The sequence below is a fragment of the Lontra canadensis genome, unplaced genomic scaffold (genome assembly GCF_010015895.1).
Source record: "Lontra canadensis isolate GAN:19392208 unplaced genomic scaffold, GSC_riverotter_1.0 scaffold73, whole genome shotgun sequence".
Taxonomy (NCBI): Eukaryota; Metazoa; Chordata; class Mammalia; order Carnivora; family Mustelidae; genus Lontra; species Lontra canadensis.
In genome coordinates, this window is record NW_022631067.1 from 8,414,768 (window position 1) to 8,486,856 (window position 72,089).

The window sequence follows — 72,089 nt, forward strand, 5'->3', positions numbered from 1 at the left end:
AGCTAAACTTGTAGTAAATATAACTAGGTTTCCCCCCGTGTCATACTTCTTTGACTATCCCAGAATTTTCCACAAAGCCCTATAGGAAACAACACTCCTTGATTTTCTTTACTTCAACATTTCTCAAATTAATTTGACCACAGAACACTTTCATTTTCCTACAAATGGCTGTTGAGGGAACATGGTGCTATACCAGTCTTCTTAGTGTGGATAAACTGAACATATTGCTGGAAAATTCAGACTGCACAATTCATCAAGGACACTCAAAACAAGTTCATATGAAGGAATGTTGACTTAGGTGCAATGCTACTTTTCACCTCTTGCCTCTTTAATACAGACATACCTCAAAGATATTACAGGTTTGGTTCCAGGCCACTGCAATAAAGCAAGTATCACAACAAAGTGAGTCAAATGAATTTTTTGGTTTTTCTATGCATGTAAAATTATGTTTACTGGGGTGACTGGATGGCTCAGTGGGTTAAAGCCTCTGCCTTCAGCTCAGGTCATGATCCCAGAGTTCTGAGCCCGCATCGGGCTCTCTGCTCGGCAGGGAGCCTGCTTCCTCCTCTCTCTCGGCCTGCCTCTCTGCCTACTTGTGATCTCCGTCTGTCAAATAAATAAATAAATAAAATCTTAAAAAAAAAAAGTTATGTTTACACTATACTGCCATCTACTAAGTGTGCAATAGCATTATTTCTTTAAAAATGTACATACCTTAAAAAATGTACATACCTTAATTTTTAAAAATGCTTGATTGCTAAAAAAAATACTAATCATCATCTGAGCTTTCAATACATTGCAATCACTGATCACAATCACCATAAAAAATATAATAATAATGAAAAAGTGTGTAATATTGTGAGAATTACCAAAATGGGCCACAGAGACACAGAGTGAGCACATGCTGTTAGAAACATGGTGTTAGGGGCACCTGGGTGGCTCAGTGGGTTAAAGCCTCTGCCTTCGGCTTAGGTCATGATCCCAGAGTTCTGAGCCCGAATCGGGCTCTCTGCTCGGCAGGGAGCCTGCTTCCCCCTCTCTCTCTCTGCCTGTCTCTCTGCCTACTTGTGATCTCTGTTTGTCAAATAAATAAATAAAATATTTTTTTTTAAAAATGGTGCTAACAGATTTGCTTGATGCAGGGTGCCACAAAACTTCAACTGTTAAAAAAAATACAATATCAGAAGCAAATAAAGCAAAGTACAATAAAACGAGATGTGCCTGTATTCTAAGAATCTCAACTTGCCCCCAAACAATTCACAATAAATAGTTATGGCATAACTGGCTACTCTCCCCAGAAACATCTGCACATTAAAAGAAGGGAATGGTGAGAATTCTCTCCTTGAACACAAAGGTAAGCTCTGAAGTATTAAGGGTTTCGCTGGAGTAGCTAAGCTCTACTAAGCCCCTCATATCTCAAGATATCACACTCAAGATGACCTGCATGGCGTATCTCGGGACAGGCACCCACTTGACCCAACTGCATCTTAGTTCCCTCAAGAAAATGTGTGTAACAAGATGTCACTTTGCACAGATGTACAGAAATACTTAACAAATGAGTGAACTGTTTGTAATGCAACTTGAGCTCCCCATACAAAAGGTGTAGAAGAGAAGGAGGCCTACAAATGGAAAACACGCCTATCTGGTAAAGTCATTGATTGAACTTAAAGTATAGGTTTCCATTTTTTAAAAAAAGAGCATGAACAGTGAAATGTACAACTTAGTAAATCCAAAACACATCATATGAAAATGACTTTTTTAGTAAACCAGGAAGAAACTAAAAATGGTTTTGACTTTAAGTTCCCTAAAGGATGACATTGTTACCATAATTTCCATATTTAAATATGAAATAAATGTATAATTTTCATTTGTCAAAGTGAATATCAGGAAGTCAAAGACAATTGAAATTGAGATAATCTCTTTTTTTAATTTTCTTATTACTGACTTTTCACAAAAAGATCAGCAGAATAAGTAAGAATGTATTACAGAATTTCAGCTCTAATATTTTCACAGATTCCTTTATTTGTAGGGTCTTTTTCTCTGCATTATTCTGTGTGAAATATTGTGCTAAAATGGGACTCTGAAAAAATTCAAATCGAAGTTTTAGAAACTGCAGGGATTCACAACTCTCCAAATATTTACTTATTTTGCAAAATTTAAAAAAAAAACTGTTGCTATAAAATAATTCATATCATCTAATTCCTGTATCCACAGATAATTCTTTAAACATCAACTTTGGGTCCAGTCTGTGCTAATGGTACTATAGGAGCACACTAGCACAAAAAGTTTATATAACATGGTCCCTGGCCTCACAGAAGTAAGAATTCAATTATGAATTAAAGTAACAGGAGTAATAATAGCCAAACCCCTCACTACAGTATAGATCATTGATATTCTTGAGAGACGCATCCAGATTTCTTCATGGGTCCCAAAACATCAGGCTCTCCCTAGAGTCCCCCTGGGTTACTGAGCTGGGTTACACATCAGCTAACTGACTTGCAGAGTGAAGCAAGAAGAGGAGAAATAATTAAAAGAACATTCATAGATTCCCAAGTCTACGTACACCTTTGCACAGACCTCAAAAGATAAATGAAATCTGTCTAACCTGAAGGGAAGGAAGTAAATTTTGATTTGTACTTAGATCTATTCACTGCCTGATTTTTAAATATTTCTGATGCTTTTGAGAACATTAAAAGGAAGACCAAAGCTTCTCCTCAGACTTCTATTCAAGATGAATCATCAATTCCTGTCCATTTTCTCCCACCAGAGCACCTTCTTGGAGCCCACTGAATTCATCTGGTGTTCGTGGCTTTCTAACTTTCTTCACTTTATTCTGGAAATCTCTTAAAAAAAATAAGAAAGTATAATCAAACTACTCACATATGGCTCCATGTGAAAGGAAAACTTCTGAGAAACCATTTAAGTGTCTGATTAAAATTTTTTTAAAATCCATGGTGGCCTTGGTGCTACCAGCTTATAGTAGCAGAAGTTTTAAGAATGTAGAAAAGGTGAATTTTCAGACTGCTGTCTGATAAAGGTGTTCAAGCATGGTTTGGGAAAAAAAAAAAAAGGTGAGAACTAATCATGCAAGATGATCTCATCCTAAATATACATTAATTTATGAGGTGTTAACAGCATGGGAATTAACCTATGAAATAACTGCTCATTTTATTAAGCAAAAAGGATCAAAATGTGCTACTCTCGTTATAAAAGAAATATGAAATACATCATACCAAAGGACAACTAAATAATGACCAAAGTGGGTTTTACATGCCTACTAAGTGGTCCAACCCCTTTCAAGTTCAAGATACTAAACCAGGAACTAACCAAGGAACTAAATTTTCAAATTTTCAAACTCGCTCCTTTAGCCCTAACAGACATATGCAGGCAAATGGTGGCTGTTTCTGTGTTTCAATTTTCTTAGCTATTCATTGAGGAAAATACTATTTCTCTACTTCCCAAGGAGTCTCTTTTAAAGTTGTTCATGTCTGCCAATTGCTAAGTATAATGGTTTTCTCTAATGTGTGTCTGTAGACCTCAAAACAATTATTTTCAATTGTCAAGGCACACACACACGAAAAAAACAATGCATCATAGTTTCATTTATTGGCAATCTAAAAGGTCATTGGAGTGCATAGTCCAATATCCTGAACACCACTTCCTTGGGTCTAAGATTCATCATGGAGTTTTCTGTTGAGCTTATATAAATGAGAAAAAAAAAAGGGAAAGAAAGAAAGAGAGAAAGGGAGAAAGAAAGAGAGAAAGAAATCTGAGTATTTAATTGGAGATGAGAGTTTTAAAACCCTGCTTCCTTCATAAAGCCTTTCCCAATCAGCTACAGAAAAGCGATGTCTCCCTTCTCTGAAATCCTGTAGCAATTATGGCCTGCATTACTCATTTGTCAATTTATTTTATACTGCTTTTGATAACTCTTCTATTTTTTTGCATTTAAGTGTTATTTTAATATTTCATTGTTACATTTCTCCATAGTTAGGACTTATTTAACCAGATTTTTAAGCTTTATAAGATGAAAGACTATAAAAATTAAATAGCTACATAACCCCTCCTTCATAGCTAGACATTTGGGGTAATATTTGGAATATTGCAGTTCCTCCTGACAGAACATTGATTAGATTTTTTTATCTTAAATAAATTGTTGGAGAAAAGCCTGTAGCTGCTTTGTATTAAGCAGCACCAAAGCAACTAAGTCTTCCAGAAAATATTCACTCAGGCCTGAATAAGTCAACTTATAAAAATAATCACAATCTTCAAAAAGTGAGGATACAAAAGGTGTGCATTCAGGAGCATTCCAGGAAGATTCTGAGAAGAGTAGGAAGCACCAGGGATCTGTCTCCCCACCTAGTACACTTACACCATCCATGCACTGTAACTACTTTAGAGCTCTGGAGTCTGCTGAAGGATTGCAACTTCCAGAGGAAGACTTGAGTGATAACTTGTGGTTAATTGTGGTCAATTCCAGTTCTTAGCACAGTAGCAGCTACCCATTCCCTAACCCTACCCCAATGGCTGGCAGCTATCTTCCTGGAGCAGCTAGCATACAGCTTATGGGAGCCAGGTGGGAAGCAAAAAGGACTCGTTATCTTATCAAGGGATAAATATTCAAATATCAGAAATCTGTGCTGTGATTGCTAATGCTGCCTCTAATCACAGAGGTGTAGACAAAGAGGAGGCCAACTACCATTGTTGCATCTCCCCCCACTATTGCAAGACCCTCCTTCTCCAGCTGAAGTGACTTCCAGAGAACTTGAAGGGTCAGAGCCCTTTATTTCACTTTCTTTTATTTTTCTCTTTTTTTCCTCTTTTAGGAACCAGACACTAAAGAGTAGGGCATGATGAGGAAAATTAAAATGTGACTGCACATGACCAGAGAAAGGCACAGGCTCAGAAAAGAACTGAGATTACCTTAACTTTACACCGCAGGCTGGTCCTGGACACAAAGACAGCCCGTAACAATCAAAATAACAAATAAACAAACAAACAAAAAACAATAAACAAAAATGATGACAAAACCCAGCAAACCCTGGGGGAGAGGGAGAATCTGATTCCCAGAGTTGCCATTACATTGGATTCAAATATGTGCCATTTAAAAGAAAATAAATTAATCGACAGAAACTCTCTTTGAAAAAGAGTTGATAGCAGATCTACTGGGCAAAGAATTTTAAAACAACTGTCTCAAAAATGCTCAAAGAGCTAATAAAGGAAGATGTGTAGAAAGTCAAGAAAATAATGCATGAACAAAATGGAGATATCAGTAAAGAGAAAGAAAACCTAAAAAGAAACCAAAAAGACATTCTAGATCTGAAAAGTCCAAGAACCACAATGAAAAAATTCACTAGTGGAATTCAAAGGCAGATTTGCACAATAGAAAAAGAATCAGCAAACTTGAAGATAAGAAAAGCGAAACTGCCAAGTCTGAGGAACAGATAAAAGATTGAAGAAAAGTAAAAATCACCTCAAGGACTTGTGGGACACCAGAAAACAGGCCTACACATACATTTTAGGAAACCCAGTCAGAGAAGAAAAGGAAACCCAGTCAAAAAGAAAATATTTGAAGAAGTAATTTCTGAAAATCTACCAAATGTGATGAAAAACATAAATACTTCCACCCAAAAAGTTCAACAAATTCCAGGTAAGATGAACTCAGCGAGAGCCACACTAACACACATTATAAGAGAACATTCAAACGCCAATGATTAAAGAAAGAAGAATCTTGAAGGTGGCGAGAGTGAAACACTCACATGAGATACTTAGAGAAGTCAAAATGGTAGACCCAGAAAGAAGACTGGTGGTTGCCAGGGGCTGGGGTGTGGGCATGCAGGGGGACGTTATTGTTTAATAGCTACAGAGTGAGTCTTACAAGATGAAAAGATGTTTGAAGATGGATGGTGAGAATGACTGCACATTATAAATGCATTTAATACAGCTGAACTGTGCTGTAGTTCAGTTTACAACAGTTACAATGGCTGTTTAAAAACAATACCGTGGATTGAAAATCAGAATTCTGTAGAGAGCAAAACATATACTTTGACCTCAGAGAAACTTGCATTCAGTTCTCTGGCACTCAGTTCATTGCTTCTATGACGTTGTGTAAGTTACAAAAGTTCTCTAAGGCTCCATTTCCTCATCTACATAAAGGAAATGATAATATCTCCTTTGGAAAATTGTTTTGAATATTGAAGGAATACATTTAAAACACCTGGATAAGAAAGAGGCTCAAAAGCTGTCCACAGATATCAGGCCCTTCCCTGGACACTAGCAGGTAACGTCTGTCATTAGCCAGAGGGTCTTAGAGACCCGGAAAAAAGTCTTGTAACAGAGAATATTATTTTGTTTGGTCTTTATTTTTAAGGAAATGCGGGCTTTTAGCTTCTAGCCCTACACAAGTTCTGCTACATGAACTTTTGTGAAATAACTTTCCTTCTAAACTCATCTGACTTGTCTACTTCTGTTTTACTCTTACGCAGTATAATGTTTCCATTTATGTTTTGTTTTATTATATTGTATGTGTTTGTGCAACTGTAAAATTTTTAAGAAATTTCCTAAATGCATGAACAAGGTGAATCAGCTCAATGTTGGATGTTGGTGAATTTCCTTAAGGATTATCTAGTTCAATTACTGTTTTCTAAGTCAATAAGCAAGAGAAGAAAAGAAGTTAAAACAAAACAATCAAGTTTTCCATTTTTCAGTGGATTGTTGTATCATTAAATAGAAAACCTGTGGTTCTGGCAGTGGCTTATAAAAGCAAGTATTTTCATGCATTGAATTAAATAGGATCTCACAAGAGCATTGCTATGGTATATGGAGAAATCACGGCAAAGAATTAAAAAAAAAGGGTATCGTGGTTTTCACTAGTTTTCTCTATGCCACTCATCCTCCATGAATGTCATGATTTTCTCATTTTACTGAGTTCAACAGGAAACCAAAAATTTCTGGAAAAGTTGAGATTTTTAGGTTAGCCCTATCACTTTATAAATGCTCTTAACAGCTTGAACCATGCAATTTGGTACGCCTGGGAATACCCCCCAAGTCACAGAGGTTGAAATTTTGACCTACGCCTCTTACTTAGCACAAGATATCCCACTGCACCTGGTCTACAAATTAATGTTTGTAAAAGTCCCCAACCCCCCCCAAAAAAAGCACATTAACTTTTAAAATTGTGACTGAATCATTTCTTTGAGACTTTTTCAGAAAAATGCTGATCCTAACAGATTTGCTTTCAAAAATCTGGATATGATTTCCGTAACATTTTGAAGGCAAAATGCCAAATGCTCAGAACCATTAAAGACAGGGCAAATGACCAAGCAGACGTACAGAAAGCGTTATCAGCTATAAAAGTCATTGACTGGAAAAGTCTCACTGTTAACTCTTGCGTTTCTTCAGCAATGACTTTTCTGAATCAGCTTTTTCAGTAAATCTGATTATCCTTTGATTGAAAAAGGAATCACAGTGAATGGAGAGAAAATTGGTACTTCCCTTGGCGTAAAGTCACAGTTAAGGTGTTACCACTTCTAGGTATTCTCATGAGGGTTGCTATTTCCCCATTTAGGTAGTGGGTATGTTTTGTGAACATTTATAGAGCCATATAATTATGTGTTGTATGCTTTTGATATGTAAATCATAAAGATAAAAGTACTTTTAAGTGGTTCTTAATAAGTGATGTTGATCTGAGGCTAAGCAGTAACTTTATTTCTCCAACACATTTACTTTTACCAAGACAAGGTTTATTCATCCATTTAATTGAAGAGATATTAAACTAAGTTAGAGATATGAATGTTTTATGTGCATGTCATCCTGAGACATATACTGAATCCTACATATTTTGAAATCCATATCAAATTCGTTACAGGCAATAATGATCTAGTACAAGACAAAGAAAAACGGGGATCAGAGAACCCTAACGCTTTGCCACCATAATGGGTATACCAAAATTCTCTCACTATAAAGAAAGCAAAATGCATTTCCCAGAAAGAAATGGGGATTGACAATTCAGTGATTATCACTGGGATTCCATGATTCAGTCCAATGTTCACTCATTTGCACAACGCTTGAGAAGTATTTGTAAATAAAATTATGACATCGGCACAGTATTGATTGATAATTGTTTTATACTTGGATGTGCAGTGATTATTTACTCTGGATTTTCCTTTTTTTCCTACTCTGAATGTTGCACCAAAGAATTCTCCCCTTGATTTCTTCTTCTGTTTTGGCTCCAGAAAGGATATGGCAAAGCTAATCAACTCTTGCAACGATATTCGTATTCACTTTTAAAATGATAAAAAGGGGGCGCCTGGGTAGCTCAGTCAGTTAAGCGTCCGCCTTCAGCTCAGGTCATGATCCCCGGGTCCTGGATAGAACCCCGCATCGGGCTCCCTGCTCAGTGGGAAATCTACTTCTCACTCTTCTTCTGCCCCTCCCCATGCCCATTCTCTCTCTCAAATAAACAAATAAAATCTTTAAAATAAAATAATAAAAATGATTTTTATTTTCAGGTTGATTTCCCAGATTTCCATATCCTGGGGCATGGGTTACAATATCCCACATGCTTCTCTTGATCATTATGGGTTAAGAAATCTATATATCAATCTGAATGATGGTATATATATTTTTCTAAATATATTTTTCTAACCAAGAGTTCAGCCCATGTGGGATTTAGGTCTACTTATAGGAAGTATACATAAAAATGCATCTAGTTAAAATATGTTTTGTGCTGTATGTGTTAGAGAGAGAGAGACAGAGAGAAGCAGAGACACGGGGAGACAGAGAGCAAGCACGAGAATGCTGGTTCTTAGAAACTGATCATTCCACATATCTATCACAACCTACCAAGTTTTATTCAAAAGCTACAGATTTTGTAGCCCATTTTCACTGATATCCAACAAAAACAAATTACATATTATAAAGTCTTTTATGGCTATAAAGCACTTTTATAGGTATCACCTAATTTGATAATTACAACTACCATTTTATAACGTAGGAGGACAGCCATTAGCCTATCAGTTCTGTGGGAAAGAAACTTTTCAGTAAATGCTTTAGAGAAGGAAAAAAGAAAAAAAAAACACAGTACAGGAAGCATTGCTTGTAGTACAAAGTCAAGAACAATGGAAATGTCAAAACTTTGTTTCACAGAAAATGTATAATGTTACTGAGAAACCTGTTTAAATAATTCAGCTTTATATTTTATTTGATTTTTTTAAAATCTAGCAAATAAAACAGATTAAAAGATTCAAATCAAGCCATTAGTTGTAGTTTTCAGAATATCTCCCATAATTAGAAATGCTTTTTTCTTCCTTAAGAAATACAAGTAAGAACCTATGTTAATGGAGAGATGATAAGGGTGTTCTGAATTATCCAGGCTGACTTCACTCAACATATTCACTGATTACTGATTTTTCCATTTTAGATTATTATGCAAAGCAAGGGCAAAAAATTCAAGTCAGTTTTAAGCAGACAGCTTTTTGTATCTAAAAGTTCTATTTTAAAATAAGAATCCAATTTTTTCCAGTCATATATGATAGCTATTACAAGAGTGTCATATGTTGCATGAAAACTTAATTATAAAGAATTACTTAATGAGATTAGAAGATTTCAAGTTTTAATGGACTAAAATAAAGGTCATAACTTTGTCAACACAAAGTACCTTTCACATAGTTGATTAATAACAAAAGTAGGTATTTAGGACTTAATTTTTTTACTAGCTTCCCAGTGTTAGATTGTGATAGACTTATCACAAATATGATAGATATTCTTAATCAGTGATACTAGAATTCTCATTAGGTACTCATTAAACTCCCGCACCTTAGGATAACCTTGAGAAGTGTATTAGATACAAATGAGTAAATGCCTTCATTACATAACTCTTATTAATGATAATAGAATGTACATGTGTGCGCTAAGCGAAGATAGTATAAACTGTAAAAATAATAGTGATTGGAGTTTCAGACCTCAAGACCAAGATAAATTATAAATTTGTTGATTTGTTAAGATAAAATTGTCTGCATAATGCCACACAAAAGATACAAATTAGTTGAATGAAAAAAAGCTTTAGACATTTAAAAATACTTGTTTGTCTGTAAAGAGTTAAGATTAAACATGATGATTTTTAAAAACAAGAATGATTATTTAAAAACAAGCACTTTAGGTTTCTGTAAAATGTTACAGTGAAGTTCCTTAACATATTACTTAGCAATACAGTTGATGAATTGATAAACCACTGATCTCCCTTCTGCCCTTTCTTTTTAATTTATTGTTTTTGTTATTGTTTGCCTTATTTAAAATATCCCCATGCTCAAAACTAACAGTCTTGCTGTGGGGAAAGACATTATATAGGTCAAATTAAACCATGAGTTGGAGGTAATATGAGCCTGCCTATTCACTTCCTCTTGACTTGGAGCACAAGCAACAAAATTATTTTAATAAATGACTATCCAAACTATTTTTCAAGTTAATCTGCAATTGAGATTTCCAAAAGCTTCCCACAGACCAACTCATGAATATTGTTGTCTTTCAGGAATTTCTTTTTTCTTGCTACATTCCTTGCTAATGTACTTAAATTCCATTTATTCTTGAATCCTCTCTGGAGATGAGGAAAATAAGGTTGCCATCTTGGAAGAGTAGAATCTTAGATCTGAAAAACCTGAAGAGGTTGTCTACCAAATAGTAATCATTCTTCTTGCACACCACTGGTTCTGAGACATCCGATTATATAAAAGGCACCCGTTTCGACTGTTAAAACATTCTTTCTTATAATTAGCTGGAATCTCTTTGGTGGGTAATTTCTTCCCAAAAAGCCTGGCTCTGAAAGCTTAATGGAGTAAGTTTAATTCCTCTTCCACACAGCAGATCTCAGATACATGAAGGCTTGTTTCTGTGCTGATAGCTCTTTTTCCTACCGAACCACAGCACCTTCAGCCATTGCTTATGTAAGATAGGGTCCATTACCCACTGACCTCTCCACAGCATGTCAGAGAGATGCTCTCCATCCTCAAGCAGGCACCCAGAATTAGTCGCGATTCGCCCAGTGTGGTTTTAGTAGTGCCGAGTACAGGGAGTTTATTATCCTGTGTGAACTGGATGCCATGCTTCTCTCTATTAATGCAGCCAAGGATTGCATTAGATCTTTTGTCAGCCTCGTCACCTCGGATAACCCTCCATATCCCTGGATGTATGACCAAGAGGGAATTGAGAGGAACTTTTAACAGACCATCTAATCTGCCCGCCTGATCCCTTGATCAAATAACAGTGCTTTTATAGCAGGCTATCTGGAAACCTATATAAATGGGTCATTAAAAATGCTGTAGTTTTTGAACCACTAAAGAAAGAGAGGGGGAAAGATCGTTCAAATATCCCTTCTTGCATTCCTGTCCTCACAAATTCACTATTTATGATCGAGCCACAACCATGTGTCTGTCTGCGACAGAGAGATGAGGACCAGACCCCTGAATCTCCATTCTCAGGTTTTCCAGACAAGCCAGTCAACAATAACCTACTGTGCTGAGTAGTGCGACAATGACTTGTGGTGGCGATGTGAGCACACAGAAGAGGAACGCCTGACGCAGTCTCAGAGGCAGCACCCAGAATCCCACCTAATGAAAAGTGAGGGTTCTCCTGGCTCCCTCTCTTCCATGCCTTAGATGAGAGCCTGGGTGCTGAAAAATAAATGAATAGAAGTGTAAAATAACATACATGAAAAAGGTGGGTGAGTTTATTAATTGATGGAATTGTTAATCAAAGAATTAATTAGAAATAGACTGGCATAAGCCAGTCACAGAGATGAGAGTCTCACCTATTCATAGACAGGTACGTGGTTTGGTTAAGTTACAGCTTGATCTTGTAGAAGAAAAACAAGACGTGGGATTAGAGAGGGAAGTGACGGAGAAAGGACTGTGAGGGGGATGACTGGATGTAGAAGAACCAGTTAGTACTTATTTGGCAAAAGTCTGGGAGAAAAAAAGAGAAGGAAAGGTGGGGGTGTATTTGAAACATACCAAGGGCCAAGTATAGGTCAGAAGTAACGGATAGAGATCATAATTTCTTTGTTTCCTGATTAAGCAGCTGTAAGGAAGAAGATTGCATTCACCAGCCTTCAGACCACAGGTAGCACAGGTGGAGAGGATGACAAATCCAGTTTTATTTGGATTGAACTGAAGATGAGGTACCCACAGGAGACGAGCTGCTTATGCCCCAAATCCAGTCGTGGAGAGGAATCTAGAGTTATCTGACTCATCAGAGGGTGTAAGTAATAACTGAAGCCCTTGGTGAGATAAGATTGTCCAGAAAATTGCACAGTGTGGAGAGAAAATGCCAAACAAAAGCACTCAAGAACAAAAATATCTAAGGGGCTGCCTGAGGGAAAGAGTCTGCAATCCAGACTTCAGAAAGTAGTAAGAGGTTTCCTGCATAAGAGGGGTGGGTTGAATATATTTGTATGTGAAGTAACAAAGGTCAACTGAGCAGGAGCTGGAAACATAGGAAGGACAGAATAATTAATGAATCAGGCTTCTTGCATTTACCTGTGGTTCTGAAGAGTTCTACTATCCTACAGACTTTCATTTTAAGAACTGTATTCTCAAATAACATATTTTTCTCAGAAATCAGCTAAAAGGTGGTTTCTTAATTATTAATCACTTTTCCTTTGGCATCTTTCTCATATTCAGAGTTTCCATTCAGCTACCTTCTATGCTAAAACTTTCTAGAACCTTCTGGAAAAGTTAAGAAAGAAGGCTAAATCCAAATATGGGGCACTGAAATGGAGTTTATTTCTAGTCTCTGTGAGGTAGGAAGCTCTGAATGACAAATATTCAGCAGCTCTGGGCTGCAGTGTCCAGACTTCACCAGTAGGTGCTGACGTCTAACAAGACACCTCTGCTTAGGACCTCAGTCTTGGAGAACCCCAGGAGTATGGATCATTCTAGAGAGCTTGATGGTTTACCTCTTTAAGCAACCAAACTGCTGTCCACACCCTTTTACATTTTTTAATAGATTTTTCCCTAAAACTTGTCTACAAATATTTCTATCTTTAGGTCTGTTTTTAATCATTTTATAGCGAGAAAATAGAAGCAATGAGGGGACTTCCCTTATCTCACCACCACCAAGCTGACTAGCCTTTTCTTATCTATGTCTGTTGTCTGCCTTTCCTCCTTGCCTGGATCAAGTGGCTCAGACTGTATCAAAATCTATACTTCCCTTGGTGCTTTTCATCCCACCCTAACTCACTTCACAAAGACTTTGCCTAGCTATTATCAGAAATTATCTCATCTCCCCCTCTCTTCTACATCCTTAACTCTCCCTCAATACTAGAAATTTCCTTTTAAGATACAAATACACTATACATCTTCCACCTTAACACACAACTACCTTGACCAGCCAAGGTCTATCTCCCCCTTACAGAATAACTTCCAATGGATGATGGACTATTTTGTCTCTACCTTCTCACTCTCGTTTTCTCCACAACTGATGTTGCATCTCAATTTCCAATTCTGAAGTAGGATTTTGATCAGATTTCCAATAGTGTAATAGAGCCCCAGTTGGGTTTCTGTTCTGTCTATAAACTGACCAAATGAAGATCATCTGCGAACAACTTGTTGGGAGTTTCAGTGGTCCCTCTTCAACGATCATGGTAATCTGCCTTCTCCACAATGCAGCTGGCCACTGCTCCCTTCTTGGACCACTTTCTTCCATTGTTTTCTATGACAACACTAGTTCCCCACTCACCTGACCACCTGCCCCACCCAGCTTCCCTTTTCTCATTTTTCCTCCTCCTCCCATGATCTCCACTCCATGTACATGAAGAATCTCCCACTCTGTACTGCAAAACAGAGTCTGTGATCTATACCCCGAGTCCTCTCTTGCTGTTCCCATTTCAGTAAACACCACCAGCAGCCAGTCACGCCCGCAGTTGCTTGAGTCAAAAGCCTGGAAATCTTCCTCCCTCCCTCTCCTCTCCTCTCTTCACTCCCCACATGTGATCCACCAGCAAATCTCAGCAGCTCTAACTTCTGAAATACACCTGGACTTAACCCACTTCTCCCACCTCTATCACCTCCTCCCTGGCCCCACGACCCTCCTATCCTGCCTGGACTTTCCTAACTACCTGACAAGCTCTCTGTTTGCACTTTTATTTCTGTGTAATCCAGAGTAATCTTTTTAACTCTTTTCAACATATGTCAGCTTCCTGAATAAAACTCTCCAGTGGCTCCCTAATTCATATAGACTAAATCTGTATCAGGACCTCATTTATGGGCCCAGCTTCCCCTCCTATTTCACCTTTTCCAGAATCCTCTCTACTCACTGTGCATCACCTGAGACACATGAGCCCTTCTGTTCCTTGAAATCACAAAGCCCGCCCTTGGCTTCGGACCTTTGCATTCATAGTCTCTCTGCCTGAAACCCCTTTCCCAAGTTGGCTTTTCTGCATTCTGATCTCTGCTGAAAGCTCACCATTGTTAACAGCCTTCCCTGGTCTGGTCTAGAGTCCCCCCCACCCAGCCATTAGTTGGGTCTCTATCACATTATCCCATTTTCTTCATCCCACTTTTCACTATCAGAAATTAATCTTTTATTTCTTCTTGATAGCATTATCTACCTCTTTCCACTAGAATATAAATTTAATGAAACCAGTATCTTGCCAGTTTAAGTCACTTCTGGATCTTCCCAGTGCCTAGCATATATGAATTGTTTAATAAATAATAAATTAACAATAAACCAGGCATAAATGCTGCTTGGATTTGCTTCTGAGATGTCTGATAAATCAAAATAACATTTACGGAGATGATCGTTTTCTCTCTTAAATGTTAAAAACTTCATGCCCTGACTAAGGTATTTGAAAACCTCTTATTTAAAAAGTGTAAAGATGGGCATGGAGCCTGAGGAATTTATTCTGACTTGGAATCCACACAAGGCTGTGTAAACACATTTTTAAGTGACCTCTCCCAATGACATCAAATATTTTTTAGAATTTTAAGCATTGCTGATTATTGTTTAATAGTAAAGGCCGGAATAAAACATGTTTAAAATAGCCTAATTCCATTTTCAAATCAGGAAAACAAACTTTGTTGAAAGTAACATACACCAGTGTGAAGCAGGGACGTTGAAGAGTTTTAAAATTTGCAATTGCTCACAAGTGAGAAGTAAGCATTTAAGTGGCCATCCGTTGCCCTCTCCTGTTATGAGACCTTTATAAAACCAGCCCACAAACAGACATAAAAGACAGTGAGATGGAACCTCCAGCAGAAGTTGACTTAAGAGATTGGACATGACCGTTAGTCAGTATCCGAAGCACTAAAGGCTCCCTAAGTTCAAGAGCTGCTCAACATGTTTGAGTCCCTCCCCGTGTATATCCCCATTGTGATTCGTGCTCTAGATTAGAACACAAGTGCCCTACACTTGTCTTAGGGGAGTTGTGGAGGGCCAGGAGGGGGTGCTGACAAGGCTGAGGGGGATGCTGTGAGCTTTCGAGACGAACTGGTCAGAATCACTCGAGCCTCCAGCAAGAAGGGAAAGAGAGCGTGGGGATCCAATTTGAGTCTAACGAGCAGTAGAAACTAGATTTGCAGTAAAAGGGACTGATTTCTCCACACTGCTCCGTCAGCATTAACGGCTCTGTGGAGCCATTTCCTGTCAAGATGCCCCTGTCTGCTCCTTGGCTTGAACCTCAGGGAGTTGTTGCTTGACCTTTTGGAACTTAGCATTCTCATCTGTAAATACGTGTAATGGTTATTATTTTCTCACAGGCTTGCTGGAAGAATTACATAATATTAATAAGGCCGTAGTGAAGACTTAATGGAGCTGTTATTACCATCACACAGGAGAGTTTAAACCATGGGCTCTGTGTCTGCCTTCCAGCTCTTTTGTTGGGTGTTGGGCCAATATCTGCTTTGGGTAACTCTTTCTTATCCATCCGACTCATACTACTTACCTGCTCAGCATCTGGTTTGTCTCAAAACTGCCAGTAAATTTATCATCTTTCCCCTTTGTTATAAGCTCCATGAAGGCAGGCAAAGTCTGTCCTGTTCTCCTTGGACCCTCCCAGCCTCACTCTGGGTTGAAACAGACTTCTGCTTGACTTCTGACTCAGTAAACATTTGTTGAACTTGCTGAGTGAGTGGCTAGAAATCTGGTAATCAGATCCATCATCCTAGTGATAAATGAGGATGTGAGTGACAGTTGGGGGCTCTTTTATGAGAAGCATGCATGGAGGCACCTGGGTGGCTCAGTTGGTTAAGTGTCTACCTTCAGTTCAAGTCATGATCCCGGAGTCCTGGGATCAAGCCACTTGGGTGGCTCCCTGCTCAGGCGGGAGCCTGTTTGTGCCTCCCCTCTGCCCATCCCCTCACCACTCATGTTCTCTCTCCCTCTCTCTCTCAACTAAATAAATAAATAAAATGTTTTTAAAAAATTGTTTATGAGAAACATGCATAAGTATTTGTGTATGAACTTTTTAAAAAAAACTATTTTATTTTAGAGAGAGTATGGTGGGGAGGGGCAAAGGGAGAGGGAGAGGGAGTGTTAAACAGACTCCACACTGAGCACAGAGCCCAACACAGGACTCAATCTCATGACCCTGAGATCATGACCTGAGCCAAAACCAAGAGTCAGATGGCCAACCCATGCACCACCCAGGCACCCTGTGTATGAACTTCTTACATAAGTTCTCAGAGGTTACTTTTCTTACTTCAGTGGAAAGAGCTTTGGAGAAACATTGCCAGGGGCTGGGGGAACATTTATCAATCTCTGTGACTCCAGGCCAGCTGACAACACTGAGCCTGAATCATCTATTTACAAAATGGAAATCATCGTGAACCCACAGGAATGCTGTAAAGACTCAGTGTGATATAGAAACAATGTGCAAACTTATTCTTAACTAGGAATAGATGTTTTTTGGAAGAAATATGACAGGAAATCCCAAGATACAATGGGTCCAGTGGAGCTTCAGTGGAAGGACTGTCTGCTTGGCCCTTTGGGGAGTCTCCAGGAAACCTAATCAGAATTCAGAGCTCAGGGGCCGCACTGGCAAACCCATTGACACTCAGTCTGAGGGAGAGTATAATAGGGTTGCAGTAAATTCCTCTGTTTTTCTCCACTGCATTTAGCTGAGTTTCCTTGATAAATAAGTTATAGGATAAAATCAGTAATAGATGAAGTCATAGATCAGAGGAGGGAAGGAGTGTGTGACTTTCCTCCAGTATGAAATTTAAGTTCTCATCTTAGAGCCATACAAAATAAATGATCAGTCCTCTAAGTTTTAAATTGTTGATATTGTATTAAGAACACTCAAATCATTAAACATAAACTACAGGCATAAAAAAAAAAGAGCACTTGCACCTGTCATCTTAGCTAAATTACTTAGATAACACTGAGTCCCATCTAGGGATAAAGGAGGAAACATTATTTGATCACCACACAAGGATGTCACGGTACAGGGCCATTTCTAGTAAAAGCAACCAGCAAAAAAAAAAAAAAAAAAAAACAAAAAAAAAAAAAAAAAAAAATTTAACAGCTACACATTGACTATGAAACGCACAGGTGATATTCAATTTGTTGTGGTTTTTAATTTCTCCTCCATCAGAAGAGGGAGAGAGAGCTGGTTCCTGCTGTTTTCTGGCAGCTGAACCCAGTCCCAGGATCAATGTGTTTGCTCTTCTCTCCCCCGCCAGGCAGCAACCACTCAGCTCTGCCACAGGCTCCTGAGTCTGGCATAAGCTCTACGGTTTCTGCCTGTCACTGTCGGTCCAGGAATCTCATCCGCCCCTCGGCTTCACCCTTTCTAGAGGGGGGTCCCATCCACTAACGGACCTCCAGAAAAAACAGTTCAGTTCCCCATGCATCCAGGGCACCGTGTATCAACCTTTGCATTTGTTCAGACTCCACTTTAGCTGATGGGCCTTGGCTTGCACTTAACGGTGTTTTTACTCTACCAGCAGGCATCACTACATCTATTCTGTGTCCAAAAGATCAGCCCCTGGAGTCAACTTGGTAGGTGGTCTGTACAGCCTAACAAGAGTGTCAGGATGCCTTTTTTTCCTCTCTCAGTTCATGGGAAGCACTCCCAGCACCCCCATATGGAACTGCCTCTCTACCCCAGGGGCAGCTCAAGATTTGAGGACATTTTCTAGGAATGCAGCAGAACGTCCAGCTAAAATGCCCTCTTATGAGAACACAATGCCCAACCTGAACAAGAACTCAAAAAATGACCTGGAAATTTATTTTTGTCTCTTATCCAAACCTGTGCAATGCCCCAGAGAAGACATCCAAGACTCAAAACAAACATTTACATAATCCTTTGAGTTTCCCAGTCTGAAGGGAGAAAAAAAAAGTGGAAGGAAGCCAGGCTTAGGTAAAGCCTACCGATGCTTATCACCTACCAGTTTAATTTTAAAAAGGGGGAAAATATCAAGTGCTTGTAAATGATTTCTTAAGGTTGCTTTGAAAAGGCACCATAGAACATCATCGCTTTAGTCCCTGCAATTCCTTTCATGCCAGCCGAGCATGGACCAGAACCGACAAACCCTTTTCTTAGGAAGGCAGGTCTTAAAGGAACTTGATTACTGCTTGCTGCTCCCCAGGCCATTCTGATCAGGAAAGATGAGGAGTGGGCTGGGGACCCCATTCCAGCAGCAGAGTCCTGAGCCAGGCTGTGGCATGGAGCAGTGCCTGTGGGGTTAACACACTACATAAGAGACACAGTGAAAAGTGTCCAGGGACAACAAAGGAGTCTGTGGCCTCAGACACACTATACCAGGAGACCTACACCATGTCAGAGACTGAAAGGCAGGGCCAGGTGGGCTCTCCACCAGTGAGTCTCCTGGGCCCTAGACTAGCACTGCCTGAGCTTCTTTGTTAACCAAAAACAAAGAACTGTGTAGGAGGAATCAGAAAAGCAGGAAAAGGAGATGGAGATGGAAGGGAGAAGCAGGGACACAAGACCTGGGTGACAATGCGATTCCTAAGGAGAAGACAGTTTTCCTTCTCTAAACTAGCCTCAAGCACATGACAGGGGTGGCCTCAAGATGTCTGGCCACCTTATTGCCAACCTTATTTCCTTTCTCCGCTGGTTGAACAGAAGGGAGAACCACTGGTCCAAGGAAGAACACCCACAGACTCTTCTAGGGGTATGGAATTTGGAAACAAAAGAGATACTAATTCTTTCCAGAGGCCAAGATCTGTGGCATGCTGGTTTAAAAATAGCAGACAGCCCTTGTTCTAAGCACTTTAAGTGCAGGACCCATTGGGTTGGGTGGGAAAGCCTTTCCCACCCCCCGACCAGGGAAGCAGAGATCCAGCCTTCAGATGCATTAAAAATGAGGTAGATAGAGGCACAGGGCTCAGGGCCCAGACCATGCATCTCCATGGGCAAGCTTGCCCAGAAATATTCCCACTCTCCCAGTCTGGACTAGGAGGAAATCTGCCCCACACTTAAACTCTAAGCAGAAGGTCCATCATTCATTCATTTGGGTGTATTGGTTGAACCAAGCACTGTTCTGGGCAGTAGACAAACTGAACAACAACAGTAAAACACTGTGTCCTTTGTAGAACTCACATTCTAGTGAGAGCTGATTAAGAAAAGACAAGACAATATAAAAAACATATTATAGAGCCTGTTAGGGTTGCGGGTGGGGAGGAAATAGTGTAGGATGAGAACCACAAGTGTTGGGGAATTCTAACAGTTGAAATTCTAAGTTTTAAAGTAAACTTTTCCCAAGTAAGAAAAGATTTTAAGGGAGTGAGGAGGTAGGTAGTGGGTATGGAGGGAAAAAGCACTCCAGGAGAATGAAGCAGCCAGTACAAAGGCCCAGGGGTGGAAACAGCAAGGAGGCCATTGTGGCCAGGCAAAATGGGGGTGCAGAATGATGGGAGTCAAGGTCAGGAAAGGAAGGGGGCACAGACTATACAGGGTCTTGCAGGTCATTGGAAGGACACTTTCTTTTGCTCTGAAAACAATCAGGAGCCATTGGTGGCATTCACTAGGAGAGCAACATTATCTGACTTACAGTTCAACGGACAGTTCTCACAGATCCAGGACCAATGACATTAATAGCATCAGGAAAAGCCGAGAGACAACAGTGGCTTGGATCTAGGCACTAGCAGGAGAAGTAGTTAGGGTTCCTCAACTCTTATATTTCCAAGATGGAAACAAAATTATTTCTTGATATTAATTTGTGTTATTATTTTTACATGATCCTCAAAACGCTGACCACCCATTTACTCATTTTGCCTCATTTAGCATCTACTTTGTGTTCAGCCCAATGTTAAGTTTTCAAGCAAGGAAGTGTGATTCAAACAAGGATTCCAGGTTCCATGGAATTTACAGGCTAGCTGGGAGGCAAAAAGGACAGTTATTTAAATAATTATACTACTTGAGGTGGGGCCTGAAGAAAGCAGTTTCACCAAAGACAGGCCTCCTTGCCAGGGTAACCCAAGCTCCTTTCTCCCATTCAGGACCACTCTGAAAGGTCCTCCCTGCCTCAAAGCACCACAGAGAGCTGCCTAAGGCCTCACAGAGACTACAGCTTGTCCTGATTTCTCTCTCAGCACAATCCTGCTATTTTCTCTTCTCTTCTGGAAGGGATGATCCCAAGAACCCACCTGAACAAACTTTTTGTGCACCAAGCACCTTCTCAGAGTCTACCTTGTGATGAACACAACATGTAACACCTTTGTGTAACTAATCTAGTGAGCTAGGTACATGGACTTTTTTTTTTAAGATTTTTTATTTATTTGACAGAGAGATCACAAGTAGGCAGAGAGGCAGGCAGAGAGAGGGAGGGGAAGCAGGCTCCCTGCTGAGCAGAGAGCCCGATGTGGGGCTCAATCCCAGAACCCTGAGATCATGACCTGAGCTGAAGGCAGAGGCTTAACCCACTGAGCCACCGAGGTGCCCCAGTACATGGACTTTTATACTATGTTCCTGTCAGCAACTAGATCCAGATTAAAGTTTGTCCTGACCGAATCGCTATGACTTATTTTGTCAGGAAAAACAACTCTAACCCCAAATATTTTCTGAAACATAAAGCTAAATAAGATGATAAGCTATAAATAAAAACACATTTCTGTTTGGAAGCATCGACTCCCTCTGATCCTATTTTTCAACCCATCTGTCCTTCTTCACATGATGTTCATTCTTATAAGACCCTCAAATCCCTTTGCAAGAAAATTGGCAGATAGTCTAGGAAAAGATATTCGCCGCAAGGGTTAATCATTTTTTAGGTATTTCCAGCTGCCTGAACTAGAGGCCAAAGACTGCTCATACAGAAAACACTTCTTAACTTCTATAGCTTGGATGAGGTTTTGGCTTCATCTTTAAAGACCATTCAAAAGAGATGCAAATCCAGAACCAAATACTTGAACAGCAAAGTACATTTTTACTGAAGTTGAGGAAACCAAGTGAGCCAACGTGACAACAAGGGTACAGAGCAGAACTTCAATAACCCTGCCATTATCTCTCGTCTTAGAGTGGTCAGAACTCTGTTGATTACCGGTTTTTAGAGACTCAATCAAATTAACATGAGAAAATACAGAATTTCTTTTCTCAAATACCTAGAAAGTCCAGGAGTGGACCTGCTCCTATCGTTGCTAATCCAGAGTCCCCAGTGGCTTCTTCCTCTGTCACTAGGCTCATCTAAGCTCTGTATTGGTTTTAGCCTCAGGCGTTCACAACATCATGGCAAAGATGGCCACTAGCTCCTGTGGGACTACATAGTCATCATAGCCATTGATCCCAAAGAAGAGAAGCCCTTCCCTTTCCCAATAATTCCAGCAAATGTTCCAAAGAGCTCTATAACTTTGGGTTCACATGCCACCTTCATGATGGGGTGAAGATGCATCTACCTAACTCAAACCACATGAAACAGGTTTAATATAAGAAAAAAGAGTCCACAGAAGTGGAAAAGGAAATGCATGCAGGAAGACAAAAACCCCAATTTCTACAATGCTCAGGTACTCTTCTTATGCTCTTAAAATTCTAGCATAAGGTCGTTTCCTCCTCATTCTTCAGTTCTCTCTTTGGATCAGCTCATCTAAATCTGCCATACTACAAGATCATATTTTTTTTCATCTACATATTACCTCCCTCTTCTTTGTTGACCATTGTCTCCAGTTTTCTAATGTTGTCTTCACCACTCACAAGGATCAGCAAAAAGGAGGCCAATTAGCTAAATATGCAAAGACTCTTTCATCATCAGGTGGTAGAGAAAGACAAGGGATTGCAGATATTATGTTTTAATATGATTGGGACTTATTGTACCCCTGGGTCATATGTTTATAACTATTGACATGTTCAGCAGCTCTTGGTTCATGAATGACGAAGAGATTTTGACTGGAGGAGAGGGTCCTCAAAGAGGGAGAAAAAGCTTAACAGAAGGGTTTTTTTCACTCATGTTTCCAGGTCAGGCTTTGAGCCTGTAGTGAAGAGAGTAGGAAACAAAATTGAGAGGAATAGTCCCAATAGAATTTGAATGACTCTAAGCTCCTGAAGTCTAGGAGCACCAAGTGGTAAACTGGGAGGAAGAACATTCTTCCCAACCTCTGCACCTAGCAGTGCTCTTACACCTGGGAGAACAAAAGTTTGGGAACATACAAAGACAGCATCTGTGGCGTGGCCCTTGGCCTTCTTCTGATAGCCAGCAACAGATCAAGATTCTCTAAATGGTCTATGGGCCAGAAAGCACCCCAAAGTTGTGTATCTACTCTGTACCATAGCTGGTACCCTGGACCATGGCCAATGTCAGGTACACCTTTGAAGTTTCTAATGGGAGGCACTGGAGAGTTGCTGATTTCTGTCAGTCAAACTGAAATGGCCCCATCCATAGTAGAATTATTTCTGGATTAAGTCTTACTTTGTAGCCATAGGCTGAGGAGGATAAGAATATTTGAGTTTCATATATAAAGAGTTAAAACACATTTCTAAGAAAAGCACTGAGAATAAAATAGATAGATGTACAGAAGATAAATTTTATAAATGAGGAAAGATAAGGAACATTTTAAAATGTTCAACACCAATGGCAATAAATATTTCCAATCCAAGGGATTTTTTTAGCATAGAAATTTAGCAAAAACTGGTAACTACTAGATTAACAGACTAATACATTACCATTAACAACAAAAAGTGCCCGAAGTATATTGAAAATTGATTTAATCATATGCATTAAAAGTTTTTAAGTCTTTTCCTGGGAAATACTTCTTCCTTACCTTAAAAAATCTTAAATAGATAAAAGCACTATGCAAAGCAATGTTCACTATAGAAATTTTTATAATAAACATCTTATAGAAGAGTGGCCAAATACACTGTTACATGCACTCAATTAAATTTCATGCAGATATTAAACGTAAGGATTATATAGGCTACATAATAGTTTTTGAGAATAAATTTATGGGACTAGTTTGTGATACAATGTAAGGTAAAATTATATATCCCATATAATTAAAAGTAGTATAAAGTTACATGTTGTAAAAGAAGAATATGTTGAAAAAAAGTAACACTAAATTCAGAGATGTAGGCAAGATAAAACTACGGAAATATTTCTATTCTTTTTGCTGTATACCAAATTGTATCATTTTTATAAGGCGAACATAGGTCTGTGAATATTTTCTACCTTGAAACTGGCAGAAAGTAAATAAAAATAATCCAATCTTCTTCTGTATTTATTTTCCACTTATACATAACTGAATTTTCTGTAATTTATAGGAATGCAAGTGAATAATTAAATTATTACCATAAAAAGTTCATCATCAGAGTGTTTCACATTTATAAAAGGGACTTATTTAGGACCCTCACAGAAGTTAGAAAGATACAGGACTTAATGCTCTGGGCAGATACGGGATTTAATGTGTAAGAGGTTTTAAAGGAACATTTTAGGTATGACAGTGTGACACTCTCCATGCATTTTTGCATGTTTCTGAGGCCTCCTTGACTCTATCCTCTTGGTGGGAATCAGTTTACCACATACAACCACGGAAATGGAAGAACCCAGGTGTTCCTCTTCGCGCCCCACCACACAAAAAGAGGGGCTGGACCTCTTTTTGACCAATGCTGAAGCCAGCAAAATGAGTAAATGGTGCCAAGATGAATAGCAGGTTGGATTGTCTTCACTGCAGAAATAGTAACAAAGGTATCCTGCGATGCAGTAGGGACAAAAATGGCCTGACCATACCCTGTCAGGAAAAACACTGATTGTGTTCCCTAAGTCCCAACACCTTGCTCAGATGTTATGTTGGCCACCACAATAAAAATTTATTCAGGTAAAAATCATTTCTGGATCCTTAAGTGGCTGAGTGAAGGTTGATGAGACATAAGATATTTATGATATCTCCAAATGCCTTCCAACGATTGTATCCTAATCACAGAAGGGAAAATGGTAACTTTATAGTGGAGAAGTCTACTAAGCAAGTGATCAAAGTTAACGACGCAGATCACCAGACCTCTCATCGGGCTGTGAGACTGTGAAAAATGTCCTATTCATCTTTGCCCTCCCAAATTCTGTAACACCACGTGTAGGAGCAAAGGTGGAGAGACACAACATTGATTGAAAGCTAAGTATGTACTCACAGTTCTCTGTCAGGTGGTAATTTTCCCATTTGACACAGGAAGCAGCTGATGGTCAAAGACAGCAAGGAACTTGTTCAAGGTAATTGAACCAGTCACATCCAGGATCCAAATTCGAGCCTCGATCTGCCTCACTGCAAAGCCCATGTTTCTTCTACAATGTTTTTTTTTTTTTAATATGAAATTTAACCATAAAAATTTAATCAGAGAAATTTACTTATCACAAGAATCAGGAACAAAAACTTTGCAGAGGCAGGTGTCGCAAACTCAAAAGCCAATGACTGTTCCCTTAAGATACAAAATGAGCGAGTTAGCAAGAAAATGGAGCATGGTGAGGCTGCGGTGAGATGAAAAATGAACAAATCATCCAAACAGGGCAGCTGCCTCTAGGTTGGCTGGTACCTGTGGATAAGAACCCAGTGTTGCCTGCTCTTCCAATGTTTCATGAGGGAAAGGAGATCTGGCTGTATGAAAAAATTTCCTGTTTTTTAAACATTGCAGCTAATTTTCAAAAAGTAAGACATTTAGCGGTCCAAACTCAACATATCCTTGTGCCATACTTGGCTTCCAGTCACCACTGTGCAACCTCTGGAATGGAGCATCGTTCTTATGACTCCTCACACTGTGGGGTGTGTGCCTGTCTTCCTACATGGTGTCCGTGTGGGGGCATCACCCTTGGACCTACCCTGGAACTGCTGCCACAGGAACACAGTGGACTGACCTGAGCCTCAGCAGAAGTCAGAGTGAACGTGGAATAGCTGATGGAACCGCTGGTGTTTCCTACCAGATCATCTGGGGGAAGAGGAGAACTGGAGGAGAACCCAAATTCCTTGCTCTGTAACATCTCTCTTGTCCCACTGATTGACATTGCCCACAGCGTCATGAGGCTTTGATTCTGTGACCACAACCACCCCCAATGGGCCCACAGTGACAACACTGATAAGAAATAATGATGTATGCCTGAGAAATACATATCCCAAGTATTTGTAATGCTCTGAGGTTATGTTAAATTGGCAAAAAAAAAAAAAAAAGTAAAAAAGAATACGATTGTCTAAAATGCTTTTGGACTCTGAAGAGAGAATTTGGAGTTTCCTTCCTACACGTATTAAGGTAATACAGCACAGGCACCTCCATTCAAATCCAGGGGCTACCGTTCATCGTCTACGACCTTTGGGCAAGTTACTCAATCTGTGTATCAGTTTGCTCATCTCCTATATGCAGGTAATAATAGTATCCACCTTAGAGAGCTGGTGTGAGTTTCAGGGGGCGATGTGATGACACAAAAGCAGTATGTTCTATGTTGTTATCTATTTTTATTATTAAGCTTATAAGAAAGTGGCTGATTAAGAATAATGTAAGGAAACAAGTGAAGGTATGGCCATAAATTAAAACTTGCAAGTTTTAATTTGATGGGAAAAGAAATAGCTTCTTACAAGTTTGTTTTAAATACAATAATTTATTAAGAATCTCTTTAGCAGTAATTGAATGATGATAGCTACCAAAGTCATTAGGATTCTGCATAATTTGAAGGCAGATAACTTTCTTTATAGATATTCAGGATGAATTAATAATAAATGGAAGATGATAGAAATGGTTATAGATACTTAAGTAGAGTATTTTTCCCAGCATAAAAAGTCGATGTAACCATGACTCTGTACAGAGGTGACATAAAATATCAATTCAGAAAAAGGATGATAAAAACTTTTTTTAAAGCTTTTTGTCAGATACCTCCTAGAACAGCTAAATTGCCTTTCTATTCTCAATAGCATGAGTCAAAGGCCTCAAAGCCAGTATAAAAAATGTTAAACAATCCATCTCTGAAGCAGCACCTGATAGGAGAAAACAGGATTTCCAAATCAATTTGTCATGATCCAATATGGATTAAGCAGTTTATTTGTTTTGACATTTCCCATTTGCTAAGTGCCAGTATGCCAAAGTAATCTCCCTGTGATACACACACAGACCAGAACATTTATTATTTTTTATTTGGGGGATATATAACCCCTTTCCTCCAGAGAAGTCATTCGAAGGCAAAAATATTTTAAAATTGGGACTGCAGGTGGTTTCACCTGATAATAGTTTAATCTCATCACTGTGCTCCTACAATGAAAAACCTTGGAAAACCTCTACGACCATGGACAGAGTAGGAAAGGCCTTCCAGATTTACGTAGTGAGCACAACCACCCAGGGGTAGACTTGAACGTCCACCCCTGACAAGAAGTGATAGGCAGTCATTGGTATTCTAGAACCTTCTGAGTCCAGGATATTTGAATCCCTTCCCATCCTTCTTCCTGTTGAACTAGGGACAAGTAGACACTTAGAGACTGTTTATAAGGTCTGTTGAAGGTTAGAACTACAAGAGATCGAACAGGGGTAGTAAAAGGATCAGCTGATCTGGAGTCAGACTGATTGGAGTTCAGATCCCAATCTTTCATGTATTGGCTATTTGACAGTAAACGAGTTACACAGTCTCTTGGAGCTTCAGTATCCTCATCTATAGAAGAGTGATAGGATACTTTTTTCATTGGATTATAGTGGCATTGAAATCAAAGACTATGAGTAAAATGGCAAGTTCAGTGCCTGGACCCGGTACCTTAAAAAATGCTTCACCTCTCCTTCCAGCACCCCTGAATCCTCTGGGCCCTCATGTTGTGAGTTTGACAAGGTGGGAGGTTGGAGGTGGGGGAGGAGAAGGGAGATACAAAAAAAAGGATTGGACATCTTCCCAATGAGGTGCACACTCGTATTACTTACAATGACTCCCAAAGGCCCCACTCCCCAAAACGTTCTATTCAGCCCACTTTAGGGAAGTCTGGAGAAACATAACAGGTCATAGAAGATGTGAGAGAAGAGGGGGGAATCAGAGCAATAGATCAGTGTAGTGGTCTTTCCCTGACACAGGATAGTGGGCCTCCTAACAAGAGAAGAATGTCAGAGGAAAACAGTCATGTCCAGTATCTCAAAGCCTGCTGTCCCAGGGGGGTTCTTCTTGGTGTGAACATCAACTTACATAAACTACTGCCACTTTTACTTGTGTGTATTTATATTTCCTTTTGAATATTTTATATGTTTGTTATTTCTTGAACATATTGGCTTTGGTGCACTTTAGCATTGCCAATTACAGTTTGACCTGAAAAGAGTGGACTACAACACCCAGCTGGAGAGCTTCTGCCTTAAAAAAAAGGGGGGGGGTGGAGAAGAGAACAGATCCAAAACCCAGCATTTCCGAGTTCCAAAAAGTCAGTGGAATGAATTAAGGCCATGCCCACATAGAAGCTGATCTCTACCTGGTAACCAATGAAGGAAGTGTAACTGGGACTCTCCCAGACTGAGAACAACACCTTTGCTTCCCATACTCTGTGTTCCAAGAGCAAGCATTCTAGAAGAGTCTGTCTGTGTACTCAGCACACTAGGCTGAGCATTTTCCCACACACACCTGTGCCTGGTCCCCCAATGACACTCAAAGGGCATTGCTGAGATCAGGAAACCCAGCTTTGGAGGTACCAGGTCCATGCTGTCACTGAGGCTTTTCTAGTTCTGAAACCCACACATAATTTTAAGTAAACCCTTCCATATCAGTCTGTATCCTGCAGGGTGGACAAAAAAGACCCTCACTTGGAAGATCTGGGCTTGGAAAGTAAGTGATGAGTGAAAGGTCTAAAGTGATAATTATCTGAAGGAAACCTAAGGAAAGTTACTGGCTAAACAATTTTTATGTACTTAGCTGCCTAGATTCACTGCTGAAAACAAGAACCAAGAAAGGAAATTCAAGAGGGAGCTATAAAATAGGGCTTCAGTAGAGAGGGCTTCAGACCAAGGATTACAGTCATGAACTAAAAGGGATGTCTAAAAAGAGTGAATCAGGGCTGATGGGAAAAAGCAGAAGACGAACTCTAAATTTAGAATGAAGTTCGAGCTAGCCCACGAGGGTGGTGCAGGCTCTGTCCAAAATAGAGCATTTGGTGGCAGATCTTTGAGGTGAATGATCACTAATATCCTCTGGTTCCCAGTGGCTACACAGCTTAGCAACCAGGAGAAGTGGTTCCTATGACTTCTAAACGATGTTGTGGTTAAAGAGTGAGTCATAAACCACAGTGGTGATGGATGTGCAACCTGCTGCCACTTGGACCCTGATCTTGCTCCAGCCACTGCATACAAACATGGAGCCTCTGGTCCTAACTCTCCACAATGAAGTCATGATTCAGTTCTCCCACCTGCAAAAGGAAATAGGATTTTTTCCTTCTGGCATTTTTCCTTCTACAGTGGGAGACTGACTCTCCTCTCCAAATACTCAGAAGATGGGGAATTCCCTAAGCACAGGCAGGGAAATCAAAAGAATAATAAATCCCACTGAGGAAATGTTTCAATTTATGCCACTTTCCTATGGCCTCTGAACACTACACAGATGGTCCCAGAAGGCTCTCTTCACTACATACCAAAACTTCAGCAAGTCACAAGATTCCAGGCCTTTCTGTGGAAAGTATAAATTGCTTCTTAAGCCTATCTTGCCCTTTAGATTGTCCATGTTGGATTTGATGAAATCTCAAATTCCCAGACCCACCACATTCTTCCCTGGAGTGGTTGGAAATGTCTCAAACCATAGAGTTGTTTTGGAATGAAACATTCCTAAGGAAATCACAGGACTAAATATATCCCAAGGTCATGTCACCATTCAAAACCGTGCCCCTAAATGGTCCCATGGGGCCATGTTGCCGCAATGAATCCCCCATCTTGCCCTATAGGATGACACCTTGCCCTATAGGATGACAAATCTTGAACACTCTCAATTCTGGGGATCCCAGTATATGGTGAGGTCTCTTTTATTTATACCTACCTGGCCTCATTCCACAACATTGTTTAAATTTAAGTTTAGCTACGTTTTAGCACCAGAAGAAACAGTAGATTAAAAAATAATATTATGGTTAAAGAGTGAATCATAATTAAGACCGTCTGGCTCTACCAATCACTAGATGTATGATCTTGAGCAAACAGAACCTTTCTGAACCTTAGTTTGTTCATCTGTAAATTAGGGGTGCTAACAGTTTCTGCCTCGTAAGGTTTTTTGAGAAGATTAACAATACTACATAATGATGCATTTAAAACTACCTTAAATGGTTTCTGACATATTCAATGCCTTGACAATCCTAATATCAAAATTGAGGCTTAAGAAGATTAAGAAACTCATCCAAGATCATACAGCCATGTGGAGGAGGGCCTTTTTTTTTTAAATTCATTTCAAAGAACTGGCTAAGGATTCTGATGAGCTATGGAAAAATAAGTGAAAACCTAGAACAGAGGATATAATGGACAACAAATCAAGAGATCCAAACCCCTAGTTTCTACATCTCTAAAATGGGTAGTCTGAGCTTAACTTCCAGGTTAAGATGGTGTTTGTATAGCAATTCCCAGTCTTCTCCATATTTCCCTCACTGAAAAAATTATAAAGACATGGGAAAAATTTTAATGTGCAATACTGCAGGAAATTAAGGATAAAGTAAATCACTTGTGGGTTTGGAAGGAACTTCTAATATATAAAAAATGGTCAAGAATTTAAAAATAGAGAGTGTCTGCATGGCTCAGTCAGTTAAGTGTCTGCCTTCAGCTCAGGTCATGACCTAGGGTCATCAGATCAAGTCTCGCATCAGGCTCCCTGCTAAGTGAAGAGTCTGTTCCTCCCTCTCCCCCTTACCCTGGCTTGTGCTCTCTCTCTCTGTCTCAAGTAAATAAATAAAATATTTTTTTAAAAAGAAGTTAAAAATAGAGCTACCCTACAACCCAATAATTGCATTACCAGGTATTTACCCCAAAGATACAAATGTAGTTATCCAAGGGGCACCTGCACCCCAATGTTTATAGCAGCAATGTCCACAATAGCCAAACTGGGGAAAAAATCAAGATGTCCATCAACAGATGAATGGATAAAGAAGATGTGTGTGTATGTGTGTGTGGGGGGGGGAAGGCGTGTATACAATGGAATATTACTCAGCCATCAGAAAAAAATGAATACTTACCATTTACATCAATATGGGTGGAACAGGTGGTATTATGCTAAGCAAAATAAGTCAGTCAGAGAAAGACAATTATCATATAGTTTCACACATATGTGGAATAAAAAGGCAGGGCAGAGGACCATAGGGGAAGGGAGGGAAAACAGAATGGGAAGTCATCAAAGAGGGAGAAAACTATGAGAGCCTCTTAACTATAGGAAACAAACTTGGGGGTGCTGGGAGTGGAGGGAATGAGATAACTGGATGATGGGCATTAAGGAGGGCATGTGATACGATGAGCACTCGGTTTTATACACAACTGATAATTTGTTGAACACCACATCTGAAACTAATGATGTACTACAAGTTGACTAACTAAATTTAAATTAAGAAAGAAATTTAAATTTAAATTAAGAAGAAAAGAAAATGAATAGAGATGGACCCAACAGCAAAACTGCTGGTCTACCTATGTGTTGTTCTCTAAAGTAGAATATTACGTCCTGCTTAGACAACGGTAGGAAAATGCCAAACTTTTTACCCACTATCTCACTTCCTGCTTGGAGTTAGAGGACCTGCAAAATCATAGATAGATAGATAGATAGATAGATAGATAGATAGGCAGACAGAATCATCCATTCCCACCCTTTTCCTCACCCTACCATGCACACAACCTTTTTTTATAAAAGTTATAACCCCACATGTGGCCACCACCATACCACCATATCCCACACACACATAAAAACAAACTCATTTAGCAGTCTAAAAGACCTAGAACTTCAAAAACCTAATGACCAAGAAGACAGTAACATTTTGGGAAATAAATGAAGACTGTCAGATGAAAGCAGACAAAGGTTACTTAGAGTTTGCTATAGCAAGAGAGCGAGCCACCATCACTTGGATTTGGTAGAGACTCAAAGGCAAGCAGAGGATGGGAGAGTTTCACAGGAAAAAAGAAGGGAAGGTTCCAGGGGTGCGCTGATTGGAGGCTCCTGGCCTGGGAAAGCTGGAGGTAGGCTAAGAATGAGGGTAATTAATGTGATTGTCTAAGGTGCACATTTGGCTTTCTCTGGTTGGTCCCAAGATAGAGGGGAGTTAATAAATTAGGGAAGCCATCGGTTATTAATTAAGCCCTGGCCTTTTGAGGCCAATCATTACAAAGTTTATTGTATGGTTACTAGAGGTAGTGGTGGAACTTCCATTAGGTTTGACTTACAGATAGAACGCTGGCTTCCTGAGCTGGATACTCTGGATAATGGGTTCTTTCCTGGGCTGGCTGCTACAGGTCTCCTTTTATATATTGTTTGGCCATTTTCTTTTTCTATATTCAACCTTTCAACTTTATTATATTTTTGGGATATGCACATGAAGGCAGAGACAGGGAAACTCTAGTGTCCGAATATGACACAAATTCTAGTTTTCATATAAATGTTTCTGATTGGAAAAGAACCAAGGACAGCCACAAGTGATGGGGGGATAGAGTTTCTCAATCCTGCTGACAAATCACTTAAGCTGCAGGCAAAGAGAAGAGCTCATTCTAATCTAGGAGAATTTTACTGGATAATTTCTGCTTTTAAGATACCAGACCCTGGTTTTGGTCTAAGTTTTCAACAAGGCACCTAAGTGGACACTGAGCACAATTACAGGTAGACTTTGAGAGGGGCACCAGGGTGGCTCAGTGGGTTAAAGCCTCTGCCTTCAGCCCGGGTCATGATCTCAGGGTCCTGGAATCAAGCCCTGCATCGGGGTCCCTGTTCAGTGGGGAGCCTGCTTCCTTTCCTCTCTCTCTGCCTGCCTCTCTGCCAACTTGTAATGTCTGTCTGTCAAATAAGTAAATAAAAAAGGAAGACTTTGTATTCTGTTGGCAAAACTAAAACTAGACCAATGCCTCCTAAATCTAGATAAGACACAATAAATTTTCATTTCCCTTATGAATGATTATTCTACGGTCTAAAGTCTTAAAGACTTCAGAGAATCATACCTCTGAAAACAATTTGCTTTAATTAAAGGAAGAATTTTTAGAAAAATGTTTTCCTTGTTCACAAAGATAAGCAAGAAATCCTATATTCCATTGAAAAAAATAATCATATAGAATAGGCTATCCTAAAAAGAGACCAAAGTAAGACAAGAAGACAAAGGCTGAGATGTAATCTGAGATAAGAAAAGTTGTAGATCCTCCCTAAAACTGCAAAGGCAGAATTTAAATCCAAAGGCAAACATTTTTAAAAGGAAGAATCTATACATATTTAGCTCCTAAAGGAAAAACTAAAGTTACCTAGAATGCGAAGGAAAAGATAAAAAGATTAGGAGTAGATGACACAATGGAGGGAAAGTGGCAAAAGGAGCAAAAGAAACTAATATAGATATAGATTAGATATAGATATAGATAAATTTAGAAATTAAAGAGAAATTCCCTGAGCTGGGGGAGGGGGGATCCTACCTCTGTAGATCAAAACGATTCACCTCATTCCAGGAAGAAAATAAAATGACAAAAATGTTAAATTTCAAAGATCAATAACAAAATTCCTGGTTTTCAGCAAGAGAAGACATACCATATTAGCCTCATATGTCTCCTCCAACAGACTAGATTCCAGAAGAAAATGGACTTAAGTCTATAGAATTGGATAAGAAATGAGAGAATTTCCTACATCAAAATAGCTCATTTATTTACAAACGGAAGGAACATTTTTTCAGGCACATGCTAGGAAAATGAAAAAATAGCTTTCATGTACATTGCCTAAAAAAATATATTACAGATGACCAAGAATTTAATCAAAGTGAAAGAGCCAAAAATATTCAGAACAGCATAAAGAAAAATCTAAGAATGAACACTGAAAAAAATTGAGTAGTTACATGTCTAAGCATTAATTTTGGTAAATGAGATAAAATTAATATAAAATTTTAAAATTATCTTTTATAAAATAAAGCCAAATTTTTTTAAATCCTGTAGTTTACTATTAATAATATGTACCAATAAATTTCAGATTTATTAACAAAATGGTAAAAAAGTAAGAGTTTGCTGAAAGCAGGCTGAGTTTAGCTTTACATAGGTCAGAGTAAGAAGTTATTATATTGTTGCTCATTGACAATTGGAAAAATTTAGATTAGATCGTGCTTTTGAAAAACTTACAAGATAATCATTACTGACATTAAGAACAGGATGCACACCTGTTTTCCAAATCATTACAGAACAAAAAAGGAAAATTCAAGAATCTGCAAAGAATAAAAATAACTAATATTTATTTAATTCACTCTATGCCAGGTGCTATGCATACTTGTTTTTTTTCTCATTATTACTTACAACTATTCTATAAAATAATTCTATTTTTCCCATTTTTTAAGGAATGAAATTGAAGATTAGAAAACTGTAATAATTCGTTCAATGACAAATAGTGACAGAGCCAGTATTTTAACTCAGAAAGTTGGACTTAAAGTTCACATTCACCCAATACTATGTGTTGTCCCCTCTATGTCTACTGAGAGCTTATGATATGCCAGGAGCCATGCCATTAATTCATTTAACTTTTCAACAGTTCTACAAAATAGCCAAGAATGTAAAAAGGAGAAGCAAAAAACAAAGAGTTATCAAGCATGTCAGCTTACCAGTGACTTAAAAATTTTATATTGGGGCCCCCAGGTGGCTCAGTGTGTTGAGCGTCTGACTCTTAGTTTCAGCTCAGGTCATGATCTGATGGTTGTGAGATCAAGTCCTATGTCAAACTTCACACAGTGTCTGCTTGAGATTTTCTCCTTCTCCCTCTGCCCCTCCCCACACTCATACACTCTCTACCTAAAATAAATAAATAAGTGGGGGTTTTTTTTAAGATTTTTTTTATTTGACAGACAGAGATCACAAGTAGGCAGAGAGGCAGGCAGAGAGGGGGCGGGGAAGCAGGCTCCCCACCGAGCAGAGAGTCTGATGCCGGGCTCAATCCCAGGACCCTGGGATCATGACCCGAGCTGAAAGGCAGAGGTTTTAACCCACGGAGCCATCCAGGTGCTCCTAAAATAAATAAATAAGTCTTCAAAAAAAAAAAAAAAATCATCAATAGAAATTTGGAAAATTGATCCTAAACTTGGCCAAAAAATCTAGCCCATAGTTATAAAAGTAGAAATTACAGAAGCCAGATTTTCTGATTATAAAACTATATAATAAATTAATTTGTTCATGTAATACAAAAAATTCCTTGACTATTACAAAACTATTCAAATATTTAACAATAGAACAAAAAAGAAAGAAAAATACTGTAAAATAAAATTATGAGGCCACAAAATATTTAAGAGCTTAGAATGTTATTTTTTTTTAAGATTTTATTTATTTATTTGAGAGAAAGAGTGAGAGAGAGCGAGAGAGCATGGTGGAGGATGGGGCAGAGAAAGAAGCAGACTCCCCACTGAGTGGAGAGCCCCATGCAGGACTAAATCCTTGGACTCCAGGATCATGACCTGAGCTGAAGGCAGTCACTTAACCAACTGAGCCACCCAGGTGCCCCAGAATATTATATTTTTTAAATGAAGAAATCAATATAACTTAAGTAGTCATTTAAAATATTAAAATTGGGCGCCTGGGTGGCTCAGTGGGTTAAAGCCTCTGCCTTTGGCTCGGTTCATGATCCCAGGGTCCTGGGATCGAGCCCCACATCGGGCTCTCTGCTCAGCGGGAAGCCTGCTTCCTCCTCTCTCTCTGCCTGCCTCTCTGCCTACTTGTGATCTCTCTCCGTCAAATAAATAAATAAAATCTTTTTTAAAAAATTTTAAAAAGTAGAAAAATTTTAAAAATAAAATATTAAAATTATGTTAACCAGAATATAATACATTGTGCATTATAGAAAAGAATTTAAAAATAAGTGTAGGAAAATGTAATATTAATATTTAACTAATTAATACAGAGATTGCTTCTTAGGGAATAAATTAAATAACAGAAACACCAAATTAAGAAAAAAATCAAAATTAGTAAAGAAAAAGTTAAAATAACTTTTAATATGGAATACTTGGTATAATGTCATGCTAATTATTTGATATATTTCAAAGAAAGGGACATTTCCCTGGAGCAATACAAAATAGCCAAAATCAATTAAAAGGAAATAGAAAACAAACATATATCTATAAACAAAGAATGCACAGGGAAAAGACCACTTCCAAATACGTCTCTGGGCACGTGGCAAGTTACTTCAAACTTTAACATGTTAGATTATTCTACCTATTTTTATGCCCTTTCAACATCTAGGGAAAAAAGTAAGCTGAGCAACTCATTTTACAGATCCACTATAATCCTAATCTCAAAGTTTGATAAGAAACAAAACAGAATCTAGAGCTCATTCTCATATATTGCTGTATGTATATATGAAGTCCTAACGGAAATACTAGCCAATTTATAATCCACTAAAATCAAGAGCAAATGCCTGGATGCCTTAATAAAAGTTTCAGCCTCGAAATGATGTTATTAACTCAAATGCGGGAAACCTTGTGGTTGCCTCGACTTGGGGTTAAGAAAATATTTAATAAAGCTTAGCCATTATTCTTGATTTTATAAGCATTAAAAAATCTAAGAATTAAAAACATGGGACCCAGCAACAATTTCATACCAAAAGCCATTGCCATTATTAAGTCAATGAGAGTCGACCTCATTAAAGGAAGGGTATAATCATCCCTCTTTTTTAGCATTGTTCTGTATGCTACTATGAATTTAAAGACAGATGACAATAATTAGGAAGAGATAATAATGTCATTATTAATGACAAATGTGGCTGTACATCTAGAAAATCTACATAAATAAGCTGAAAAACCTCTCCTAATTCATGATGAAGTTCAGCAAAGTGGATACACATAAGGCAAATCCACAAAAATCAATAGCTTTTTCAATATACCAATAATAACCTTGCAGTAAAGTTTGTAGATTTTTTAAGACTTATTTACTTATTTTGGAGAGAGAGGACGGGACGATGCAGAAGGAGAGGGAGAAAGAATCTCAAAAACGGTGACATTTCTATGGTGTTTTCTTCTTTATATTTTTCTGTGCTTCTCAAAATTTTTATAATATGATATAATCATATAAACTGCTTTTAATTAATCTTAAATAGGATGACAGCTTGAAAGAGATCACCTCTAATGGACTTCTAGTTATGAAGGATTCTATTGCCATACAATGTCACCATTCAAGTTCCCACAATTATTGTCTAAGTATAGGGGAGCCCATATGCACCAAAACCATTTTTAAGTCTAGTGATGGTCTACCATGAATTTTAAATCTCTACATCCTTAGTCAAGCTTGATGGTATATTTTTACTTTTCTTGTTTCAATAAAGTGGCCTATGAAGAAAATCACCCAGCTTATTCTAAGAATATGTTAAGATGTAAAGAATGGGAATACTTGATTGCTTAGAACATATTTGAAAATTCTACAAATTATTTAGACTCTTCAATGAGGAAAGCAAGCCTTTACATACATACAAGTATGAAATACATACACGTTTGAAATACCTGTCAAAGTTTCTTCATATAGCCTGACGATTTGGGTAACATATAATGAGTTGAGAAAGAACTGTATCATTTGAGTTTTTTTAAAATGAGGGGAGGGTGTAGTGTCTATGACTTTGCCTAGACTGGAGAGAGACTTCTGTCATCTGGATTTAAAAAGGAGAGAAGGGATGCCTGGGTGGCTCAGTGGGTTAAGCCTCTGCCTTTGGTTCAGGTCATGATCCCAGGGTCCTGGGATCAAGCCCTGCATCGGGCCTCTGCTCAGCAGGGGGCCTGTTTCCCATCCCCTTTTCTCTGCCTGCCTCTTTGCCTCCTTGTGATCTCTGTCTGTCAAATAAATAAATAAAGTCTTTAAAAAAATAAAAATAAAAAGGAGAGAAAAGTTCAAAGATGCTGTCATCCATTCAATTGTTCACATGAAGGAATCCCACCAGATAGTTACTCATCAATTCACATCTACCACTGCAGAATGTGATCATTGATTTTGCCTATTTTGAAAAACAAATAAATCAGTTTGTTGTCATTATTTATAGTCTCCAATTACACAGGGAAATAAAATTTTAAAATGGAAAGTATGCAGAGGATCTGAGTGGCAGTCCAACTAAATTATGGGCCCCAAACAGGCTTTCAAATATATATGACTTACATAATTAACTCAATGTATTTTGTTCTCTGTGCCTGGGTAGACACAGGCAAGAAAATCCTCCCTTCCCTTCACTAAAATAAAACTGAAGGTGTCATTGATGGGTTTGCATCTCATAAAGACTATTACCCTTATCTCTTCCTTATTTGAGGGTTTAAAACCGAGATTTCTTCATTTTCACAAGTTCACTATTCTTTAGGAATCTAAAGGGAATACCTTCAAAATTTGCTTACCCAGTCCCAGTAACGGCAAGATTGCTTTGGGGAGAATGTTTCTTAGAATAGAAACTCCATTATTTCCCCTCTATTGTCAAGATCATCTTTTACTACAGAGACAAATTCCCAATCTAATTAATCATTACTCTGACTTTCAGTACCTAAAAATTAGAAGAATTTTGCAGTTTCCTATGTATTTGTAACACTTGAGCTAGACAGAGCTAGTGAGTTCAGTGAAATAGTTTCTGCTACTAACTATTCTCTGTGATAAACTGTTTACCTCAGCGACAGGTTTGAATCAGTCAAAATACTGTGAATCATTTGTTTTTGGAATAATTTGATTAACCACTTTAAGTTTCTGGAATCAATCCACAGTAAAAATCCTTTTCTTATTGTTTTTTTCATCCACCATATGCACTCTTCCTATTTACCTTGTTCTGTGTAAATCAGGAAGACTGCAACACATCTTAATTCATACAATTTTGTTCAGGTCTTCATGTCAACAGATGCTTTGTAACCATGATCCTGTCTTCAACTTCCTTTCTCTCAAATTGTGAAATCTTTCAATTTCTTATATAACCTATTCTTCTTAACCCTCAATGCATTTTTTTCTTCACATTGAACACTGTTGATTTCAACCTCTTTCTAAATTCTGAGACTAACATTTTCTCTAATACATTAATTCATCCAGTGCTTTTACACTAATTGAGCATATGACATGTACAGAGTCCCATGGTGGCCTGTGGGGGTGAGTAGGTGGATAGCTTGAATAATTACCCAAATGGTGTGAAAGACCACATTCCCTCTCTCTCACTGGTAGTGCCTCTCTAAGCATGTCACAGCCACTTGATTTCTGTGCAGTGACAGGGAGTGACTGGTTCTCACCTGATAATGCACTATCATTTTGACTAATCGAACCATAGAGTTTCTAGGTCATTTCAATATCCTTTAGCTGAATTTGATGCTGGTCCCTACATATGTGCTTTTGGTTTCAAGACACAGTTCTTAATTTATCAAAGCCACTATGCAATCACAGACATCACAGACCAAAATCTCGGTGTTTATTCACTGAACTCACATGCTGGATCTGGATTGAAAGATAATTTCTGTTAGTCTTCAGGAGTAACCCATTCAATTAGTAATTTCATTCTTGAGAAGACTCACTGTGCTTAGAACCCATATGACAGGTGTCCGCCTGGAGGAAGTGGTATCTGAGACTTTTGGGAAGTAATTCCACCTACTAGAGAAAGCAGACTTTATCACCTCTTTTGCCTCCTGGTTTTGCCAATTTTGATTAGAACTCACCAAAATTGAAAAAGGAAATATTAAGACAACTAGTGAAGCCAAAATATAATTAAAACAGACCAGAGAATGGATGAAAGATCAATATTCTGAAAGAGTATCAACAGCATCGAATAGGTTTTCTTAGTCCCTAGTATTTTCAGAATACCGTTAGAGACTTAGACCCTCTGTTCACTACGCTTCCCTCCTAATCAACAGTGACACATCCAGCTCTAATTCAGAATGGGCAATGAATTTGGTTTGAGCTTAATGAGACAGAAAACACAAAATAACAGTGGTTGAAGCAAGAAGTAATTTATTCTCTCTCAGGTAGACAAAGTATGATGGTTCCACAACCTGTGGGATCTCGGCCATTCTCGCCACACAGCAGAGACCCTGTGGATCAAGATGGCTGCCTCAGCTCTAACAACACGTCCAGAAGGAAGGAGTCAGAAGGAAAGAGGAAAGGGCAGAAGTGTATTCTCCCTCCCTTTAAGGATCTTTACTGGAAGATGCCTATACCACTCTGTTCACAGTGCTTTGGCTGGAATTTAATTATATGGCCATAACAGCTGTTAAAGAGATTAGGGAATTTCATCTTTATCCTGGGAAATTATGTTCCCAGCTAGCATTTGGAAGTTCTATGATTAAAGACGAAGGGAGAATGGATATTGAGGAAAAACTATCATTATCTGCCGAGAACTAATTATTTTTATTAAATAATGATTTGAATCATTTAATGACACATGAAATCGGACCACCTTTTTTCTACTTATGCTCTCAGTCCAGCTTTCCCTCCATAAAGTCTGATTGAGTCATCTGCCCTAAAAAGCAGTTACAGCAAACCGTGATTGCAGGAGAGATACCACTGAGCACAATATCTACATTTACCACGGAAAGCACAAGTCTGTATCCCTAGACCAAATAATCTAGAATTTCACATAGAAAAATAAAATACATATTAAAGTCATGAAAACTGAACCCTTAAATCTAAGTAATGTTTTGATAAACACATGAAAATGTGCATCTCTTCCCTGACTGTACTTTGGCATCACCTGGGGAGTTTGTCTTGTTGTTCTTACTATTTGCTTCATTATCTTCTAATAATTCTAATGCCCAGCACATACTTGAGACCAATTAATCCAGAATCTAAAGGGTGTAGAAAAGGAAAGTGGGACCCAGGTCTCTGTATCTTTGAAAAGCACTTTCTCAAGCATAGGACTCCATCCAGAGTAACTGCTAATGAAGTCTTAGACTATAAGCATTAAACAGGGCAGCACCAATGCTTTTAATTGCACTCAAGAGTAAAGTGCAATTAAGAAAATCTGTGATGTGATTGATCTCTCTGTATATGGAAGATTTTGCACTAAATAAAGTAAGTCACTAAGGTGAATTAAACACATTTCTGACTTTCCTTTGAAATCAACATCTTTTTTTTCCCCTTCCAAGTTAATTATATAAAGCAACTGCCATGATGTAACACACAGTAACAAAATACTGTACCTGCAGAAGGAGGGGAGACTAAGGGGCTCAACATGATAAAAAATGTAAGTTATGACTGAGATCCCTTAATGTCTTCACAAAACTGTTTCAATTCAACCTGTTAGTACCTGATGCTCCTTCAGCTAGTCAGTCTTTTGGTTGTTCCAGCATTCCTAAGTGAAAGGGACAGGGTAGAAGGACAATGCCTGTCCCCTAAAAAAAACAATGTAAGGGCAAAGTCCTGTGACCAGGCAGAAAAACACTTTGATTCTAAGCCTAGACCTGCCCAATTTCCAATATGACTTCTAGTAGCTCATTCTCCTTAAAGCAAGGCATCCTCATTTGTAAAACACAAACATTTGACCAATGGTGTCCAGGTCCCCTTCTAGCTCCAGAATCCAAAGTTTCTACCCAGCAGTCATCCTACTTGGAGAGAAAATTTCTAATTCAGATTTCCTGTCCAAATAATTGCATCAGCCTTCCCTGACCCAGGTGATACCAGAATTGCAGCAATGACCAGAGGACAAATCCTCAATTGGAGCCTCTCCCAGGTCCTCCTGACAATTCAAATACATTAAGTCCAGGGCACATGTCTAGAGTGTGCTCAGAGTTTACACACATAATATAGAAAACACCTGGCATGAGTTCCTCCTTTTGTGGTCTCTAGGGAGGACCACTGCTTAAAGCTTTTGAGACTTTCTCGGAGGTATTTAAAGGTCATGGGATATATAGCTTTGCAATGGTCCAAAGAACACAGCCGACTTCAGAATGGGTGGTAAGAGGGCTGAGGTTCCAAGGGGCTAGATCCCATAAAAATTCATATATTGAGGTTCAATATGGAAACATGGACAGGAAAAGCAGGAGGCTCATGGGTATGAGACAAGCCTGGAATGTGTCTTGTTCCCAGAACGAAGAACCACGGATATAGCTCAGGATATGCACCACGCACCTCAAAGATGGAGTCAAGATACTTGAGGATTTGTACCAAGTTAAGGAATCAGAGTGAGAAATGGCATAAGGTTAATGAGAAAAACACTGAGAGTCTAGGGAAGCATATATCAGAAACAAGAATACTAAAACTACCCAAAGGCAGGGCCAGATGAAAGAAAGATTGATCATTAGGCTCAGGAGGGGATTAAGTTGAGATGGATATCTTAGGCAGATTGTACACCAGTATCCCTCCCATTGCTTCCTAAAGAATCCCAGTCTTGTTCAGGGCAGCAACCTGTGCTGCTGGAAATAGTCTCACAGCCTCCCATGCATGAGTAGCGTGTATAGAGGTGAGGAACAGAATCATGAGAGAGCTCTGGCCCCATGTGAGGAGACAGAAACTCCTGGAGGTGCCACCCCCTCCCCAAAAAGGACAGATAGAGTCTCTGCAGGAGGCAGGCTGCTGGCTCTCCCACTTCCCCCAGCCTGAAGCACGAATATGAAGCTGGGGCAGAGCTGGACCTCTGTCTTACAACCACGAGGTATAGAGAGGGAGACAAAAACCATAGGGTAAGGATGGGAGGAAAATGATGGGAGGAGGCTAAGACAGGGAACATCCCGGAACCGCCAGACCATCCTGGACTCATGCTCCAAGGGGAAGGAAAATGCTATTTGATGAAGCCAAATTATAGGCAAACTACAACCTTCAATAAGCCCAACAGCTCATTAATTACGGTTTAATAATATGCATGAGTCGACAGTGCCAAGGAACCAAAAGCATGAAAGCCTGTACAAAGAGCGTATCCTGCTCTTCCAACAGCTGCTCGTAGGAACCAACTAAACATCTCCTGTCTATAAGGTAATCTCCCTTGAGATTAAAAAGAAAGTTAAAAACATATTCAAGGAACCAGATGAACTCAGAACTCCAAGGCACATGTGACCAGATGCTTTGCATGCCCCTACCAAATGCGGGGTTGGGGAGGTGTTTATGCCGTTTCTATAAACAATGGAGGAAAGATAGAAAGGAACTAAAATTAGAATCATGCCAGAACCCTGACATTTGAGATGATATTAAAACTACAAACTGGCACTTATAAGTGATGAGAAATTCACAGGAGACGAGCACATCTGCCTCGTGTAGCTGATTAAAGTTTGAAAGGCAGCATTAAGACTCAGCAGTTACAGATAATGCCTGGAGAATTTCGGATTAGTTGAAGAGGGACAAATAGGAAAACATTACTTTTCTAGTTCGGGAAGAGGTATTGAGGCCTGAACACCTGGCTGCTGGAATAAATGAACTCCCTCGGGGCTGCACTGTATTTATTGCTTGAAGTGGGTAGTCTGACTTCGGGATGGACAGGCCACAGCACGTCAACAATGCGGCTAAGCCTGGCAACGTCAGTGGTGCACAGCCATACCGTCAGCGACCAAGCGGGCGCCATTGAAAGTGCAAAACAAGGAAGGCATCCCTGGCCCCAGGAGTTATTTTTTTTTCTAGATTTCATTTATTTTTTTGACAGAAAGAGAGATCACAAATAGGCAGAGAGGCTGGCAGAGAGAGAGGAGGAAGTGGGCTCCCCACTGAGCAGAGAGCCTGATGCGGGGCTCGATCCCAGGACCCTGAGATCATGACCTGAGCCTAAGGCAGAGGCTTAACCCACTGAGCCACCCAGGCACCCCTCCAGGAGTTATTTTTATCAGGAAAACCCAAACTTTCAGAGGAGCTTCAGTGCAGAAATGCAGCCAGCAATGTTTTCACCACGTAGTGGAAGTGCAACCCTTCTCCTTGCCAACCAGCAACCTGACTCTGGCCCCTCCAAAATTCCACATGTCCTGAACCCTGGTCAAGGGCCAGCACCAGGTAGGACCCCAAAGCTGACTATGGCCTCACCACTGCTGGCTCCGCACAGGCCAGCTGAGCAGCCGTGGTATCTGGAAGCTGGGACGCCGGCAGGGAGTCAGCCCTGAGAGTGCCACCAAGACCACCCTGCCCCCGCCCCCAGATGCACCCAAAGGACAAATGAAGCTGAGCTGCCCAGGCAGGGACAGACACCATGCTGTGAGGGCAACAGAGTTTGAAGGATGTTTCCCCAAACTGCTAAAAAACTTAACTGATAGTCAAGTTCATCTCTGGCCAAAAGTCATGTCAGGAAGCCTGGACTCCAACAAAAATGAAAAGCACTCCATGGAAGGAAGCTTGAATTTTAATTGTGACTGTACTAAGCAGTTGAAGAAAATCATAGCAACAGGATTATCTTTGGGAAAAGGGAAAGTGTGTTGTAAAAATGAGGCAAACCTGGATCGGAAATCCAACTTCCCTCAAAACCAGTGGTATAGGTCTATCCCATCCACCCTCCCACAGAACACCAGCCTCCATTAAAAGGGCATCACCACAGCTCCCTGGAGAGGCTCAGGGAAGATTAAATGAGACAGCACCTGCAAATCACTTGACCCTTTGGTAGTTAGTAGAATTGTGACATCATTATAGGCAATCTCTAAAATGTGACTAATACTTCCTTCATGAGGAGAATATAGCTTCAAGATTAAATTCTATCATAAATGATAGTCACTAAAAAGGGACTTCTGACCCAACATCTGAAAAGTACAAATCACCTTGACATGGGAAGATCCTGGCTTCTCCAAGCCACTGGCTAATTGGAAAGACGAAGTTCTGCTAGTCCAGAAGGGTGCACTGCCCTTGATCCAGGGGGTGAACCCCCCTCAAAGGAGCACCAAAGAAGTATATGTCTCCAGACCAGGAGTCGCCTGGGGCAGAATTAATAAGGAGTGAGCTAGAATGAGACAAACCCACAGTGTGATGAAGATCTGGGATCCAGGAAGAAGAAGGAATGGTTGGTCTGGCACATGTGGGTTCTAAACACCACAGGTCTCAGAACAACAGTGAGCACTGTCTGCACAAAGATCTGGAGAGCAAAGAAGCTGAGTACAAGCTCAGGAAGTCATACTGGTAACAGTTCCATCACTGAGTGCCCACCCGGAGCGTGTCAAGTTATACTCACTCCTTCACTGAATGCTGACAATCAGACTATGAAATAGACCTCGTTCTCTCCACTCTATGAAGAAATAAGTGTCCCAAAAAGTTCAGCAAAAGGCCATGCAAAGTTTCATGAGTTTCCTTACCCCTTTCAATTTCACAAGGAGCCAGCTGCCTTCAGGCTGGTTCCTAGCTTCTTAGAGTATCTTTACAGTGACAGATAACTTGGGCCTTTCTATTTTGCTGTCTTGGGTCCCTTTCATTCTCCAAACTTTTCTTATTCCAATTTCCTAACCATAACCTGCCTATGTCTTGCCTGGTTCTCTCATGACAAAGACAATCTGGTAACTAGATAATCTGATAAATGGAGTGGTACTAAGGTAAGCAAAGATCATACTGTTCATCTCCTTCTATAGATAAAAATAAAAAGGTCCTCCAAGAGTATGTTCAGCAACCCTGGAAGTCCCGAAGAACTTTCAGTGGTCCATATGGCCAAACCATTTTTTAAATAATGCTGAAATATTATTTGCCTTTCTCACTGTTGATTATCTTCCTTGAAATGACTGACATATTGAGCTCATTTTTAAGAAAATATCTGCCAATACCCAAGTCTAAAAAACCATAGTTTGTCCACCATTTTCTCAAGTCCACCAAAAAAATTCTCACAACTCAAACAACAGCACAAGGTCTTTTCTTGGAGATGACCATCAAATTTTGGTCTATAGCAGAAGTCAATATACATACTTGTCATTTCATTACTAATGAATAGTTCTAAAAACATGTACTAAGGGGTGGAGATTTAATAAAAATAATAAATTTTGCTATTTCATCATGAACCTGTTTAAGGGAAACTGATTTTATTTCTTTACTTCTGCTGCATGGAGTGGGGAAGAGCGCCATGACTGTCAGTCCAGTTTGCGATCACAGCCATGATTCATGGGCAGGCACCAGCAGTTTTATCCACTTCTGCTTTTGCACTATTAGTGCAAATGCCCACACAGGGGAAAAGGCAGATTTGTTGCCAATAATAAAATTTGAGCTTTCAAGAAAAAAATAAAAACTTAGAAAACTCATATTGTCTATATGGTTTTTCAAAACATTTGTTTTTTTAATATTGGACCATTTCTCTTTTTTTCTGAGATTTTATTTACTTATTTGTCAGAGAGAGAGACAACACAAGTAGGGGGAGTGGCAGGCAGTGGGAGAAGCAGGCTCCCTGCTGAGCAAGGATCTGGATGCAGGATCCAATCCCAGGACCCCAGGATAATCCAAAGGCAGACATTTAACCAACCGAGTCACACAGGCATCCCTAAAACTTAGTTTTTTTCTGATAAAATTAACAGTGATATTAACAAATGTGGGTTTTGATATACTAAAAATTCATTAATTAGATGATCTTCATTACTCTATGAATCAATATTTTCCAAATTATCATGAATGGGATTATAAAACCATGCATGAGTAAGATCTATTCAAAATACAAACCATTGGACATTAGAGTAATAGATTATAAAAAGTTATTTGATGTGTTTTTATATTCCACATTGCAATTAACCTTTTAAAAACCACCACCTGTCTCACTTGTCAAATTCTGATGTTGTATTAAAGACGTATACCCACAATTATCTGTAATTGAAACATCCCTCCCCCCCCCATTTTCCAACTATATATCTGTGTGAGGCTGGATATTATTCATATACTTCAACCAAAACAGCATCTTGCAAGAAATTGAATGAAGAATCAAATATGAGACTCAACTGTCTTCTGTCAAACCAAACAGATTTACAAGAATATGAAGCAAGGCCACTTTTCTCACTAAAATTTTGTTTAAGGGGGTAGGGGAAGAGTAAATGAAGCAAGATGGGATTGGGAGGGAGATAAACCATAAGTGACTCTTAATCTCACAAAACAAACTGAGGGTTGCTGGGGGGAGGGGGGTTGGGGGGGTGGGGTTATTATGGACATTGGGGAGGGTATGTGCTATGGTGAGTGCTGTGAAGTGTGTAAACCTGGCGATTCACAGACCTGTACCCCTGGGGGAAAAAATATATGTTTATAAAAAATAAAATTTAAAAAAAAATTCTGAAAAAAAAAAGAAAATATGTTTATTTTTAATTAAAATGTTATTCGTATTAACATGCAATACATTTTGTTATGGACACTTAAAATGAATTAATAAATAAGTGTGTTTAGATTTTCTCTGTTTTAATTCCTAATGCAGTACATATCAATAGATAGAGCCCAGCTAAACTAAAGTTCTTTGGCGTCTTTAAGAATTTTAAGAATGTAGAAAGGACCCAAGATGAAAAAAGTCTGAGAGCTGTTGCCTTAAGTCAAAAAAATTGTAAGTACTCAAAAAAGTAGTATTTGGGAAAATAGGTCTTTTTGTACCTTCCATGAATTATTCAAGAGATGTATAGTGCTAGGCAAATTATAATCCCACAGATGTCCAGGTCTGTTTTCCTGGAACCGGGGGAATATGTTACTTTATGTGGCATAAGGGGATTAAGGTTGCAGACTGAATTAAGATACTAATCAACTGACTTCAACATAGGAAGATTATCCTGGATTATGTTGTGGAAGAACAAGCCAGGAAGGTCGGTGTCAAGGTGAGGCAACATGAGGACAACTCTACCATCCATTGCTGGCTTTGGAGACTGGAAGGAGCCACAATCCAAGGAATGCTACAGCCTCTAGAAGCTAAAAAATTCAAGAGAATATATCCTCCCCTGAAGCCTCCAGAAGGGAACACAAGCCTGTCAACACCATGACTTTAATCCAATGATACCCATGTCAGACTTCCATCTTCCTGAAGGTAAGATGATACATTTGCATTATTTTAAGACCCTGACAACTTTGAATTTTACCTAAGCCCTGTCATCCTGAAAAACAGCCAACTGAAAAACTCATACTGGTATTATGTGCTTTGGGAAACAGCAAAGAACCCCTCTTCCCCAAGTGACTTAGATCAAACACAAGGATGCCCCTCTTGTTTACCTGAGACAGGGCCAGACATGGACCTTCCAAATCCCTGTTCTTTGCCTCATACATGATTGAGTGGACTGTTTTGTCCACATTGACAATTAGAATAAAATCCATGTTGACTAAACATCAGTTAACTTTCTCTCCTTTCTCTTTCTCTCCTTCCTCCACGTCCCTGAACTTTGACCCAGCCTCAGCCAGAGCCCCTCCTTAATGTCCTATCGTAAGAATAGGCCAACCTCAGGATAAAACACTCTCTAATCTACTGTCCTGTCATCCCACTGCACATGCCTGCTTCTACCAATAGCCTTATTCACTCATTCTTATGAAAGAGAAGCCTTTTGCTGCCTGACCTTGGAGATGCTTACAGAGCCCAGGGACAGAATGTTCTCCCTATGGCAATAGTCACTCCACCTCTCTTGCAATAATCCTTTCAAATAGAGTGCCTCCTTACCAAAGTCCACATCTGTTCCTCATTTGACCTCATTAAGCGTACTGTCATTTGTTACAGCAGCAAGAGGAAACGAACACGTCTCCTAGTTCTACTAACAGTGCTTACCACCAAGAGCCATCTTGGGAGAATGAACAAAGCACGAGCAGGAGAAAATGACCTCATTTTCCACTCTGCTGTATTTCCCACTGCATTGCTAGTATGGCAGTGCTCAGACCAAATGTGGTAATGATTTGGGATTGAAGGAAGTCACCAAGAAGAGAATTTTTGATCAATCAGATCAATGATCCCTCCATCCAGACTTGCAGGTGGAATAGCAGGAAGTCTCAAAGAACCACCTTAAGTTCCTCAATCATCCAGAGGCCAGGCGATCATCACTATGGGGCCTCCTTGGCAGCCCAAACAACAGGGGCGCACTTGACCTCTGAAGATGTTCCCCCTTCTCACACATGTCGGTATGTGAGAATTCGTGTCCCATTTCAAAATCAAAAACTACAAGTTGCAGAATTCATGCAAATCATACCATTCACCAGGGTGAAAAATGAAAAGAGAATCTTCTCGCAATCATTACAGTGTGGAACCCTTGAGGGGTACCCCCAAACCTCACGATGTATAGTATTTACAAGGATGTCCTTTCAACAAAAAGTACTTTGTTTTCTGTGTGCTTTATTTCAGGCATTAAGAGATACAATACGAACAGGGCCCCTCATTGCTGACATCTTGAAGTCGCAAAATGAAACTGTTTAGTTCTTAAGAAAGCAATCTTTACCTCCTAAAAGTCACCCTGCTAAACCAGATGTTTGAGTAACACTGGGTACTGTTTTAATGTCTTAAGTTCTCGTTCTTTTCTTGAAGATTGAAATATGATGAACCTTGGTCACAGAGAGAGCCTGGCTGGGGAACAAGTCACACACATACGCTTTGCACACATGCAGGCATACTTCTGTCATGTGTATCCCTCCCACACAGACTGCTGTTCAACTCCCCCTCCCTAAATCCAGAGTTCACAAACTTGATCTAGCCAGAGCACTCCCTACTGTGTGAGGAATCCCCACTGTACTAGAGACAGCCACCAAGCGTCCACCTGAGCTCAGTCCCCATCTTTTCTACACAGTAAGTAGAATCTGAGATTTCTGACTTATCATCCTATAAAACTCAGAGCAGACAATTTAGGATATCTCATAAAGTAAAAAGGTTTTCAATGGGGGGACCTACCCACAGCTGCACTCCTGGCCAAGTTTTATTACTGTTTTGGAACCCAGAAGCCTGGTTTGCATTTCCCCTGCAGCTTGAAATCTGCAAGAGGCCTTTCCCAGCTGAGTGGCCCGCAGCGGGGACCATGGCCCTTCTCCAAGGAGCACACAAGACGACACACGTGCTGCGTCCAACTAGCCACCTGGCAAAACTGCGAATTGCCCCCATGTGAGGGTTGCATGTTATGGAGGGGAGTTAGAAAAAGCAAAAGAAAGAAAAGAAACAGCAGTTGTGCTTAAAATGAACTCAACATGTGTGCGGACGAACGCCCATCCCTGGTCCACCTTGGATTCCTGTGTATGCAAAGCGTTCCCAACCCAAGCTCCCCAAGTGGGTTTTGGGAGAAAGATGGTTTCCTGTTACTAGATGCAAAATAGGGGGGCGGGGTTTGAGCAGAGGTGGAAACTGTTTTTATCAGATTCTCAATAAAACCCACCTCAGTAAGTTTAAAATTCAGTTGAGTCAAAAACATCCTCTTTAAACTCTCCAGCACAGCTCAGACTATTAAAGGTTATCGTTCTCATATCTGTATTTTAACTTCAGTTGTCACCAAAGGGAAGTGTCTCTTTTTTTTTTTTTCTGTCTCAAGAAAAGAAAATTAAGGGGAAAAAAAGAAAAGCAAAGAAAAAGAAGAGAGGAAAAAAACAGAAGACAAATTAACTTCCAGATAAAAAGAAAAGGTAAAGGTCATTCTTTGATGAAAAATAAGGATCAAATAAGAAATTGCCACTGTCTGAGAATCTGAGAACTAAAGGGATCACTTATGGGGTACCTGGCCGGTTCAGTTAGAAGACCAGGAAATTCTTAATCTCAGGGTTGTGCATTCGAGCCCCATGCCGTGTGTAATTATTTTTTAAGAAGTTAAAAAACATTTTTCAGATGTCTTTGGGGAATCTGATGGCTCACTTGGTTAGCCTCTGACTCTTGGTTTTGGCTCAGGTCATGATCTCAGGGTTGTGAGATCGAGCCCTGTGTGGGGTTCCATGAACAGCAGAGTATGCTTGTCCCTCCCTTTTCCCCACCTCCCCATTCCAGCTCTCTCTCTCTCTCCAATGAATAAGTAAATAAATAATCTTTTAAAAAATAAAATAAAATGAAATGCCTGGGTGGTTCAATCGTTAAGCATCTGCCTTCAGCTCAGGTCATGATCCCAGGGTCCTAGGATCAAGTCCCACTTTGGACTCCTTGCTTGGCCGGGAGCCTGCTTCTCCCTCTGCCTGCTTCTCCCCATGCTCGTGCGCTTGCTCGCTCTCTCTCTCTCTCCCCCTCCCTCTGACAAATAAACAAAATCTTTAAAAAATAAATTAACAAAAATAAAAAATAAAATAAAAGGGTCACTTATTCCAACACTCTCTCTTAAAAAGTAAAAATAATTAGTGCTTTATCAAAGACCATAAAGAAGGCTAAACTTTTGCCTGAATACCCCCCCTTACATCCCTAAACCAGCAGCCAGAAAACTGTTCAGGGGGAGTGGGCAGTGGTGAGTCATCACAAACGCATCATCTACTGAGTCACTAACAGGCTTTTTACCTAAGATATGTCCCTCTGGGTTTGCCTTTAAAGATATTATGGATGCACAAAAGAATGCAGTGACAATGGGACCAACACGGAGCAAATTCAAGTGCAGATTTTTAAAATTCTACTTGGTGTTCCTTTGGTTATAATACTTTTCTTTCTTCTTACCACTATACCCTAGGAATTAAAAGAACTGGATTCAGGAAACATTTTTGCAGTTGCTGAATGTCTGATTCCATTGTTTCATGCACTTCTTGGTGTCTGTGTGCATCTTATTGTTTAAGAGGATGTGTTTCAAGAGCATAAAAAGATCTGGTCAGAACCTGCTGGGGCGTCAGGGCGGGATTCACGGATCCTCCATTCCTCCACTCTGACCCCCACACACTTGGGCTCCAGCATTAGCCTCCGCCAGCTCCCTTGCAGTGGGCAGGAGAAATGTAGGCTGGTCAGGTGTCTATGCACCACGGGCAGCAGCCTCACCCCTTCCTGGCTTTGACCCTGTCTGTCACCTTCTCTCCAGAATGCCTTTTCTCTTTGTCTACCTGGCAACCATTCGCTGGTATTTCCCTGACCTCGCCACTGGCAGAAATGCCCCTCTTCCATGACCCCAGCAGACTCTAAGGTCACTGAAGTAAGAACCACATCTTACTCATCTCTGAAGACCCAGCTCTGCCAGAGAGTCTGGCATCTAGAAGGAAGTCTCTACTGTCGGGGTTGAACTGTAGTTTTAATGAACTTAGAATTTATTCACCTGACAAGCATTTTCTGATCATCTACTGTGTACCTGGTCTGCGCTATGAGGAAGGGATGTAAAGATGAATGAGTCACAGTTTCTGTTTACAGTGAGCTCTTGGACTAATGAAAGTGAATGCTAATCTGTCACCTCTACGGAAGAAAACATTTCTAAGTTTATTCATTCCCTCTGATAATAGTTCAGAGGCTTTATAGTCATGATGAAAAACCTACCCTTGTATTCTACGGGGGTAAGATTATTCCACCATTCTTAGAGGAACTCGCTTAATTGTATATCACATCTATGCCTAATGAAGGTTTAATAATTTGATATTTTTAAAGTTAAATTCAAGTTAACAGAGGCCTGAAGATATTAGATTTGGGGAGGGGAAGTACAAGTGAGAAAGGAAGAAAATTAAATATGAGAGCAAGAAAAATAGAAAAGATAATCAAATTTTACAGTAGGAGATTTCATTCTATTTCTTTGTCTCAAAGTGAAGGCTAAGGAGAATTTCCCTTTATTCTTTAGAAAATCCGCAGCCGGCCCAGGAGGCCAGGCACGTATCCAGTTCCCACTTCCAGACTCCATTTAGAGCATTCTCCTATTTTTAAAAATGGATTTCTGTAAAACGTTTCATAATGTGGATTGGTTTCTTCGGGGTCTGCCTCTGCACTATACCCGCATAAAAAAAGACATTAATAACTTCTCCGTTAATGGGTTTTTCAGAGTCTCAAAAGACTCACCTTGTACATTATAACTTCCTCCCACTTAGCCCCCTGGCTAAGTCTTGATTGCCCTTGTAAGGCGTCTTTAGGACATATTGCCGAAGTTAAAGATGGTCCTGAGGAGAAGTAAGTTCCCTACGATGCACAACGCGAGCTCACGCACCGGCCGAGCAGAAGCCCCTTCACTTCCTGTGTCATCCCACGTTCATCCCAAAACTGGCTCTGCTCCGGGAGGGCTGACCCTACCTGGGAGAGGACGAATTTCAACGACAGAGGCCACGGAGGCTCCCAGACCTGAGGGGGAACTTTGAGCCAGCCAGTTCACATCCTTGTCCTTTGTCAGGACGCTGCAGTCAGCTCACCCGACCGTCGTGTCACAGGTGGTATGTGCTATGCCAGGGGGAAGTGGGAGAGAAGCCTAGACACATAGTACGTGTCCTGTAGGAGTGTCTCTGCACACATCCACACGCACAGGAATATCTGTACACTCGGGAATGTGCGCTTAATGTGTGTGTGTGTCTATGTGTGTATGTGAGTATATATGTATGTGTGTATATGTGTGCATGTGTGTACGTGTGTATGCATGTACAGCCGTGTGTATTTGTATATACATATGTTGTGTATATATGTGATATATGTGTAAATATGCGTGTATGTGTCTATGTGTGTATGTGTATCTGTATATATGTTTGTGTGTGCGATATGTGTGTGAACATGTGTGTATGCATGTATGTGTGTATATGATGAGTATGAATATATATATGCTATTTATATATCTATAGCATATAGTTATATAAAGATAGCAAAGGTAGAATCTTGCAGTGGGTCTCAGATTTTGCCCCATAGGGGCTGACAGCCCAGGATGTAAATCATTAGAGGGCAGGAATTCTGCTGGCTCGTGTTTTCACTTCTTCTAGTATTAAATTTTAGCCTTTTCTGGTTCCAACAGGAATGGCACCTGCGTGTCTCTAAATGTCTGTCCTTGGGACTAGTAACTGCTTTGGTTCAATAAGTAAAACCTGAATTCACTTGAGACAAGCAAAGAATGGATGGTCTTCTCGCTGAAGCAGGAGTTCCTTACCTTATATAAGTCACAAACAGCTTTAAAAAATAAAACAATGTTTGGGCGCCTGGGTGGCTCAGTTGGTTGGGTGACTGCCTTTGGCTCAGGTCATGATCCCAGAGTCCCGGAATCGAGTCCCGCATCGGGCTCCCAGCTCTACGGGGAGTCTGCTTCTCCTTTGTGGTATGTAGGCTGACCTTCTCCTCTCTCATGCTCGCTCTCACTGTCTCTCTCTCAAACAAATAAATAAAATCTTTAAAAAAAATAAAAATAAAATAATGTTTAAAACTGTACTCCATAGGTACTTACCCATACCCATTTGCATGTGATTTTTGGAAGACCATGGATGCCCAGCTAACTTTAAGTCTTTAAGCAGAGACTTTAAGTCTCTGCTCTTTCAAAGGCAGCTCACTTCATCTCCTCCCATTTTTCCCCTTTTGCCTCCATGGGGGCGGCTCACTGTCTCTCTGTGGTCTCTACCGTCTTCGGTGCCACCCAGAGAACACTACGTATTCCCACCACCCCTTGAAGCCACCAGGTAACCGTGTGCTGTGTGTCTCAGCCCACAGTAAATGACAGTCGGACTAACAAAGCAGCACTGGGTTTAGACAGATAACAAAGCACCGGTGGCACTGAGATCAGATTTGAAGCAAACGGCTGTCTCACGCCACTCACCGCTCCATCAGGGGACTGGCAGGGGCCGCCAGCGTCCCGCGCATCCTGGGAGGCCTGGCCAACTGGTGCTGGGAGGAGATGACATATATCAATGGCATCAGTCTTCACAGGCCTCCGCGGGCCTCCCCCCAGACATTCAGACACAGAGCAGGATGAAGGAGAGTTATGCTGGGCTGGCAGCTGCAGATAAACGGCAAATAATGAAACCGTGCTTCCAAAATTCAGATTCATGGCTGGGATGCAGTGTAATGTGCTGGCTCAAATCATCGGCCTTGGGCTGCCGCACACCTCCTTTGCCACTTACTTGTCCACTAGTTAGGGAGCCACCCTTACCCTCGGTTTCTCCTTATAGAAACTGATAGGTATAATAATATTCACATATTAGATAGATAGATAGATAGATAGATATAGATATATAACAGTTACAGATTATATATCTATATATATTATTCTAGCTATTAGGTGGGGGAGGATCTCCATTTCCCAGGGTTACAGAGAGAGAAAGGGAGAGGGGTAGAGCTCTCTGGTGTCTCTTCTTATAAGGACAACAATCCCATCATATCAGGGCCCCATCGTCATGACCTCATTGAATTTTCATTACTTCCTAAAGGCCCCCTCTCCACACAGAGTCACACCGGGGGTTAGGCCTTCAACATATGAGTTTGGGGGGCATAAATCTGTCCGTAGCAAGAGATAATAGATTTTATGTATTCTGAGCAACTCAGAATGAAGATCTCAAAACTATGATGTTATGTCTGATTTTGAAATTTTATAAATTTTGAGCTGAGGGAAAAAAAATAGAGAAAAAAATCCCATATATAAAAGATATTTCTTCTCCTAGGGTTCCGGGAAGCAGGCTAAGCATGGAAATTCTTCAATATTTGACCTGCTGTGTGAGAATATTTGTATAAGTTGAGCCAGATGTAGGGCACAAGGAACACTCCAGCAAGTACACAGAGAGCACGGCTGGCAAAGAAGGTGGCTCTGCCCTGCACCAGGTATGCTGGGCTCAGTGAAGGAATTTGGAGAGAATAGTCAAGGTTCACATCACCAGGGACGCCTGAGTGGCTTAGTCCATTGAGCGTCTGCCTTGGGCTCAAGTCATGATCTTGGGGTCCTGGGGTCCTGGGATCTTGCCCCAAGTTACACAGAGCTCCCTGATCAGGAGGGAGTCTGCTTCTCCCCTGCTTCTCACTCACCCCACCATTCCCCCTGCTTGTGCTCTCTCTCTCTCTCTCTCAAATAAATAAATAAAATCTTACAAAAAAAAAAAAAAAGGCTCACGTCACAACAGGAGTGAGAAAAAGAAACGGAATATTTTCTGAGATGGCTAAAACCTGCCTGGCTCTCTACGAAATCTGCATGGTTTTCTAACTATCTGGGGAAACTAAAATACAGGAAAAAAGGCCTCCGACATTTTCATGCTTCTTCCTGTGCCTGAACACCACTCTTTTCTTCCCAGAGGAGCAAGAGAGCTCCCCAGACTCGGGCCAGGCAAAGCTTACCTCCTCCAAAGGGTCCACATTCCCTCCCTCTTGCCCCTCAGCATATTCCCTGACCCCACACTTGACTACTATGTGACCTTTTCCAACACTCTTCATAGCCTCATGCCTCAGCTTCCTCACCTGCAAAATGGGTACAGTATTGCTGTGTATCTCACAGATTTGTGATAATTCCTGAAATCATCATCTTCCATGCTTCATGTGGGTCGTTTATATGGCTGTTTTCAAGGTCTCTGACCTTTATTTCTGCAGTGTCCAACCAGCTAGCAAGCCCATCTAGTTCATTTTGTATTTTGGATATTGTATATTTCAGCTTTCTAATTACACTTGGTTCCTCTTCAATCTTTAATTTCTGTTCTTGTTGTGTTCATGTTTTCTTTTAAGTCCTGGAGCATATTTCTGATACTGGCTTTAAAGCTCCCATCTGTTACTTCCATCATCTCTGTCATTTCTAGAACTATTTCTATTGACTTCTCTCACCTAATTATGGGTCACATTTTTTTTCCTCTCTTCATACCTAATAATTTTTCACTGGATGGTGGATTTTGTGAATCTTATGTTAGAGTATTTTGTTGTCTTCCTTAAGCAGTACCATGTTTGCTTGGGCAGGCACTTAAATAGCAGTTTAATCCTCTAGATACTTGTTTTTGGGTCCCAATACTGTAGATTCAGAAGAATCCTAATTCTGGGGCTATTTTATCTCTAAGGGCTGAGGCACGAACTCTTAGAGTCTCTGCTAAGTCATGCATGACCTTCTGGAATCTTGACTGAATGCCTTCGGTATTCCTTCTGACTTGTCAGAAAATCAGTGTCTTTTAGTGCTGTGTCAGCTCTGGGAATTATTCATGCACAGTCTCATCCTGGTTATCCTTGGCCCAGCCTTGTGGAGTTTCATCCTTTGCCTATGCGGCTTAGTGGTCAGCCAAAGATCAAGGGCAGACCTATGTACAGACTTCTAGAGTTCTTCCTCCCAGCAGTTTTCTTCTACAGCACTCTGCTCTTCAAATTCTAGCTATCTCCTCCTCTGTCTTAGGTCAGCGCATTGGGTATGTTCTGGTTGTGTTCCCTCTCCCTGCACTGAGGTCCGGAAAGTACTCTCAGGCAGGAATCTAGGACAACTATAAGATTCACATTGTTAGCCTTCCTTCTTCAGACTGTGCTGCCTATTGTCAAATATCTGAAAACAGTATTTCCCACATATTGACCAGTGTCGTAGCTGATTACAGAGGAAGGGGAGTCCTATGTCACTTCTATGCACACTTGTATACACAATTATTATAAACCTTGTCATTGAAATAGAACCATTTTTAAAATTAATCTTCAACATCCCACCAGACCACAGTAGGGTGGAGAATTTTTGTCTTTCCTATTTGTAGAAACTGAATCCAGCAAAATGCCTGGTATGGAATGAGCATTAGCATGAAATACTTGTGAATGGATATATAAGGTTTCTTCTTCACTCTTGACCCTGGGCTGCCAGCTTTCCAGGTGTGACTGGAGGACTGACTCGTTTCTTTTTTTACTGACTGTGTTCCCTCATCATTGCCCTTGCTTCCTTCCGATGTAGACCTATGTGGATTAAGGCGGATCTGGGAACTCTACCCTGATTCCGATTTATTTCTTTACTTGATTTTTGATTTGGGGATTTTTTACTAGACCATATTCCAAGTCCAACTAGATTAGTAATAGAGCATAGAAGATGTGGACTTTCCCCCTTGACCAGCCTATACACATCAACATGTGAAAGAACTTTCACAATTCCTGGCACTTAGGTAGTAGCTAACAAATGTGTTACATTTTTATACCCTCAACCAATCAGTCATGACAGAATCAGAAAGACCCATAGGAATCCACCACATTTTCATTCCCAAATACAAATTAAGAGAAGCATGCAGCGGTTAATTTGCCATTCTAATTACATACATGCTTTTTACATGCAAAAGTCTTAATTTGGCTTTAATCTCTAGTCACTGTAAGGGTTTTTGTCCCCTCACTTACTAGTTTCATGTTTTCTGCTGTTGTCTGTCTGTTCTTCAGATGCATAAGCTCCTGGTAGGCAGTAATATCAGGAAGAGCCAATGCTTATCTAGCACCTACTCTATGTCAGACACAATTGCAAATATTATATGTCTATTAACACATCTAAACTTCCTGAGGTGGTGAGTATTATTATTATCTCTATTTTAAAGATGAGAAAACTAAGGGTCATAAAGGTTATCCAGTGTATGCAAGGTCACCTAACTAGGAAGCATAGGAGCAAACCCTAGCATAGGTTTGAAGCATAGATTCAAACCCTAGAACCTAAACTCCTACCTGCTGCAAGTTATTGCTTCTGCAAGGATAATCTTATGTCCTCTGACAATGCTCTGTCTTCATACACGAATATGGTGTGTCTTTAATTGGATACTAGACCAGTTTACACATCTCCCACATCCACTCAGCTCCATCTGCCCCTGGGTCTCTGCAACTTGCTTCATCTCCTAGCCAAAATGGTTCTAGCAGAGACTTGCATTTCTATAGTCATTTCTTCCTGTCTCTAAACTCCAACAACATTCTCAGCCTCTTCAGATCACCGGAATCAGGATTTGTAATGGCTTCTGTGCATTCACCATTGCAAGAACTACACAGTCCCAGTACCCACAGCCAACAGGACAAGACCCTTGGAGAGTCTACCTTTCCCAGCAGTGGTCCAGAGGGACAAAATTATATTACTGAGGAGTGTAAAGGGTTAATGCCCCATGGGAGTACTTTGACCTAAGGCAGACAGGAGGAAGCTAGCAGATAAATTCCTCTCCCTTCCTCCCCACTTGATTGCTCTAAGGCACAGTCATATCACCTCCCCACCCTTCTGAAGACACCTCCTAGGACTCAGCAATCAACTACATCATCCCGAGAAACTGGGGCCAACTTTGTTAAGCACCACTTTTGAATTTTTTCCTGCCTTCCTCACCTCACTTTTCTTTTTCCTTCACTCTGGCTTCCTTTAAGATTGTGTCTCCAATATAATAAAAGCATGCAATCTTGACTTTAGGCTCTGTTTTCTTAGGCTAAAACAACTTGTTTCCTTTCAATAATACAGATTAATTGGTGCTGACACATATATCTTCTTTCTTGGTATATTAATTAGTTTTTGTTGTATAACAAATTATCCTACACTTAGTGGCTAAGAACAATAAACATTTATTTTCTCATGGTTTCTGTAGGTAAAGAATTCAGAAGTGACTTAGCTGGGTGGCTCTGGCTCAAGAGGTTGCAGTCCAGATATGATCCATGGCTGCAATCATCTGAAGGCTTGACGGGGGCTGGAGAATCTTCTTTCAGGATGGCACCCTCACATGGTTGTTGGCAAGAGGCCTTGTTTCTCACTGACTCTTGGCCTTATAAGGCCTTAGTTCCTTAGGCCACATGGATCTTTCCATAGGACTGCTTAAGTGTTCTCAAAATATGGCCACCAGCTTTCTCTAGTGTAAGTAATCCAAGAGAGAGCAATGAGAAAGTTATAATTCCTTTCATCACATAATCTTTGAAGTCACACACCGCTATTTTCACCTCACTCACTAAGTCTGGCCCACACCCAAGAGAAACAAGATTCTTTTACTTTTTGAAGAAAAAAGTGTCAAAGAATTTGTGGGAAGATTTTTAAATCACCACACCTAGTTTCCTTAGTTTCCTAGAATAAATATTTACAGGTGAGATTGCTAGGGATAGAGTCTGTAGGTGAAACAGAGTGATGCTAATAATCCTACAAAATCAGTAAACTAATGATCATCACCAACTAGCTGTCTTATTGTATTATACTATCAAAAATGGTTCACACATAGTTTTAGATTTAAGTATAATGTCAAGGAAAGCACTCTGCAGTCTTCTTATCACCAGCTAGACCCCAAGACCTGACCTTTACTGCCCACCTGCTTGTACTCCCCAACCTTGGTCCCACATTTTTCCTTAGGCTCTTCTTGCCAGTTTCTCTCTTAACTTGGGCAAATGGAAAGTGAAACCAGAGCAGAGCTATAGTGACTGCTCTGAAGAGACCTCCAATGGGCCCAGACCACACTGACCAGTTTGACCTTAACCCCAACTCCTGTCAGCATAAATGGAGTGACCTCTAGAATGATTAGCAACTACCTTGACCTCATTATAATACTAAAATCTCCACCCAAGGAAGAACATAAGCCTCATTTACATAACATACAATGTGTGGATAGGCATGTTTCCATAAGGTACATGCATGACCTTCTGCCCACCTACAATGACAAGTCTTCCCTATCTAAATATTCATCCTAATCCTAAATAAAAAGAACCTGTCCTCCCTTGTTTGGGGAGTCATGAGTTTGGAAGCTATTCCCTGTGATCTCCTTATTTTTTGGAAGTAAAGTTCACTTTGTGTGACAACTCCACCTGGTGCAGGTTCTGACTCATCAAGAAGCAAACTAACATTGGTTCAATTACAATCTGAGTATATTGTTTGTTTCCTCAGATCCGTATCTCCATGTTATAATCAATATCCCAACGTCTGGCCAATCTGACTGCATCTACCAAGAACATTGACTGCATCTATTAGTGACTGTTAACAAAAATAAATGTTCTCATTTGTAAGTAACTGCAAGGTTATTAAAAGAATCAAATAATTTAGCAGATGAAAAATCACTTTGGTGTACTACTTGGCACAGTAGATGTTCAATAAATGTTCCTTTCTAAATCAAAACAAAACCAAAAAATCTATACCAACCACCAATCAGCCAATAGTTCTTGACATTGGCCGTTGGAGTCACTGCAGCTATGATCACGTAGGCCTTAGATCATATAACCTGATTTTCTTGCTCCACTCTGGCCCTAAATGGTAGAAAATAACTTGTCTCTTTCATCTGATATGTTATTGGTACAAAATATATAAAAATAATAACGTGTCAAAAAAACCATGTCAATTTGCGCATTTTTCTGCTTAACTGTCTTCTTTTCATACTTAGTCTACCCCTTTGCCTTTAACTTTGGTGAAACATGAATCTCTTTTCACACTGTGGTTTTAGTGACGTTATTACGCTGTATATCCAAAGAGATAGTGGCTTATGTCATAAGTTTCATACTTCAAGCTATATGCCTTCAGCTGTTGGATTAACCTTTTAACTGAAAATAAATTTTAATTGCTGATTATGACTAGAACTTTAGATGGACTATTAATATTATTATTATTATTATTTAAAATGCATATCTTACATGCAAGAATGATAAGCCTTGTGAGTAGACATTCACTAAAAATGTTTCTGTCGTATTAAGTTCCTATGGACAGTTGACTTAATTATTTGTGATGACAGGTAATAACATAACTGAAATTAACAATCTAATAACTCCAACCTGTTTTCCAAAACCCTTTCTCTTTGCCACAACATCTACCACACTTAAATAACTAAAATTTGATCCCTTTCTATTTCTACTACCATTTTTATAGATGAAATGCTAATAAACAATCATCAAAATAGGTCAACTAGAAGAAGAAAAGAGATTAGTGTATCAAAAATGAATATTCATTCCCTAAATAAATAAGAACGAACTGCACTTCCTATTATAATGAAGAAAACAGGAAGACTTGCCACAGTGTTAATGATAAGCGATGTGCCATCAGGTCAAGAAACAATGTTGCTCACTACACCAATCATTTTCAGCTCATGTCCCATCTGTAACCTAAGGTACATGATGCTAAAGCATTGCACTGGAAAGGTTTCCAGAACCAAGGATATGGATGGAAGGAAGGTAGTGGCATATCTTTCTCTTTCTGGGCTTTTGAGAACAGCCTTATTCATAATAAATTGCTTAAACCGTTTCATATCCATCATGCTCACTTAATTTACATAAGCTTCACCTTTGGGCCAACCATACCTTCCATTTCTGGGATGTAGGTTACTGTTTACCATTCACTTCCTGCACGCCACCTCCACCAATCCAATGGCCCCTGTGGATTCCTCATAAAAGTCATTCACTCTCAAAGGAGGACAGCAGCAATGAGATAAGTTATATGCAAAGTTCAAGTGGGAGAAGGAAGTAGAGAAAAAGAAAAGACAGCCATGATCCATGAGAAGAGTCAGAAATTATCACAGCTTTGGAAGGGACTTGTAGTTCTTAAGGGGAAAGAAATAATACAAATTTGATGTCCCTGGAAATTTGCCTGGTAATTCACCGTCTTGAGGATAGACCCAGCTCACCTTAAGGATCTCTACTCACAGGTTAGAGAAGAAGGCAAATGGGCTTCCACAGCTGGCTTGGAGCTAGACTCCACCTGTCAGTACTGGAAGACACTTCTTTGTTCAAAGCAGTAGCTTTTCTGTAAAAGGTCAACGTTAAATGAAACCGCATTGAAAAAGCAGGTTTACCCAGTGCCTAGTTTATGAAGGAACACTGTAGATATACTGTTATCATGTGCAGTTATCTCTACCAGATGACACTCTGGCAGAGAACTTGACACTCATGGCCCCTTTGGAGGTTAGCGCAAAGTACCAGTCTGGCTTTTCAGGGAGAGAGTCCAACTCTTTCTCTAAAAGAACAAGGAAACTACTCCACAGTTACTTCTCTCAGACACCGGGGATCCCTTTATAGTCACAGAGGAGCAGTTTCCCTCCCCCTGGCTCTGTGCAGCTCCCAAAGCACAGTTATGCCCCAGCTGTCTTCGGCACCCGTTTGTTTAATGAGTGCTTCGCCGTTACAGAGCTGACTCAGACTGATGTGCAAGGGCCCCACACCTGATGAGTCTGACATCCTGAACGTCCTGCCAAACAAATGCCCAGTAGCTGAGCCCATTTGTTGAAGAGATGAGTGCATTTGTTCCCGTTACAGAGCTGCAGGCAAAGTCAAGCAGTCCGGAAACCGGAGGGAAAAAATATCTTTGTATTATTATGGCCTCAGCATGACTTCAATCAAAGTAGCAAGCCCAACAAAGTCACAGGGTCAAACACATTTACACAAAAGACCCCCTACACCAATTTTTACATGCTCGTGAATCTAGTTTGATTAAAAGAAAATCTGTTTCCAAGACTGAATCTTAATCTTGCAAATTCCTAATCGAATTCATTTATGTTAATAAAATGGGTCCTTGATGAGATCCATGTGCAATTTTTACCTGCATTTCTATGACTTTAATATTGAAACGTTGGCTTTATTATTTTTTAAACCTCCTAGACTACTTACCTACATAATTGCCTTTTTTCCTATAAGGTTCTTTGTAAGCTGAATTCCAGATTGACCACTTCCAGGCTCTGAACTTGAGCAAGTCACTTCGCCTCCTTCTGCTGCCATCTCCTCACCTATGCAGTGAGGCTGTGATAGGGATGCTGAAGGAACTTAAGTGTCAGTACATTGAAAAGCACACTGAACTGAGACAAGCATAGACCCATGACATTTTTGGGTTGAAGACAGCCTCAGAGAGAGAGGAAAAAAAATCAGGTTACAATATCTGAGACTTCAATATTATATAAGTGAACATTAAATAAGTCTTAGCCAAAGGTCAGCAATAGGCCCTATTACCCAATAGGGCCATATGCCAGGGGTCCCGATTCTGGACACTCTTATCTCATTACATCATCTCTCATTGATAATATCCCCACCATTAGCTCACTCTTGACTTTTTAGACTTTCCATCCTCTCCGGCACCCTGGCATGATGACAAACTTAACTTCTGTGGTCCTGCTTCTCAAACTCTCCGTAGACATGGTTTTGTACTTATCCTCTGGCTCGGATCTCTTCTATCTTGAGTAACTTCATGCGATACCCGTCCTCCAATGCCTCCTTCATAACACCTTTCCCGAAGTTGACTAAACAAAGATGCGCAGGTGCCTGTGCACGAGAAGTACCAGCTCCAGTGCATCCTGGGAGGGTATCCTGGGCAGGCACGAAGCAAATCAGCACAGGTGCATCTTGGGAGCTTGTTTGAACTCAGTCTTTCTTCCATCACTTTGCAGTTTAAAGAATGAGAAATAATATTTTTGAATGTTACAGTCATGACATTCAAACAGAAAGAAAATTTGCCACCAACTGGATTCCACCAACTAGATCTGCCACCAACTGGAGCAGCCTTTGCATGTGCTCATGGAACTCCTGTTCCACTTTCTTGCTTTTCAGAAAGCCCAGAATGGAGGAAACTTTTGGAAAAGAAATGAGATACTCCTAGAAGCAGCAATGAGTTGACTGGCTGAGTCCAGCCAAGCTTCCTTGAAAGCCAGCAGCAGGCACCCGCACACCATACATTCTCAGCTCTCCCTGACTACTACCACCTGCCTCCTTCCTTCGAAGGCCTTCACAGATTAGCTTCAACCTACCTTTCTGGCCTGATCTCCTCTGATGATCCACACACATAACACACTCCAGCAAGGTTGAGGTGTTTGATGTTCCCCAGTGATCTTTCTCAATGACTTGTGATCTTATTTCCATGAGAAAGTTCTTTCCCCATCTCTCCCCCAGCCTTGTTCCTTTTCCATATTAGATTTTACTTCCTCCCTGAGCACAATCACCGCGTCCTCCCACTCTTACAACAAGATGTAATCTCTCTCCACCTGACCTCTCCTAGCACCATGGGTGTACCTGTCCTTGGGCCCTTATTCCATTCTACTCTATGTTATAATCATTCACATATTGAATTGTTTCCTTTGCCACCATCAGGCGTATTCACCTTGAGGGTAGAGACTGTATCGTTGTATCCCCTGCCAGGCCTAAAACACAGCTTGGCCTGCTGAAAGCACTGAGTAAATATTTTTCATGTTGAATTAAAGATTGCATTGTGGATAAATATCCTTTGATTTACTTTATACTTATTTAAATGTATTTTGTTTTATTTTGTAAATATTACTGACTGTATCAACTTAATATTGATTTTCCCCTGTTTTGTTCCTGTTACTGGCAGTGAACAGTATTCTCAATATGCTGTGTAGATGCCGAAAGCCAAAAAAGCAGAAAGAGCAACAAAAAATGGAGAATCAGGCCTTGTATTTAATCTCCATGTTTTTTAAATTTTCAGGGGAAAGTCCAAAAGCATCTCATGTTCTCAGATAACCTGCATACTGCATGAGGCTATGGCTCCGCAGGAATAAAATGAAATTTTAAAAGCTAGTTTATTCTTCTACATATAGCTGCCCAGTTTTCCCAGCACCATTTATTGAAGAGACTGTCTTTTTTTCACAGTATATTTTTTCCTGTTTTGTCTAAGATTAACTGACCATAGAGTTGAGGGTCCATATCTGGGCTCTCTACTCTGTTCCACTGGTCTATGTGTCTGTTTTTATGCCAGAATCATGCTGTCTTGGTGATAACAACTTTGTAGTAAAGCTTGAAATCAGGTAACGTGATGCCCCCAGTTTTATTTTTGTTTTTCAACATTTCCTTTGCAATTCGGGGTCTCTTCTGGTTCCATACAAATTTTTGGATTATTTGCTCCAGCTCTTTGAAGAATACTGGTGGAATTTTGATTGAATGGCATTAAAAGTATAGATTGCTCTAGGCAGTATAGACATTTTAACAATGTTTATTCTGATCCAAGAGCATGGAATGGTCTTCCATCTTTTTGTGTCTTTTTGTGTCTTCTTCAATTTCTTTCATGAGTGTTCCGTAGTTGTCGAGTACAGATCCTTTCCCTCTTTGGTTAGGTTTATTCCCAGGTATCTTATGGTTCTTGGTGCTATAGTAAATGGAATCGATTCTCTAATTTCCCTTTCTGTATTTTCATTGTTAGTGTATAAGAAAGCCACTGATTTCTGTACATTGACTTTGTATCCTGCCACATTACTGAATTGCTGTATGAGTTCTAGTAGTTTGGGGGTGGAGTCCTTTGGGTTTTCCATATAAAGAATCATGTCATCTGCGAAGAGAGAGAGTTTGACTTCTTCATTGCCAATTTGGATACCTTTTATTTCTCTTTGTTGTCTGATTGCTGTTGCTAGGACTTCTAATACCATGTTGAACAAGAGTGGTGAGAGTGGGCATCCTTGTCGTGTTCCTGATCTCAACGGGAAGGCTGCAAGCTTTTTCCCATTGAGGATGATATTTGCTGTGGGTTTTTCATAGATAGATATGTAGAAGAATGAAACTCAACCATTCTCTTACATCGTACACAAAGATAAACTCAAAATGGATAAAAGACCTCAACGTGAGACAGGAATCCATCAGAATCCTAGAGGAGAAATAGGTAGTAATCTCTTTGATATCAGCCACAGCAACTTCTTTCAAGATATGTCTCCAAAGGCAAAGGAAACAGAAGCCAAAATAAACTTTTGGGACTTCATCAAAATCAAAAGCTTCTGCACAGCAAAGGAAACAGTCAAGAAAACAAAGAGGCAACCCACGGAATGGGAGAAGATATTTGCAAATGACAGTACAGACAAAAGACTGATATCCAGGATCTACAAAGAACTCCTCAAACTCAACACACACAAAACAGATAATCATATCAAAAAATGGGCAGAAGATATGAACAGACACTTCTCCAATGAAGACATACAACTGGCTATCAGACACATGAAAAAATGTTCATCATCACTAGCCATCAGGGAGATTCAAATTAAAACCACATTGAGATATCACCTTACACCAGATAGAATGGCCAAAATTAGCAAGACAGGAAACAACATGTGTTGGAGGGGATGTGGAGAAAGGGGAACCCTCTTACACTGTTGGTGGGAATGCAAGTTGGTGCAGCCACTTTGGAGAACAGTGTGGAGATTCCTCAAGAAACTAAAAATAGAGCTTCCCTATGACCCTGCAATTGCACTACTGGGTATTTACCCCAAAGATACAGATGTAGTGAAAAGAAGGGCCATCTGTACCCCAATGTTTATAGCAGCAATGGCCACGGTTGCCAAACTGTGGAAAGAACCAAGATGCCCTTCAACGGACGAATGGATAAGGAAGATGTGGTCCATATACACTATGGAGTACTATGCCTCCATCAGAAAGGATGAATACCCAACTTTTGTATCAGCATGGACGGGACTGGAAGAGATTATGCTGAGTGAGATAAGTCAAGCAGAGAGAGTCAATTATCATATGGTTTCACTTATTTGTGGAACATAACAAATAGCATGGAGGACAAGGGGAGTTAGGAGAAGGGAGTTGGGGGAAATTGGAAGGGGAAGTGAACAATGAGAGACTATGGACTCTGAAAAACAATCTGATGGGTTTGAAGAGGTGGGGGGGGAGTGGGAGGTTGGGGGAACCAGGTGGTGGGTATTAGAGAGGGCACAGATTGCATGGAGCACTAGGTGTAGTACAAAAAACAATGAATACTGTTATGTTGAAAATAAATTTAAAAAATGATTTAAAAAAATAAATAAAAAAAATAAAAGCTAGTTTATATTATTATCCTTTGAGACTGTACTTCTCAATTATCCTTTGGTTTATCTCTAGTTTTCCATCCCCATGAAAGTCAGCTTTCTCTCACTTTTTTCATTGTAAACAATTCACTTCACGAATGTAGAATAATAAAATTAGGCTTCACAGGAAGAAGTTCTGGAAGCTAATAGAAAATAAATCTTATCTCCTTGTTTTCCCTGAGCCTGGCTTCTCAGTCTCTGTGGTTTCTTGTCTCTGGATCTGTGCCTCTTAAATGTCTTAAGACCAAAAAGCAGGAAGGTGGATGGGCACTAGCTCAGTGTTTTAATATCCGGTTCTTGATTTTGGCTCAGGTCATGATTTCAGGGCTATGTATGGAGCTCGGCATTCAGCTCAGTAAGGAGTCTGCTGGAGATCCCCTCTCCCTCTCCCTCTCCCCTCCCCCTGCTCGTGCATGTGTGCGCTCTCTCTCCTTCTCTCTCTCAAATAAATAAATCTTAAAAAAAAAAAAAAAGAGCGGCGTCTGGGTGGATCAGTGGGTTGAGCCTCTGCCTTCAGCTCAGGTCATGATCTCAGGGTCCTGGGATCGATCAAGCCCCACATCAGGCTCTCTGTTCAGCAGGGAGCCTGCTTCTGCCTGCCTCTCTGCCTGCTTGTGATCTCTGTCCATCAAATAAATAAATAAAATCTTAAAAATAAATAAATAAATAAAAATAAAAGAAAGTAGGAAGGTGGAAAAGATGAGAAGAATGACTTTAACAAGGCCAGCTGGGTACAGTGACTTTGTAATCAACACATTAATTATAAAGCAAAGGAATCTTCATTTGAGCCATCTCAAAGGTGTCATCTTGTTTCTCAACAGGAGCACCTAGAAGGTTGTACTATTTTGCTTAAATGAACTTTCATAAGGTTCATCAGAGCCCAGCATATTATAATAAACAGATGATACTTAATACAGACAGTGTGATAAAGATAAAAACTATCAATATTTTTTATTTCCTGATTCTTCAAAAGACATTGAGTCACTGAACTAGTTGAAAAAAAGGAAAAAGAAAGAAAGAAAGAAAGAAAGAGAAAGAAAGAAAGAAAAAAGAGAGAGAGAGAGAAAGAAAGAAAGAAAGAAAGAAAGAAAGAAAGAGGGAAAAGAGGAAAGGTAGGAGGGAGGAAGGGAGAAATGCTGACCTTGGGAGATTCAGCTCAAGCTGTCTCCTATAATAAGCAAATTGAAAAAGCAAAGGAAAGACTTCCATCTAACTTACATAGCGCCTGTCAAAGTCCAGGGTTGAGTCTATCTAAAGAAAGCAATATGGTCAATTTCTACGTTAAAGAGCTCCAATAAAACCACTTGAAATGTCTAAATGGATGTTTATTGTAACTCGCTTATTTCCTGAACACATAGCCATGTACCTCTCTGTGCTACAGTCAGTGACATGTAAGGTATCCTTCCAGGTTCAACGACCAAAGAGCTAGGTGTCATAGAAACCCTTTGTCCTCCACCTTATATAGCATTTGCAAGCTGGTGGGGGCAGGAGTGGGGGGTGGAGGAGAAGGCTGGGGAAGAACAAGGTTAGGTAAAGGGTGTTCAGAAACCAAAATGCACATTTTTAAAGAAAATCAGCAAGGAAAAGGAACTATTTTAGGCACCATCCTCTATCACAATTCTCCATTCAGATAGTCCTACTCAAAGACTCAAATTTTCTTAAAAGGAAAATGCCTCCCTCTTTTTCTTTTGCCATTCCTTTAACTTAAAATCCTTCTATTTTCTATTCCTCATATTAGGATTGCCAGATTTTGCAAATAAAAATACAGGTTATCCAGCTCAGTTTGAATTTCAGTAAATAACAAATTTTTTTAGTAATAAATATATTCCATGCATGCAATATTCAGAATTAGATTCTAAAAAAGATTCATTGTTTATCTGAAATTCTAATTTAAACAATGAACCATTTTTTTTAATATAAGTATGTCCCAAATATCACATGGGCCATACTTACACTGTAATGTTATTTGTGGTTTATCTGAAGTTCAAACTGAACGGGACCTGCTGTATTTTATCTGACAGCACTGCTCTTAAGTGAATTCTCCTATCATTCAAGCCCAGATTAAATCCCATTTCTTCCATGAATGCTTTCATATCCATCCTGTTTTGAAAGGATTCATGCATTTATTCATTACTCCCCAATCAAATATGTATTGAACACCTATTTTCCTCCAGAAACTGTATTAGGTACTGGGGACAAAAACAAACAAAGAAACAAACGAAGTCCATAGCTCACGGGCAGAGGATGGCCTTGAAGGCAGGCAATAATGACCCGAGGAACAAGTGTCATGAGAGAGAGATGCACAAGGTGCCACGGAAAATCCATACACAAGCCTCCTTGTAGGGCTGCAGGTTATCTGTCCCTTTCATCGCCGATCTCGTACTACCTTATATTAACCCTGGGAACTATATCTATTACTTCTCACCCTCTGCCTGGTGTCATACTTTGCTTATAGTTGGTACGCATATTTGTTCTGTGCAATGAAGCCCTTTTTTTCCCATTCATTTGCTCTTCTTTGGAATTTTTAGAAAGATAACCACAAGATTGAGTTTGGTTTGTTTCACTCCAACCACAGTGAGAAATCGTGCATTTTCCAACATACTAAATGTGCCAGGCATCACTTCATGTACTTCAGTCACTGAATCCTCGTACTCTCAATGAGCGAGGTACTCTTTATATCCCACCTTAAGGAAGAGGAAACAAAGACACAAAATAGTTCATTAACTTGCCCCCAAATCACACAAATAATAAAGGTGAAGCTGAGATTCAGACCCAGGCGACTGGCTTCAGAATGCCGTGTTGCCACTATGATGGAGGTGATTTTAAAAATTAAGAGTAAACAAGCTTCTGGAATTTTCTGTGGACACTTTATTTGTTCTTTTTTTTAAATTTTTATTTTTGGAAAGAATAATCCTTTTTCTGTTTCTAAAGATCCACAAATGAACCACTTAGGCTCCAATACAATGTAAGAGAAGAAATTTTAAAAAGGAAGCTAACACAGTGCCAACTCACATAATGAAAGCGTAAGGTAGTTCACGACCTTTCCCTTCATTGTTATCTACCCCAGTCCTGGTCTGTGCTACAGTCTAGAGCCTGCATTCAAGACCAAGCACTGTGCACATCCCCAGTTACTACTGGACAACAGATCTGATCCATCTAAGGAAGCGGACTCATGAAAGCCTTTTCAAGGAACTGTTTAACTGAAGGTTAGTTATCATGTGGTTAGAAATGTTAGAAACATTCTTCAACATGCGGCAGAAAATTTAGAGAAAATCAAACATGGTGCCAAGATACATACTTAGGATGGAGTATTATAACCTTGTTACCTGACTTATAAAAATACAAACTTAAGTGTACTGAATGCTCTAAATCTTATGACTTCTAAAATGTGACCTTGAGCAGCCTATTTAATGAATGTTAAAAATAACCATTTTTCCATTTGCATAAAATGAAGATACTTAACACTTGAGATTAATTTGGAAGCATGCAAACCCAAACTTTCTAAAAAGGAGACTGTCCCTTCCCTCTTCTTGATGACTGAGACTTCAAGCAAATATGTTCTTATTTAAATTTCAGCTACCTGGGATGTAGAGGTTTTTGTCTTCAGGAAATCACCTCCCTCTACAAATAACAGAGGCTGTTGTGGCCTGGTCTCAGTGTTTATATCCCACTTAGTTTGGTGCAGTGTACTCACTGTAATTATTACTAATAGATTATGATGTTAAAATAAGTAAAATTATTGAGAAGAGCTGTTTGTCCCTACATGGCACTCTTTTTTTTTTAAAGATTTTATTTATTTATTTGACAGACAGAGATTATAAGTAGGCAGAGAGGCAGGCAGAGAGAGAGGAGGAAGCAGGCTCCCTGCTGAGCAGAGAGCCCGATGTGGGGCTGGATCCCAGGACCCTGAGATCATGACCTGAGGCAAAGGCAGAGGCTTTAACCCACTGAGCCAACCAGGCGCCCCCCTACATGGCATTCTAATACCAAAGCTAAGACTTCTGTAGTATTTTTTTTGTAAATCTGTGAACTAAAATGTTGTCTATGACCTCTTTTACTTTCTGAGTCAGTAGACAGTGCAGAAATGGGAAGTTATCATAGTAAATTATATTCAATACTTAATATAAATCCAAAAATTCAAAATCTCAAAAATATATGAAATTCTCTTACTTTGGACAAATTTTCTGCCATATAAATTAATGGGAGCTTCATATATAATTGATAATGCTGTGACATTTGGAAAAATATAAAATGTCAAACAGAGACATTGTGAGTAAACATGTCACAAAAGTCTGTGTTTGTAACAATAAAAGATAAATCGGTTTGGGAGAATAATAGAATCTCAAAGGTTGAAAGAACTTTAAAGGTTATTGAGTTTACCACCCCCAAGTTTTAATATACTCTCCAGCATCTTCTCCCCATCTAGGCAGCACTGGCCCAAGTACAAGTGACTATATTGTATCACCAAGCAGCTTTTACCTATGTTTCCATCAAAAACCATCACTGAAATTGGCCTACTGACAACAAGAGAACAGAGCCAAGATTGGGCAGGGACTTTGAAAGGGACCTGTCCCACAACAAACTTTTCTTTTAACTTCCAGCAATTTTGTCTTCTAAGACTTGGAAAGAATTGGGCCACTGAGGAAGCCCAACGGGGTGAACTGAGAATCACAGGCAAGAACACTGGTGTGAAATGAGGGCAAGGCTGAGCACATATGTGTGTGAGCAGGTCAGTGGGAAGAGTGCAGAGTTCTCAAGGAGAGAAGGAAGTGTCTTCACCACTCTCTGGAGCCGAGAAAAAGCCATGTGATCAGAGACTTCTTTTTTTTCAGTCATGGTAAAGAACACATAACATAAAATTTACCATTTTGTCTAGTTTTTAAGTGAACAGTACCTTAGTGTTAACTACAGGTACGTTAGTGTCAACTATAGCTCTCTAGAAGCTTCTCATTTTGCAAAACTGAAACCCTGCACTCACTGAACACCAACCCCCCTCTTCCTCTTTCCTCAGTCTCTGGCAACCTCCATTCTATTTTCCCTTGACAAGGGTTGACTAGTTCAGACACTTCATGTAAGAACCACACAGGATTTGTCTTTTTATGACTGGCTTATTTCACTTACCCTAATGTCCTCAAGCCTCCTCCATGTTGCAACATGTGAAGGAATTTCTTTCTCTTTGGGGGATGAATAATATTACATTGTACATATAGGCCATCTTTTCTCTAGCTGAGAGGTGAAATCAAACTAAATGTCCATCACTGATGGATGGTTTGATTTCACC